This window comes from Pituophis catenifer, unplaced genomic scaffold (genome assembly GCF_029215685.1).
Source record: "Pituophis catenifer annectens isolate HBS135680 unplaced genomic scaffold, rPitCat1.0.hap2 SCAF_2, whole genome shotgun sequence".
In the NCBI taxonomy this organism is placed as follows: domain Eukaryota; kingdom Metazoa; phylum Chordata; class Lepidosauria; order Squamata; family Colubridae; genus Pituophis; species Pituophis catenifer.
Genome location: NW_027256882.1, coordinates 109,091,738 through 109,163,826, shown reverse-complemented (window position 1 = coordinate 109,163,826; position 72,089 = coordinate 109,091,738).

Sequence of the window (72,089 nt, the reverse complement as noted above, 5' to 3'; positions counted from 1 at the left end):
TCATTCTGAAGGAGACAAGAGTAGAGCAATCTAGAGAAGAGGTCCTAATACTAGACCTGTTCACCTGAGTCTATGCTGTGCAAAGCCTTTGTAGTAACTCTAAAGCAGCTGAAGACAACAAGTAGGATTTACTACAAGTAGGATGAGGACCCAGATTGTTGGGAGCAATATGCTGACTCTGTAAACCACTTAGAGAGCGTTATAAAAGCACTGTGAAGCGGTATATAAGTCTAAGTGCTATTGCTATTATCCGCATAACACTCAACAAAGATTTATTTGGATGAGCTGTCATTTCCATATAACTTAGATTTTAAAAGCTATATCCAAGAAATTGCAAAAATATTTCTCTGCTGCTTCACTTTCAAGGTAGAATCCTGCAGATTTCTTCTGTTATATTCTATAGAAAATTGTGTCTTTTTCATACAACTAAGCCTTCCTGATTGATTTTCTGGTTTTAAGTAGCAGCTGATGCATGACAGGATCGTGAAAAGAGAGAAAAAAAGTGTCTCTTAGTTCTTCCCCTCGATTTTTTGTTTCTAATGGAAGTCACACACATCTTCAAGATTATTTTTATTCTTAGTGCGCTCGTATCTTTTCTCCAATCAACACTCTTTTAATGTTTTATTCTTGATAGAAAAATAGATAAAGTATCAAGCGGGAGAAACTCCAGCCTTAGAACTTGCATTGAATAATAATGCCACAGGATAAACCCCAAACATGTTGTGTGTGGTTTTGTCTTTAATCATGCCAGTACATTATTTCTGTTATCATTTTTTGTCTGTCATTTTTGGAAGATCTTATATCTACTTCTTGCACATTCCAGCCAAGTCTTTGCCTTACAGTTCAGTTGTTGCTGAAAGAAGGGCATTTAAAAAACATGCTTCATTTATATGTGCTCTACCAGATTAATGATCAATCCAACTACAGTAGTAATCAGAGCTTCACAGTCTCCATTTAAACTAGCGAAAAGTAGGAATAAAAGCAGCTCTAATGTATCCGAGAGCATATCTGCACCAGGTGCTTCTAAATTTGATAATGAAATAAAAGAAATAAAAGAAAAATCTGTCTTCTTTGGCACCAGTTTGCAAGATATTCAGTACAATGGCAGGCTATCATTGACTTCTTGAGCTGCTGTGCTAAATCCTACTGGTTCACTGGTTTATTCTTTTAAAAAAAAGGAACAAAAAAGCCTCATGGAAAAGTAAGGAGATTAAAAAGGTAAAGGTTCCCCTCACACATATGTGCTAATCGTTCCCGACTCTAGGGGATGGTGCTAATCTCTGTTTCAAAGCTGAAGAGCCAGCACTATCCAAAGATGTCTCCGTAGTCATGTGGCCGGCATGACTAAACGCCAAAGGCACATGGAACGCTGTTATCTTCCCACCAAAGGTGGTCCCAATTTTTCTACTTGCATTTTTTACGTGCTTTCGAACTGCTAGGTTGGCAGAAGCTGGGACAAGTAATGGGAGCTCACCATTATGCGGCATTAGGGATTGAACTGCTGAACTGCCGACCCTTTGATCGACAAGCTCAGCGTCTTAGCCACTGATCCACCGCATCTTTTTTGTAAGGAGATTAGAGAAAGAATAATATTATTTAAAATTCTGCTGAATTTTAATGGGAACTTTCTGTATCTGAAGTAGTTAGTATAACATTAAGCCAGGACTAGCCTAGAACCACGCAAAAGGCAGAGGACAAACCAGGTAGCACCTCTTGAGTATGCATCAACCAAAATGCACCACTTTCCCCACAGCAGATAAACATGGACAGAGGTTATAAATGGTGGACTCTAGGTGAACAGAGAGTGATGATGCTGGTCCTTCCCTCCTGAAATTGTTGGTGGCTCAACGGGGCAAACTAGGATGGCAGATAATTATTGTTTGTTTGTTTGTTTGCTTGTTTGCTTTATAAAGAACTCATGGCAGAGAACCTGCCTAATATTCCTCTTCTTTCTATTTCCCCCAAACCAACAATCCTGTAAAGTGGGTAAGATGTGCCCTGAGAATCAATTCATTCTTGTTCAGTCTTTTTTTCATTCACTTTGGGTCACTATTCTATATGCTCTTTTTGTCTGGTTCTTGCTGTTCCAATCCACTTTGAGGAAAAAATGTTTTTGATATTTACTAGTGATTTGGTAAAAAAATCATCATCGGAAGCATCTAGTGTCTGAAATGCAAAATTACCAAAAATCTTATGAGAAAGGAAAGCATCACATTGTTACCTGTCCTGATCTGTGTTTATGCATCCTAGTGACAAATTACAATTAGTGCCAGGCAAAGAAATAATCCTGCAATTTTTTTTCTCCCAATTGTCATTTAATTCCTAAAGTACTTTTCATTGAAGGAAAAGAGGAATTCAAATAGATTTTATGGGTCAATTAACAGCCATGGTGGCACAGTGGTTAGAGTGTAGTACTGCAGGCTACTTCTGCTGACTGCCAGCTGCCTGCAATTTGGCAATTCAAATCTCACCAGGCTCAAGATTGACTCAGCCTTCCATCCTTCCAAAGTGGGTAAAATGAGGACCCAAATTGTTGGGGGTAATATGCTGACTCTGTAAACTGCTTAGAGAGGGCTGTAAAACACTGTGAAGCGGTATATAAGTCTAAGTGCTATTACTATCTTCTTGACTTCTTTAGTTAAAATAACTTAGCAGCAATGCATGTCTATGAATATTTTGTCTTTCACCATGCCGTAATCCCTCTGCAGCATGCAATTTCCATGGATCATCATAATTAAGTAAATCTTAAGGGAAGGGATATGATGGGAAGGGAAAAAGCATTTGGCTTTTTCTGCAACAATTTTGCAATAAACCCATCTCTGCCATTTAAACCCATCTCTACCTAAAAAATGAAGCCATATTCAAATTTGCTTTGATTTGGCTTCTTGAAAGGAAATGTTAAATTGTTACTTGCAGAGCTGTCCATACATTATTTTAATCATGGGTAAAATTGGAGACCATAAAATCTGTGCATTTTGCCCCATCACCTCCACTAAGAGCTACATCAACTAGCAGTAAAAGTAAAAAGATAAGAGTGTGAAGACTATTTTTAGACAAGTGCCGCAAGCTTGTGCAGTCTGTGTATTAATAGTAAAAAAGATGCACTGTTGACTGGTTCACTAAGCCCTATTTTTATGGATGAAACAGAAGCCTGTGAAAGTTCACAGTTCGGCTTGAGAAAAGTAAGAGTTCAAATAGCAGATGTTTCCTTGGATTACCTATTTTTTTTTATAGAAGGCATGGACAAGTATTCTCACCTTTTTATTGGGCACTATTTATAACTCTTCTATGACTCCTACATTTTCACCCAATTATTCATATGACACTAACAACCAATCTGCTGCTCCATCTTGAGTTCTATCACCTACCATGAAAAAGACCTGTCATTTCTGTAACTGAGATTCTTCAAGTGGTCATCTGTGAAACCACCCATATCAGTTCAGTCCATGTAGAGAGAGTTGTTTTCAAGATCTTAACAATCTTCTGTCAGGATTCTCTGCATCTGAAATTGTTTCAACACAGCAAAGGAATGTTAGAGGTTGCACTTATTTGTCTGCAAATGTTGTGTGTAACTGATGCTTAGCCGAATCACAACAATATCTTATCTTTATAGGAATAGGATAGGGCAGGGCAGGGCAGGGCAGGGCAGGGCAGGGCAGGGCAGAACAGAATAGAATAGAATAGATCTGGAAGGGACTTTGGAGGTCTTCTAGTCCAACCCCCTGCTCAAGCAGGAGAGCCTATACCATTTCTGACAGTGGCTGTCCAGTCTCTTCTTGAACACTTCCAGTGATGAAGAAAAATTCTGATTCTTAGCAAATGCAGCAATTCTATACAAATAAAGGGCCAGTGTTCTCTAGATATCAAAAGCATGAAATTACTAATCTAGCGGAATCAAAGAGCTGCGAAAAAGGTGAGTAGAGCAATTATTTTACCTTAGTAGAAAACTGAGATCCTGCTGATTAAATAGAGAATGGATGACTCCACCTTTAGTGGGGACAGGAATATGACTAAATGAATCAAATGTTTACGTTAAATTACCTTAGGGTATTAATATGAAAAGCAACCTAACGGATGCAGCTAGAGCAAAATACTATTGTATAATTCTATGCTCTCAAATATCCCACAAAAATAAACATATGACACCAGTCTAGCATCTTAATCTGAAGAGAGATTAAGATTAATTTGAACATATCAAGGTTAAGACATTTTGTAAATTCAAAGAAGCAGATCAAAGTCTTCAAATGAGCATTATCTTTTGCCTTTCCAGGTTTCATAAACTAAATTCATAAATGAAACGGTGAGATTTCATAATCAGATTAAATTTAAGAGGCTTCAGGGATTCAGTTTGACATTAAGCCTTGTTCAACCTGGTGCTATCTAGGTGTTGGGGGATCACAACACCCATTAATCAACTAAGTGTAGCTTAAGCACTTAATGATAGAAGCAAAGAACCTGATGTGTTTCCATGTGTCAAAGTATGGCTCCAGTGAAGAGAGCCATCCCCTTTTTTGTCAATAAGAAATATTTCAAACATACCCAGAAGAGAAATATAACTCTCTTCTTTGTGCTTCTTTCCAATCTGTTCAGGTACAGGAAGCCTGCAGCAATTTTAGAAGTAAAATAAGTTGATTCCCAAACAAGTGAACTGCAAATTTTGAATATCCTTGAATAACCAGCACTATTTAAAGTTTTATGTGAATGTAACAAAATCTGTGATTAATTTCTTACCCACAAGAAAAACAGATTATTCATAAAAATATAGTCAACTCTAAACTTGTATGACAATTTTCAATATACTTTCCAATATATCTTTTATCCTCGTATTAACTTCCAGAATATTCAGATTAAAGGATGGAGATAGAAATAATATGAGACAATCATATTTGCCTGTCGCAGGTTGTGTTGGAACAGGTACTGAAGAATAACACAGAGTCAGCACTTTTCTGCAACAAAAGAAGTGGTGACAAAAACTACAGACACAGGAACAAAGGAGCTTCCAAAACAGATTTTAGCACAAAACAGCTAAACTACATTACATTGATCTCTTGGATCAAGCAGGGCCAAAGCCCTTCTGGGACACTACATCTGTTAATCAGGTCACCAATTCAATTTATCACCCACCAGCTGTGTTATGAATAGCAACTGTTCATCAGCTTCACTGCCACAGCTAGTTTTTCTTATTTCATTTCCCTCTGCTTTTAAGTCTTTCTGACCCATCAGGGAATCTATGTTTGTAACAGATTATAACAAGTTAATTGACCAGGATCATTTATATCATAATAAATGTGTTAGGCTAGAATGTGCCACTTGACATTTTATTATTAGAAATAACATATCTTTTCTTGCTGAGTTTATAAGCAATGGGAAGATTGAATAAAAGCTTCTGAGAGAAAAAGAAACAAAGCTATGCTTAAAGAGGTGCATTAAAACTGTTTTTTTTAATCTTCCAATTAATATTTCTATCCTCCTCTACTTGAAGAACCACATGTCTCTCTAGAGATGAGGCAAAATAAAAAGTCATCACATATTTGGCTAATGGAAGACCTAAACCTAGAACCTAGAACATTTAAACATTTGCATATTAATGGCAGAAATGTTTTAAAAAAATCTCTTTTAGGCTTCTGTGTACTGTATAAAACGCAATACAGAACACTACAAAAAGACTTTCTCCAATATTTCATAATAAGCCAGCTTGGTGACTTTGAGCCAGATACAACCACCACACAGGAGAAAAGAGAAGGAGAAAGGTATGTTTGGATATGGTCACTGCCTTGAATTTTTTGAAAAATAAGAAAAGCAGAAAACTTCAGCAAGCAAAGTAAAATTGTAGAGAGTAAAGAGGATGGCCTTAAGGAAGAGAAAGGAGAACTATTACCAAACAGATTAAAATTAAAATATAGTTTATATTTGGGACATATAGAAAATGTACATAAATGCTCCAACAGTCACCTCCCTAAATCACATTGTTATGAAGAGGGGGAGGGCAATTAAACTTGCAAGATCATGTTACTATAGCCAATCTAAATAAAAGTAGACTTTGTCTTCTATGACTGTTACTTCTTGGTCTAGTCTGTCTTGTAGGGCTGACAGTCCCTGAGGCTCTGAGCCCAGATTGGATGGGAGTTCTCTAATGCAACATCCCCCAACCTTTTGGGCAGCAGGGTCCGGTTCCGTGGAGAGAGGTTTTTCCGCAGACCAGAGGGGACGTGGTTTTGCATGCTGCCTGCATCCTACAGATGGGGCTTTGCTTGTTTGTGTGGCCCAGTTTCTGGCATGCCATGGCCTGGTACCAATCCATGGACTGGAGGGGGGGGCGGTCCATGGGCTAATCTGGGGCCCAGTGATTGTTGGACTTGCAGATTGTTCCTCATTCAATACAGAATGGATATCTGTTCTGTTTTCACAGTGAGAATGTGATTTCCAAATTAATCATTTCAGGCTTTAGCAGCAGGCTAGCTACAAAATGGAAGTTCCATTCTGAGGACATGCCCTTAGCAAGTAGATATAACTGGTAAAGGGGGATATGAGGATGAGCCCTCTATAAGGCATGAGCCATAGGAAGTTTCGGCTAATATGAATTAGATGAATAAAACAGATTGCAGGCATGAGCAAGAAAGCTGTGGCATGCTGCTTAATCTTCTATATATATATAAAAAGGATGTATGTATGTATGTATGTATGTATGTATGTATGTATGTATGTGTATTTGTTCCAGCATAACTCTGGAATGCCTGGGCCGTTAAGGAGAGTGAGTGTGGGGTCCTAGAGCAGCAATTGTTTGTGATGTCAGTTCCTTTGCAGCTTCCTCTGGAAAGCCAGCTGTGAAATTTGCCCTCCAGTGGACCAATGGGGAAGTGCCTGATGGATTTGGGGCAAAGTGCCAGGATTGTAGGCAGGGCAGGAAAGAGGAGCACATGGGAGGGGGAAGGGAGAGGGCAGGGATGATGGGCATGGGAACAGGAGGAAGAAAGGTTCCTCCCAATGGCTCCCTGTCAGACAAACGCTTCAACATCTATAAATACCCGGGCTATCAGCTAGTCTTGTATAAATAAACCAGGACCTTCTCTTCCAATAAGAGAATTATCATAAGTCCAGACCAGCTTCTTTCACTCATTATACTGGAAAGAAGAGCCAAGCCAGAATAATAAAACAATGAGAAATTAAACAAGTACTGCATCTAGGATCCATTGATATTTATCAATAGTATTGGAATTCAACTCTTGTGAGGTTATTCCAATTCTTTTTTAAAAATGGTAATGGTTAAGAGCACTCTTTAGACTTCCAGAATTCTGGAGGTACAAAATAATGTAGCCAGGTGCTATTTAGAGGACTTTCGTCTCATAAGGCAGGGGTCCCCAACCCCCAGGATGCACAGGATGCAGGCAGCATGCAAAACCACACTCCTCCAATCCATAGAAAAAATTCTTTCCACGGAACTGGTCCCTGGTCCCAAAAGGTTGAGAGCTACTGTTATAAAGGGTGGGCTTGTCAGGCCTGTGGGTGTCTGTCTTTTAAGAAACATAGAGAACTGACCTCAGAAAAAGATGTAGTGGTCCATTGAGTATGTGCCCTTTGAGCTTTTTATTTTATTTATTTTTTTGTTGGATGGACATGTGTTCATTCCAGGATGTTTAAACTTAGTTACTGATGATCGCCTCATTGCCTTCTTTGGAAGTTGTTTCCAAGCCAACTTTTTCCCCCTTTATTTTTCTCTGTGTCTGTCAAGTAAAGAGTACATCTGACATATTTATTGCTGCAGATTGGTCAGAGGAACACCTGAACTCTAAAATAATTTTTGGCTGCTTTCCGGGGGGGAGGGGACCTTACTAGACAATGATGGTGGTTTTGTCCTTTTGTCGTTCCAAAACCACCTCCTGTTTTGTTTTTTGGGGGAGTGGTTGGATTCCATCCATCCACTTACTCTCAACTATCCTGCAATCCCTCCCTCCCTCTCTTTCCTTCCCCTCCCCTCTCTCTCTCTGCATTTGCCAGTACTCTAAGGTATCTCAAAAGAAAAATAAAACAAAGAGTAAGGCAGAGAGCAGATGTTGCTCCTTCTCCTCCTTGATCCTGTAATCCATCCACATTTGCTTGTCTAAATAAGGACAGATGCTGTTGGAGCATCAAAGGTAAACTTGTGGATGATTGCTTGAAAACTCTTAGTGCTTCTGCCTTATATGATTACATATTGAAATAATCTTATGTGCAAGAGATTTTACATTCCATTCATTTATTGCTATCCTAGAGCAATGAGACTAGATTCTAGTTCATACATGGGCAAATCGATTCAGAAAAAAATAGAGAGGCAGTCCAAAAATAAAGCCAATGTGAATGTTTAACAAATGTACCAAATAAGCATTCTAATGCAGAAGGAAATATTTATCAACATGCATTATATTGTAGTAGTAGTTGTTCTACATAATCAGTTTACCTGCAGCCTTTTTATGATGCTTTGGCAAGAACTAAAATTCTGTCTACAAGGGTTTGCTTTGTTTCAAAGAAGGTTTGAGTAAGGCACCTTTTCACATTTGCTTCACAGACACAACGGATAATGCATTTCTTAGAGCAAAACAAAATAACCACTTTGTTTTGTCTCTCCTGAAACACTTGTAATGGTGCTATAGAAAGTTAAAAGGGGGTTGTGTAGTGATTACAAAGCATCTTGCTGAAGTAAACTGTGTTGCCTTTTCACAACAAAAAGGCAAATTGCATCATCTGTTCATAACTGCCGAACAAATCCAAGTGACCTTGCACCAGCCTGTTGAATGCTACTATATCTGATTGTCATATGTTGTACACTTCAAGAGTGACTACTGTAGTTTATTTTGTTTCCTGCATTGAGCATTCACAACAAAATAGTATCTGTTTTCCTTTTGTTTTTCTCTCAATCTTAGAGACTGCTGCAGAAATCTGGGCATTGTTCCTAACTATTTTCTCTATAGCTTCAAGGTATTGGTAGAAAATGAAGGGCATTACATACCTATTTCAAATCAGGATAAGTGCATATTGATCTGAAATCCAATTTGTAATTGCTCTGTGGGCCACAGACGACTTAAAATTCTGATCCAACTCACCTCTGAACTAGATAGTTAAGAACTTTTTTTGGAGACAAAGAATAAAATACCTCAAAAAAACCAAAATACCTCAGATAAATGGAAGGTTGCTTTCTCATTGCTATTATTGAAGTCTATGTTCCATCCCATAAAAAGATGCTAAGAAGAGCAGCAATTACAGTAACAGTAAATAATCTTTAGCAGTGACAATGGGACAGGGATAAATCCTTATATCTGAGGGTAGCAGAGCAAGCCACAATATGTACATCTTTCTGCAAACTAAAGATAGACAGACTTTGGCTTTTAAAAATTCATGGTATTTTTAAATACATTTTACCAAAATGACAATTTTTTGGGAAAAATAATTTAACCACCCTTTTTTAGCTAGAGGGCACAGCTCATCTTACATGCTTTTTAACAGTTGCAATCACTGTTCATATAGGGTAGTGCCTGGATTAAGAACAATTGACTTAAGGACAACTCTAAGATACAAGCGGGCCGCCTATTACTAATATTGGCAGACTCTGTTCTCCTTTCTTGAGCTGACAAACTGCTGAAGCTGCAGGGTCTTTTCAGGAACCACTGAAACTGTGCATTTTTAATATACAGCCTGTTTTCAGAGTTCCTAAAAGCATTGTGCAGCTTCATGGTTTGTCAGCTTGAGGAAGGCCAACACCAAAAATGGAAGTCCACCATTTTTAATAATAGGCTTGAAAGTACAAATTCCAAATTACATACCTATCTGAGTTAAAGACAGAATTAGGAATGTTCTTAATCCAGGTTTCCTCCTCTGCTAATGCTCCTGTGCCTGTACTATCTAATAAAACAAAACGGGCTTCCAAAAAAGCTGTCACTAAAGTAATGAAAAAAGTTACAGGATCCAATCTGGGTCAAAAATTTAGTCTTCTGAGCTTTCGGACTTGTGCTAGAGCCCATCCTTAGGGAACTTCTCTCTACTGGAAAGAGGTTTCCCGAGGATGGGCTCCATAAGGAGTCTAAAAGTTTGGAACACTAAACCTCTGGTCCTGGTTTATGACCCAGATTGGATCCTGCAACATTATCCTGGGATGATGCCTTCATTCGTAATAAAAAAAATACTTTAACAGAATTAGAAAGCATCTTTTTTCCCAAGGAGCCAGGAGCTAAGGGCAAAAAGAGGGCAAATAGTGAAATTACAGCAACAGTAATTGGCCTGTGCCATTGGTCTTTGGTTTATCTTAACAAGATGTTTGTGCTACATTGCTTATCATTATTATAAAAGCTGGGATGGAGGAGAATTGTTTTCCTTTATTCAGTGGCCAAGATAATTTAAGCTAACCTTTGCCGGTCTAGTACCCTTTTGAACTATGAATGCATGTCAACATAACTATGACATGCAACTGAAGCACTGTCCTTTTTAAAGTGTGCCATATATGCAAGGCAGGAAAAAAAAGGAACAAGGCTTCATTCACAAAGTCACAATTGCCATCTTGATATTTTTTAAACCTCCTTGTAGATGTCCCTGATTGAACAGCCTGCTTTAAACATTACTATCTTCTCAGAAGGACACTCTTATAGAGATAAATGGATCTATTTGTGGTTCAGATCAGATTTATATTATTCGCAGATGAGAAAAGTCCACATATTCTATATTTTTGAGGTTAAAAAAAAACATTCTTGCACTATATATTTGTATGCTGTGTTGCATAATGTATTTTCTCTCTCACCACTTATTCCGCTACATGTTTTCTTTCACAGCATGCCTTCAGCAGACAAGCCAAAACAGCAAAGGTTAAAACAGAAACATATAATGTCATCTGTCTTCTAAACAAAAATCTCTGGCTGAATTCTTTTGGCTGGATTCAACCACTTTGTGGCATGTGTATTTGCCTTGTTGGGCTGTAGTGTGGCCATTATTAAATCACAATAGCAAGATAATGAACAGGAAAAGTTTTTGTTTCTGCAAAAAAGGAAAACATTTATCAAAGCAATATAACAAAATCACTTTATTCTTTTATCTGCAGGAAACCACAAGTACTACTTATTTTACCTGATGAGCTTTAGGTAATTGTTCTTTCATTTCTCCTTTTCAGCAACTGCAGTTATTATAATGTTTCTCTGAGATTTTAGAGGGCTTTTTCCCTAGTTATTTTTCCTTTCCTTTCTTAAATGTTAGGGAAAGAATTGTGAGTACAGAATATTTATGAATATATCTTTGTTACTCAGAATGGGGGAAATGGATAAGAGCAAACAAAAATTCCCTCTAAAATACATCCCAAAATGATTTTCCCCATCGTCCATTTTGTTCCACAAAAAATGTTTTGTAAAGATTTGGAAGCAAAAATAAACCCCACAACAAATATTCACAAATATTTTTACAAGGATTTTCACACCTCAATTCTATGTGTTCTCATCACACAACTCATAGCTAGAAAAACCCGTGAGAAAGAAATTCACATTTTAACTAATAGGTACTTACTGGATCTATATGGCAACTAGGAGAGTTTTATGTTAGCCATCTATTTTTTAAAGAATATTGTCACATCAATTTGGACTCAACCAAAAAATGGATATTATTTAGCAAAACATTTGCACACTTGCAAATCTCCCAGAGGGGAGGGGAGAAGTGTATTAAGAAAAAAATATATGCATGTGTATACATAGTAGTGGGGGAAGTGTAGCGATTAGTAGAAATGGTAACCAAACTATCCCTAGGTGATTTATAATTGACAAGTCATGTCAAGCAGAACAAAACTGAAACCTTTTATCCAGCCATACTGGGATTAAATTCCTTTGCATGCAAGGGACTTTATTTCTGGATTCTGGATTGACATACATAAAACTGTGCTTTAAAGATTGGTTCCTTGATCAATAGCAATCTGCATGAGCCGTGATGGCGCAGTGGTTGGAGTGCAGTACTGCAAGCTACTTCTGCTGACTGCTGGCTGACTGCAATTTGGCAATTCAAATCTTACCAGGCTCAAGGTTGACCCATCCTTCCATCCTTCCGAGGTGGGTAAAATGAGGAACCAGATTGTTGGGGACAATAGGCTGACTCTATAAACCACTTACAGAGAGCTGTAAAGCACTGTAAACAGGTATATACAGTAAGTCTAAGTGGTATTGCTTCCAAAGCAGTGAGTAACACAGCAGAATGATGGTTTGTACAAGTGTTCTGAAGTTAAGGTGGGAACTGGGTTACATTAAGTGAGTAAACTTAGATATTTGCTTACTAATTGTGTCCAGTATCCAGGCTGTATAATGATTTATTAATTTAATTAGAGAAAGCATTTTTTTACTGTGTTTAGTGTCAATAAGTTATAAATTTATAATAAATCACAGGATGGCTACAAAATGTACTAAAGCCTTTTTTTTTGTAAGCTTTGGGGGTTTGTATTCAAGTCATGCCAGATAAATATTTAGGTTTATGCACAGTGCATCAGCATTTTAAAAAGCAGATTTCACAGATGGGATAATCTGAAAAAGACCAGAAAAAAATGTGACTATTATGATCATTTTATGCAGATTCTGTTTTCTCTATGACTTATCTACTTGCATTTGAGACACCGTATTTATGTGCTTGGAAGTATTCAACTTGATATTTTAGGATTTTCTGTCACTTGGTTGATTACAAGCACTTTTAAGTGTACTTTCACAGAAAATTAAACTGCAGCATATTAACTCCCCAAAGACCACCGCATAAAATATACATGGAGGCTTTCAGGAAAGGTTTTCAATGCAAAGGCTGATTTGACCTGAAAGGTAGTTGTCAAGAATGGCCCAATGAAATTATCATGGAATAGTATTCCATCTATTTAGTTCAACTGATCAGAATTTTCACTGACAAAAATCCTGTTTTTCAGAAGAAAACTCATGTGCTGAATGCAATGGATCCCAAATGTCTGAACTAATATAAAGTGTTATTTGATAAGTTTGGGAAAAAAAGAAAAGAAAGCATGCTAGAGTTGTTAATATAACTACAATTATTCAACAATCTGGCATTTTTTCAAATTCTTTTATATCTGTTTTTCAATATTTAATTTTAGTCTCAGATTCAGACCTCAACATTGTATTCTCAGCTATTTAGCAAAAATGAATCTTACCAGGAGCACCATTCCTCTGTTGTGCCAGACTACAAGAAATTTATTTAAAATCATACACATTGACAATTCTTAAATTGCAAAAAATAAAAATGCTTTGCAGAAAAGCATGAAACATTTAAACAATAAAATGAAGTTAAAGGAGTGCTAACGTCACAGTAATCGTTAAAGATTACTGGCAAGATAGTGAGTGAAATGCTGAATTGATATATTCACTTAAGCATTCCACTTTACATTACAAAAATAACAAGGAGAAAGCTTTCTACACATTTTAGAGGAAATTACATATTTTCCTGCTTTTCATGTAGATAGTTTTCTTAATTTCATGTTCATTAATTTTTAGACTAATGATAGTTCTTTCAATTCTCTTGGCCTTGATATTTTCAGAAAAGGTTGCAGTCATTATTTCTTTCTCCCAGAAATTAATTTTTGAGTCAAGATAATGGGAGTGGCTACTACAGCATTGTCAAGTATCTGAAAGGGCACTACTATGACAGCTGTTCTCAGATCAATAATAAATTGAATAGCCTTTTTCAAAACAATTAACAGCTGCCTTTCACTCCTCAAGTTTTCTCATTTCAAGGGGGAAAAAAAATCACAAGTAGGCTACAAACATAATTTTTGAGAGTAACAGAATCTAGCAAGTCAGATGTCCCAGGAAGCACTTAAAGTTACCAAATTTCAGGGGGTGCCAAAATTGAAAAGACTTTCAAAAAACACAATTTAAAAAAACCTGAAAAGCAGTAATCGTGTACTCCATGAGCAAGCATGTCTATGTGATGGGTTAAAAATAACTTTGCAGTGTAAATGGGATGAAAATGTCTAATGAATGAAAGAAAAAATATCCAGGGCTGAATATCCTAAGAGTGAAGTACAGAAACATGTAGAAAAGGAAAGGAAAAAGGAAAGAAGGAAAGGAAAGGAAAGGAAAGGAAAGGAAAGGAAAGGAAAGGAAAGGAAAGGAAAGGAAAGGAAAGGAAAGGAAAGGAAAGGAAAGGAAAGGAAAGGAAAGGTCCTTTTGAAATTCTTAACAAAAGCCAAACTATAGGGGACATCAGAATGTGACTTTGCCAAAATGTCTACAACCAGCCTGCCAGAAAGTCAGGGGCGAGCCATGTTTCTAGTACATTTAGTTCACTCTGGAATCAATGCATGCTTCTGCCCCTGTTGTTTCCTTATCCTGTATCCATTGTTTGCCGTCGGCCAAACAATGTCAACTGGCGGCCCCCAGGGGGAGAGCCTTCTCTGTGGGGGCACCTACTATCTGGAACAAGCTCCCCCCGGAGATACGGAGGATCCCGGATCTGCATACCTTCCGTCGCACGCTCAAGACGTTCTTATTTCATCAAGCTGGCCTGACCTAAGTTTTTTCCCCTTTTTAAATGGAAATTTTAAATTTGGTTTTAAATTATTGGGGTTTTAAATTTTCAGCCAAATTATTTAATTTGTTTTACTTTATTTTAAATTTTGTATTTTTTTTTTAATTTTTATTAATTTAAGAAACCACATAATACATTTATAAATGCAAGTAAAACAATTTACAACAAACATCATCTTTATAACATCTACCTATAATATCTGAATTGTTACAATATCAATATCCTATATTCTTCAATATACAATATTTCTCTCACCTTATATAATGATATTATTTTATTGATATCTCGTGTCTCTTTCTTAAATTTCATTTGATTTAAAACTTTATTTTACTCTATTGATATCTTTTCTTTTATTCAATTTTTCTTTCTTTCTTCTTCTCTTCTTTTTTCACTTCCCTCTAACCATTTATACCATTTTTGCCAGACCAGATAATATTCAGATTCTTCTTTTCCTTGGATCTCCTTGGTAAGTTTATCCATCTCAGCGCATTCCATAATTTTGGATATTAATTTCTCTTGAGTCGGGACCTCTTCTTGTTTCCAATTTTGTGCGTATATAATTCTTGCTGCAGTCAAAATGTGTGTTATTAAATATATTATTTCTTTTTCATATTTGCTTGTAGGTATTCCTAATAAATAAGTTTCTGGCTTTAATGGCACCTTTTGAGTTATTATTTGTTCCAGTTGCATTTTTATATTGTTCCAGAATTTTTTAGCTTTGGGACATGACCACCATATATGATAATATGTCCCTTTATGCGCTTTACATTTCCAACAGAGTGGAGATGTGCCAGGAAACATTTTAGAAATTCGCGCCGGTGGTAGATGCCACCTATAGAACAATTTATAAGCATTTTCTTTGTATGGTAATGTTAATTTATTAATATTTTTCCACAAATTTTCCCACTTATTTAATTCTATTGCATACCCAAAATTCGTCGCCCATGTGATCATATTCTCTTTAACTACTTCCTCTGCTAGTTTATATTCCAATAGAAAATTATAAATTTTGGTTATTAATTTCTCATTGGGGCCTAATAAAATTTTATCCAACTGATTTGGTTCCATTTGAATTCCAGTTTTTTCCATATCAGATTTATATCTGGATTTTAATTGCAAATATGACCACCACTCTATTTCCACATTTTGCATTCTCAATTCTTCTCTTGTTTTTAGTTTTCCTTCTGCATTTAAGATGTCCTTATATGTTTTTAATTTATTTGTATCTATTGTATTTGGATAAATATGTGCTTCCATTATGGAATTCCACTTAGGAATCCTATCATAGTGATATTTTCTGATTTCATTCCATATTTTAAGCAAATTATCTCTTACAATATGTTTGCGAAATTGTTCTTGTTTTGTAATTTTCTCTCCCCAAAGATATGCATGCCAACCTCTTGTTAAGTCAAAACCTTCCAATATTAATGTTCTTATGTTTTTGAGTTCGATCCAATCTTTTATCCATATTAACGCTGAGGCTTTGTAATAACTCTGCCAATCAGGGAGTCCCATTCCCCCTCTCTCTCTTTTGTCTTGTAGATGTTTTAATTTGATTCTTGCTTTTTTTCCCTGCCAAATAAATTTTAATATCATTCTGTCTAAATCTTTAAAATATGTTCTTCCTGGGTTTACTGGTATTACCCTAAATAAGTATAACACTCTTGGCAGAATATTCATTTTAATGGTAGCAATTTTGCCTAAAAGAGACAATTGGAGTTTTGCCCATTTTTCCAAATCCTTTTCTATTTGTTTAGCCAATTTAATATAATTGTCTTCCTTCAAAGTTGATATTTTGTTTGTAATCCATATTCCTAAGTATTTAACTTTCTTTGCTATTTGTATCCCTAATATATTTTCCAATTCTTCTTTTTGATACTTGTTAAGATTCTTTGTTATAATTTTAGTTTTTTGTTTATTAATTTTCAATCCCGCTACTTCTCCATATTGTTGTACTTTTATCATTAATTTTGGTCCAGATTGTATGGGTTTATCTAAAATGAATACTATATCATCTGCAAAGGCTTGCAGTTTATATTCTTGATTTTTTATTTTTAGTCCAGTTATTTCTGTATCTTTCCTGATTTCTTCTAGTAATATTTCCAATGTTAATATAAACAATATAGGAGATAATGGGCATCCTTGTCTCACTCCTTTCTTTATATCAAATTGTTCAGTTGTATCTCCATTAATTTGTATTTTTGCTGTTTGGGTGTTGTATATCTTTTTAATCATTTTTATAAATCTTTCTCCAAATTTCATTTTTTCTAATTGTGCTAATAGAAATGTCCAGTTGAGATTATCAAACGCTTTTTGCACATCTAGGAAAATTAGAGCTAACTGGTTTTCCGATCTTTGCTCATAGAATTCCAGAGTGTCAATAATTGTTCTTGTATTGTTATGAATTTGTCTTCCAGGAATAAAACCATTTTGATCAGGATGTATATAGTATTTGACTAGGTTTTTCAATCTCTGTGTTATAATTGATGTGAATAGTTTATAATCTACATTGAGAAGAGAAATTGGTCTATAATTTTTAATTTCCGTGGGATCCGAATCTTATTTTGGTATTAATGTGATTATTGTTTCATTCCATGACTTCGGAATTTCAGCTTCCATTAATGCATCATTGAAAACTTGTATTAATATATCATCTAATGGTTGTTGGAATGTCTTATAAAACTCTGCCGGTATACCGTCTGTTCCCGGTGTCTTGTTATTTTTTTGTTTCTTTCTCGCTTCTATTAATTCTAACATTGAGATTGGTCTGTTCAATAATTCTATATGTTCTTCTTCTAATTCTTGAATCTTTATTTTATTTAAATATTCTATGATATTTTCTTCTCTAATCTCTTCCTTTGCGTATAAGTTTTTGAAAAATTCCTTTGCAATTCGTTTTTTGTCTTCAATATTCTGGTATAAACAACCATCTACATCTTTTAACTGTATTATAATATTCCTCTGTTTTTCTATTTTCAATTTATATGCTAGCCACCGTCCAGTTTTGTTTGCATGTTCAAATTGGTTTTGTTTAGCGATTTTTATTTTTCTTGCTATTTCTGTTGTTGTGATCAAATTTAATTTATGCCTTGTTAAATTTATTTTCTCCTTAATTTCTTGATTATATGGCTGTTTCTGTAGATCTAATTCATATTGATGTAATATTGTCTGTAAATTTTGTTTTATTTGTTGTTTGTTTTTATTTTTTTGTGCAGTATAGGCAATTGTTAAGCCTCTGATATATGCCTTGGTTGTGTCCCATAGATTTTGTAGACTGGTGTGCTCTTTCACATTAATTTGTAGAAATATTTTCAATTCTTTTTGGATCATATCCACATATTGTTTGTCATTTATAGTATCTCTATCCATCATCCACCTTTTATGCTTTTGGTGTCCCTTCCATGTTATTTCAATGGGGCTATGATCAGCCCATGTGTTTGTTGTAATTTCTATTTGTTTAATGTCTGCTATAAGCTCTGCTGTCATCCAAGGCATGTCAATTCTGGACCACGATTGATGTGGATTTGAATAGAATGTGTATTGTTGTTTATCATAATTGAGTTCCCTCCAAGCATCTTGTAATTGAAATTCTTCTACTATATCATAAAATGTTTCTGGAAGTGTTTTTTTCCTGGATTTATTATGTTTACAACTCCTATAGTCCTTCTCTATGTTTACAATTGCATTAAAATCTCCAATTATGCATATGTTTTGGTATTCCAATTCCTTAATTTTGTTGTGCATCTTTTTAAAATAATCAATTTGGGTTCCATTTGGTGCATAAAGTGATACTAGTAATATCTTCTTCTTTTCTGTTTCAATTTCAACCATCAGCATCCTACCCTCCTCATCTGCAAATAATTGCTTTGATTGTATATGATTCCGGATGTACATTGCTATACCTCTCTTTTTTTGTTCTGTTAGTGCCGTATAAAGTTTTCCTAATCTTTTGTTCTCTAATAAACTGCGTTGTTGTTTTTTAATATGAACTTCTTGTAATGTTATAATATCTATCTTCAATTTTTGTAAATTTTTAAAAGTACGTGATCTCTTTGATGGAATGTTTAGTCCATTTATGTTAATCGATATCAATTTTAAATCTTTCTCCATTTCAAATTTCTATTTTCTTGATGTTCTTATTTTCCTAGTGTCTTTTTTTTCCTGTAATTTGTATTTTATCCCTTGCTCCTTCTCTTTCCATTCTTTCTTTCTCCCCTCTTTTTCTTTCTTCTTGCTGTATTTTTCTCGATTTGTTCTCCTGATTTGCAATTTCTTGCTGTGGTTCAGATTCTTGTTCTTCCTCAGGAAAAAAGTTGCTATCAAAAAATTGCTGTGCTTTCTCTAGTGTATCAAGTTTATATTTTTTATCTTGCCATGAAACAAGCAGTCCCTCTGGCGTTAACCACCGGAACATTATTTTATGTTTGTGTAATTCTGTTGTCAGAAAGTTATAATTTTTCCTTGTTTCTCTTATTCTTCTTGGTATTTGTTTTAATGTAATTATTTCTTTTCCCTTATATATAATTGGTTTTTCTCTCATTTTTTTGTATATTTCCTCTTTCACCAACTTCCTTACAAATCTAATATGAACCTCTTTTGGTAACCTGTTTCTTCGGGCGTAATTTGTGAATACTCTATAAATTTCATCAATTTCCTTATTAATTTCTTCTTTATTCTTTAACGTTGCTTCAGCCAGAATTCCCACCATTACATCTTTTGTATTTATATGTTTTATTCTATGGCTGTTCACCGCCCTGAGTCCTTCGGGAGTAGGGCGGTATACAAATTGAAATAATAAAATAAAATAAATAAATAATCAGTTTCTTGATGATTTCTCCACTGTCATCTGCATGGTTCCCTAGGCATTGAAGTCTGTTCCTCCTATTGGTGCTGCTGGATACTGCCCCCTGTCAGGGCAATACTGAGCTGAACACAAATCAAACTGACGTCAGCCATTTCTGTCATATACATATATGTATATGTATATGTATATGTATATGTATATGTATATGTATATGTATATGTATATATATATATATATATATATATATATATATATATATATATATATCAATTTTCTTACTTCTTAAGAAAAAAAAACACACACACACACACACACACACATATATATATATATACATATATATATATATATATATATATATATATATATATATATATATATATATATATATATATATATATATATATTTGTTTTCTCAGGTTTTCGCGGGTGTTTGTATGTAGGTCTTTGGTTATTCGGTTCTTCTCCCACGTAAAATTGGAAGTGTCTTGGCGACGTTTCGACGAAGTCTCATTCGTCATCTTCAGGCTGGTGTTCTCGGCTTCATGCTTCCAGGAGCAATGTGAGATCTCAGCTGTCTCTTCCTTTTAACTTAACTTCTTTAAAAGGAAGAGACAGCTGAGATCTCACATTGCTCCTGGAAGCACGAAACCGAGAACACCAGCCTGAAGATGACGAATGAGACTTCGTTGAAACGTCGCCAAGACACTTCCAATTTTACGTGGGAGAAGACCCGAATAACCAAAGACCTACATATATATATATATATATATATATATATATATATATATATATATATATATATAACAAAGTCCTTGACAGAATTCTTGAATTCTTATTTCAATCTTCTTCGAAATAAATCTTAGAACTTGGTGAGGCTTCTTCCAGGGATTAAGCAATTCCAGTCCAACTCCTAGTAGAAGCCTAACAGCTGTGCAAAAGAAAGACAAGACATGTTCTTTTTCATCCTTGAGGACAGGATTCAGAATAATGCCTTTAAATTATAGCAAGGCAGATATCATTCACGTTACAAAGAACTTAATAGTAGGAGCGGTTTGTCAGTAAAGTTAATTATCCAGAGATGAGGTAGTCTCCCCTCCATTCAATGTGTTCAAGCAGAGGCTGGACAGCTGCCTATTTCTGGTGATTTAATTTGGGTTCTTCCACTGAGGTAAAGTTGGATTTGATGACATCAATGGCTCCCATCCAACTCTATGAGACTATTATTTCTACCTATTGGCATAAAAGTAAGAGTACCTGTGCACATGTAACTAGACTAGACATTAGTAACTGGAATCTTTCCCACAAAACAAAGCTGATATTAGATGGTACTGATAGAGCTTCCACATATACTGTATACACACAACACACCCACCCATTGGGAAGGATTAACACTAGATGGATTTCATGCCTACAACAGATAATCCTACTGTGGCTGCTAGGACCAAACTTTGCTAGGAATGAACTACTCAAATTTATTTCCAGTATAAGTCCTGGCAAAACCATTTTTTCATCATTATTGAGAAGGAAATTCTGAACCTCCTGAGAAATCCAGAACAATCTCATAGATGGTCTTTGTATGCCTGCCACCTTACCTTCCTTCATTTTCCAGGATATTTTATCATGGAACAGATAATGCTGAAAAGTCCAACTGGGGCAATTTTTGAGGCAATCTATATCCTGCTTGACTTCCTTCCACTACATGGATATTAATAAACCTGGATGCAAATGGCTAATGTGTGGGGAGGTAATTAGCATTTTCTGCTTTTCACTTAATTTCCCTGGAGTCCTTCTGTCAATCTTTAAAATCATGAAATACAATGCTTTAAATCTTAAACGTAATAGAATGAATTAAGGCCTGCTCTGAAGTGTGAGCTTTACATCTGTACAAATAAACACACTGAAACGCCTGGAAGGTGTTAAATGAATGGACTCTGTTTTTAAGAGAAGAGAGGTTTAAGCAGCAACACAGTAGTAATCTTCAAATACTTGAACTCTTGTCCTAGCATGTGGATTTATTTTCCATAGCTCCCAAAGATAGGACAAGAACCAATAGGTGGAATCTTTATAGCAGAAGTTCCAAACTCAGTTCAATAAAGAATTTCTTAGCCATGAAATTTATTAAGCAGTGTTATAGCCTGCCTCTTGAAGTCATGTGGGCTCCATCACTGGAGTTAGAACGTAGAACATTTAACAATAATTTGAAATGGACCTCAGGGGTCTTCTAGTCCAACCCCCTGCTCAAGCAGGAGACCCTATATCATTCCAGACAAATGGTTGTCCAGCCTCTTTTTGAAAGCATCCAGTGATGGAGCAGCCACAACTTCTGAAAGCAAGCCATTCTATTGATTGCTCTCACCATTAGGAAATTTCTCCTTGTTCCAGGTTGTTTCTCTCCTTAGTTAGTTTCTATCTTGCCTTTTGGTCCTTTGGAAAATAGTTTGACCCCTTCATCTTTGTAAGAGCCCCTCAGATGTTGAAACACTACTATCATATCTCCCTTAGTCCTTCTTTTCATTAGGCTAGACATACCCAATTCCTGTAACTGTTCTTAGGTTTTAGCCTCCAGCCTCTTAATCATTCTTGTTGCTCTTCACTGCACTTTTTTCCAGCGTCTCAACATTTTTGAGAATTTTTTGTATTATGGTGACCAGAACTGGATGCAATATTCTTAGTGTGGTCTTACTAAGTTCTCAAGCAAAGCTTGGACACCCTCTAGGCAGAAATCTTGGTGGTTGGACCTGAAAAACACTAAGGCACCTGTTATGATTCTGTATTAAAAGTGTATTGGTGGCTTTCATCAATTCAACCACCGTAGTTCAGTCAACAATGTTCCTTTTTCCATAGGAGTCTTCTGACTCTCCAGGGCAGCTTTTCTCAGATACAGAGTGTTGTATTAGAAATAGAAATTCAGCAGGTCAATTTCAACTGATAAGATCTTTGATTTTTGGAGGCAACTCTTTATTTTTGATTGTAGTATAGCCTCTTAAGAGCACTTTAATCCACCAAAGAATTGTGAACCAATACTGAAAGCAAAACAGTATTCATTACATCAAACCTGAATTAATTTTTGAGATTGGGACAATACCAAATACTATTAAACTCCATTCTTTTCCTTGCAGCCTTCCCTGTTGCATTAAAGCCAATACAATATATTTTCTTCTGATTAAAGTTACTGAAGTCACTTTCTCAGCAGCAAAGGAAAAGTTCACATATCTTCTCTTTGTGTATTTTCACTGATGCTTGATAACAAGGGCTTTACCCTTTCCATTGTGCAAAACATTTCTTAAATGTGTTGTTGTTTAGAAAGTACCTCCAACTGCTGATAAACATTTCAAGGAGACATACAGTTGGTCATCTATGTTCAAGGAGACTTTTAAAATGAATCTGGTATTTTTCTTCCAATATTTCATAATACTAATGGTTAGCTGTCTTCTCATTAGCTTAAGTGTCTGCTTTGGGAGGAGGAGGTATAATTTGTTTGATGACACATGCATATTTATATGGCAGATTATATTGAATCTTTCACAAGGGGATGTCACGAAATATGTCAGTTAGTTTGAGGGAAGGAATAACCTTGCTCCCATTTGTCAATCTCTTAAATGTCTCCTATGTTCTTTTAAAGGGATTACATTTGCCTTTGACAATGGGGTTGAAAGCTATTTGAGAATATCTACAATCAAGATGATGTTATCTGTTTGGCAATAGATTTTTTATAGTACGTCATTAGCAAATTCATTTGGAAAACAAGATGAGCCTTTATGCTGATATGATATTCATTGTTTATGGCCGATACCAGAACTCAGTGAACCTTGCTGGATCTCCAAAATACCAAACAGAGGTTACACTTAAATCCTACATCAGTCAAGCCACTTTATGTACCTAATGAAGTGAATTGCAGCTCATAAAAGTTTATGCCATTTAATAACACTCATCAGTCAGATATTCTTCCTGGCATTTTGGTACTAGAGGTATTCTTTTTACTACGCTTGGAGAAGAGACAATACTAATACTTCACAAGCCTGTAGGCTAAACTGGGAAGATAAAAATAAAATTGGGAAAAGACAAAGGCAAATTATTTCCAAATATTCTGCATGAACGTATCTAGGTTCTGAACTCACTTATAGCTAGGTGCTGAACTCAATTTTTGAGTCATTTATTTCAACTGAAGTCCTTGCCGTATAACAAAGTAGGAGCATAGCCTCCTTCATTTTCATTCTCACAATTATTTACAATGATACTGCTATACAAACAGACTTTACACATTCTTCAGGTGTTTTCTTAATCTCTAAACTGGCTGCAATGTTGTCCTTCAGCAACTAAAATTCAAGTGGTTTCTGTGCATCAGGATAATATTTATCTCTCTGGTTCCACGAGCAGTATTTGAACTTTAGCTTACTTTCTAGCTGCTTCCTCACCAGTTATGGAAATAAGGCAACCCTGAAAATTGAGCCTCAGGGAGAGATTTTTAAGAAAATAGGTAAGAAATACCACATTTGAGGGCAAAACTAAGTCCTTAGTTTTGGTTGGATCATACATGATACTAGCATTTACAGGAGAAGTAGGAAGCTTTCTAGAGGCTGGATGTGATATTAGAATGAAAAAAAAAATTGTACATCACAAACATACTTATTCAGAGCTTATTTCCACCAAAACCAATGGGACCAATTTATAAATAGTATACATTTGCTTGCACTTTAGTTTTGGAAACCATGCAATAGGAGTTTCATAATGTTGTTATTAACTTCTAGTAAGTGACCCTCTCCACTAAAACCAGTGATGCAGATCATTAAAAAAGCACTGAGTTTACTCAAAGTCAGCTAGAATAACCGTTCATTATTGATTCATAAATGGGTTTTCAAAGTGCAATATAGCAAATAACTGCAATAAAAGTAGGTAAAACAGGTCACGTAGAATGTTTTTGTAAATGCTTATGGAAAGTTAACAGAACAATGATTTCACGGTCTGCTCTCTCTCAAATGAGTGTAGGATTACAGCCTAAATGCTGATTATCCAAAAAGAGAAGTTTGCTTAAAATACATCATTGTCTTGAGTCAGCCCACAATAGCATCTAGACTTCTTTATTAATAGAAGAAAAGTTGATAACTGTTTTTGCCAATACGCTTATTTCTAAAAACTTTCCACTTGTGCAGCTTAAAATGCTTTATGGCTCATTCCCTCCCATTTCTCCATCTGCATCTTCCGTCTCTTTTGGCAGAATATGCTACCAAATCCAGTGTTTCAATATTGTGGCTCCATGCCAGGAGAGAATTACACTAAAGTTAAAACATCTTTCCTGAACACTGACACAGTCTAAATTAAATATTTGATTTTCTCTTTACTTAGCATAACAAGTCCATTATATAATGAGCATATGTACAACACTTGCTTGCAGTTGCTAGCACAAAGTTAAATATATTTTGCCTTACTGTGGATCTTATAGGAATGTAACTAGCACTGTTATAAAAACAGAGTCTAAATGAGGGGGGGTGTCTTGTGATCAGCTTGCATTTGTCAATTAACATCTGGAAGATAGGCTGCTCTGACAAACCAATTCTTCCTATTTAGTTCTGTAAATTATGCAAAAACAACCTTTTTGCTCTAACCCCCAATCAGATCATTATATCCATCTTTTGTCATAGCAAGGGCCCAATGCTTGGTAGACATTTAAGCCTTATTAGCATCTAACTTTCTTTTGCTGATGCCTAAACAGAGCAACTCTGCAGTGGAGGGGCAGAGAGGTTGCAGGGCTATAAAACTTGCCCAACAAAAGCAATCCCCCTGTGAGACAAATTCTGGAAACTATCTCACTCCTTGGACACACCATGGCAGATGGAGGAGGGGCAGCTGGTGCTGTAATTAATAGAGACAATTTAATTAAACATGATGCTTTGATGTTTGGGGCTTGGCACCTTTTTTTTTATATCTTCCTGCTTTGGTATATGTCCTATAGATTCAAAATTAACCAGTAACACAAGACATTCAGAAAAAAGTGGGATATTTTTACCAATGTTATTCAAGTTATTGTTGGTATGGAAAATGGCAGAAGAAAAAAAAAGAGATGGGCGATGAATCAAGAAACATTGAAAGAGAAAGAATATGCACAAATGATTGAAAATATTGAAAATATTTTTTAAGATAAATACAAAGGAAGAAACATTGCTCCAAAATTTGTGGGATACCACAAAAGCGTACCTACGAGGACTCACAATAGTATACATGGCAAAAAGAAATAGGGGGGAAAAAACAAAAACAAGATAATTTGCAGGAAGAACTTAAAAGATTAGAATTAGACCTACAGAAGGAGCCCCAAAATAACAGAATTAAAGAAAAAAGCAATTTAATAAGACATAAGTTAAATTTGGCTACGCAAGATGAAATGGCACAAAAAATTAAAATGGCAAAGCAAAATTTCTTTGAGTGTGCAAATAAACCGGGCCAATGGTTAGCATACAAATTAAAAAAAGAAAAAGAGAAAAGAATAATACATCAGCTACAGGATGAAGAGGGAGTGATACATCATAGAAGAGAAGAAGAAAAAATATAATACAAAAGTTCTTTCAAAATTTATATTCCCAAGAAACCATACCGGAAGATGACAGTAAACAATATTTAGATAGGATAAACCTAACCAAATTAGAGGAGATAAAAATAAAGATACTAAATGGAACAATTACTATGATGGAATTAATGGAGGCGAGAAAGAAGCAAAAAAATAATAAAACACCAGGCCCAGATGGACTTCCAGTGGAGCTATACAAGACTACACAGGAACTGTTAGATGAAATATTGTTGGAAATATTCAATGAAGCACTCATGGAAGCTAAAATACCCAACTCCTGGAGAGAAGCTCTTCATCCCAAAAGAAGATTCAGATCAACAACAAATTAAAAATTACAGACCTATCTCACTACTGAATGCAGATTATAAAATATTCACATCTATAATTTCAGAAAGATTCAAAAAAGTGTTAAATGAGTACATTCACCCACATCAAAATGGATTTTTACCAAAAAGGCAAATAAAAAATAATATGAGAACTATAATAAACACATTAGAATATTATGAAGCCCATCTGGATAAACAAGCCGCATTAATCTTTTTGGACACCCAAAAAGCCTTAAATTTATCATTTTAAAATTGGAAAATATGAAATTTGAAGAGAAATTTGTAAGGATGGTGGAAAAAATATATTCAATACAAACAGCAAAAATAATAATAAATGAAGACACCACTGAAAAATTTAATATTACAAAGGGAGTGAGACAAGGGTGCCTGTTATCACCTTTATTATTTATTCTAACGTTAGAGGTACTGCTAATAAAAATTAGAGGTGAATAAGAAATAAAAGGCCTGAAAATAAAAAAAAGAAGAGTATAAAGTCCAAGCGTTTGTGGACGATTTAGTATTTATTTTAGAGCAACCATTACAGACAGGACCCAAACTAGTCCAACAAATAGAAGAATATGATAGAGTAGGAGGACTTAAAATCAATAAATCCAAAATAAAGGCAATAATGAAGAACCTCCCTAAAAAACAGGAAAGTGAACTGGAAGAAAGAATGGGCATTCAAACAACGAAAAAAGTAAAATATTTAGGAATTTGGCTATCAGCTAAATGTTTGTCGAACAAAGAGGATAATTACAACAAACTAATATTACAGATAAAAAAGGATTTGGAAACCTGGAAAAAATTACAAGTCTCTCATAGGAAGGATAGTCTCGATCAAAATGAACATTTTACCACGAATATTGTTCCTCTTCCAAGTAGTACCAATAAAATTAGGGAATAATTTCTTCAATGACTTAAACAAACTGATAGCGAAATACATTTGGCAAGGGAAAAAAACCTAGGATTAAAATAAAACTGTTGCAGGACAGCAGAGAAAGAGGAGGCTTCAGACTCCCAGACTGGGAGACATACTACCAGGCAACAACATTCCCCTGGATTAAAGATTGGATTGAATTAAAAAATAAAAGGACTTTGACATTAGAAGGGCATGACTTACAGATAGAATGGCATGCCTTCTTATGGGATGGAAAAAACAGACTCCATAGCTACTTCCAGAGACATCTAATTAGAGATGCACTGCTACAAGTATGGCAAAGAATAAAAAACAACCATTACAATAAAAATCTAGACTGGCTATCAATGATGGAGGCATTAATCTACCCGAATGTACTAGATATCAATAAAATAAAAAGATATAAAGATCTACTAAACGGCCAGGGGGAACTGAAAACAAGACAAGAACTAAAAGAACAAGGCATAGACATCAATTGGTGGCCATACACGCAGATACAATCTAGATACAGGAAGGATTTAGAACAATATGGTTTTCAAAAAGAATCACAAGAATTAGATAAGATTTTACAAGGCACAGAGGACAAACTGATTAAGAACATTTATAATTATCTACTGAGATATAAAATGGAGGAGGAGGTAGTCAAAGAAACTATGATAATCTGGACCAAAATTTTTGGTTATAATATTGAATTGGAGAAATGGGAGAAATTATGGAATAAAAACTATAATTGATGATGTCTGTAGCCTACAAGGAAAACATGTATAAAGTGTTTTATAGGTGGCATCTTCCACCAGCGAGACTGGCCAAAATGTTCCCCAATACCCTATCAACATGTTGGAAATGTAAACAAAATCAGGGAACATATTACCACGCATGGTGGACGTGCCCCAAAGTAAAACAATATTGGAATAGAATAAAAATATATTTAGAAGAGATAACCAAACAGCAAATAGAGATGAAACCAGAACTATTTTTGTTAGGAATTCTTCCAGTAAATTATGACAAAAAAATATAATACTTAATTATACATATCACAACAGCAACGAGAATAATATATGCACAAAATTGGAAAAATAAGAATATATCAACAGAAGAAAACTGGATAAGAAAAGTTTTAGAGTATGCAGAGATGGATAAACTCACAAAAGAAATACAAGATAAGGAGGAAACAGAATACTACATGGTATGGGATAAATGGTATGAATGGTTAGAGGACAGGTATAAAGGGCAAGGAAAGATTAAATGAGGAAGATACAGGAATTTGAACGTAGTTTGTTTTTTAAAAAACTGTTCAATAAAAATTATTATATATAAAAAAAGGAAAATGGTTCAGAACCATTTTAACTCTCAGAGGTCTAGAAAGTAGTAACAGCATTGGTTGTAAATCAATCCCCCAGAAAGGGAAAAAAATTGAAATAATGTATTTAATTTTATTTTAAAATCAAATCAAACATGTTCAGCATAACACCACCATCCAGAGTGAAACCCTAATTATGAGAGCAATACATCTGCTTATTACAAGGACTGAACATTTGGAAGTAATTGCTTATTTCCTTTTATATCAGCTGAAATATTTAAGTCACAAAGATTTAACAGCAATAATAGTAAGAGTAGCTTAGTGATAGGGCCCAGAGTTAGATAACCTAACTGCCTAGCATTTTTATAAATTACAGGTTGTCATTGAATTAATGATAAAATATGAGATTGAAAAGTTATTATTGATTATACCATTATTTGTGAACATTAACAAAGGAGAAAAGTCCCAAGCTGACCAAAATAATGTATCTTGTAAGCTCAGATAACTTTGGCACCCCAGGCTAATCTTTTCTGCTTGTTGTTCAGTCTTCAACAAATCTGCAAGCATGCATTTATGCTTTCCAAGGTTTTTATGCATTCTTGTGCTGAAGTCATGCCACCCACCTACCTACCAACTTGTTGACTTCACCTTCTTTATTCTATTTGTGCAGCAACAAAACCTCAATGGTTTCTAGAGAAACTGAGAAATTCTAGTTTCCATTAGTCATAGCTACATGGCCAAGGATCAGGGATTGACAGGTACTGGAACTCAACACTTTATGAAGAACATTAATCCCCCATGTGTCTAAGCAAACCTCACCTTTTACATTTATATGTGACAGTTAAACTCTTTTCTCTGAACTTTTCTTGCCTGTACCACAAGAAAGGAGGGATTGTCAGTGACAGAACTGAGGGAAAACGGGTTAGAAGCCCTGATTATTTCCTCATGAATCAATTGAAATTCAAGGGCAAAAGGAGAGCTTCGGTGTTGCAGATTAGTTCCCAGCAGCTTGTTAGCATTATTTATTCCAAAAGCAGAATAAAAATAGAATTAGTCATATTTTTTTCTTTAATCTCCATAAAAATATACAATGGAGTGAGTTTCTTTGTACAGGTAATTGTGGTTCCCTGATTAGGGTTAAAGCCTCTTATGTTTTAATACAATAAATACCCTTCATTTGCAAATAAGTAATGATATTTTCAAGCGATCCATTTCTCTCTCCTACCTACACTAAATGAATCTATTAGGATTTTGTATTTAAAGTAATCAACTTTAACGGAATGGATTTTTCTGCCTTCTAACTGTAATTTCATAAGGCTGTTATCAGATTTAAACAGTTTTAAATGAAATGGCTGTATAGTGACCTTGGAAATCATTTATTTACTCAGTAGATACATTTTACTGCTAACATACTGAAAATAGATTCACTCTGGCTTAACAGAACCAGGAAATTAGGTCAATTTCTTATTAGCTCCAGTTCCCGAGAGGCCAGTAATACCATTTATTGTGCGTAAATCTTTCCCTTTAATTCTAGTCATTTGTAAAAGAAAATGTAACCAGCTACATATTCCAGTGATTACTAAATAGATAATATGTCTTAAAAGATATTGATATAGCTATTTCACCAATTACACTTTGCATATTACAGCTAGCTAAAGGTGAAGTACACCAAAATGTGTTTTCATCATTTTTTGTCCTGTCTTTGTTTGGCCAAAGAATCAAATGCTCAATTTTTGCCAATGTAGTTATTCAGAATTAAATGTTCTTAAGAGCTACAGGGCTTAATTTTAGAGAACGGGGGAACAACGGTAGTTATACTTAACCCTAGAAAAACCAAGTGGTTGTGAAAATGTGACTTTTCCCACTGAGATTGGAGCCAGGATATTCACTGAATATTATGAAGGTCTATGAGACAGTTTATTAGGAGTTTGTTGCAATTTATTATTGTTATTTTATCTATGTATTGTTATTTCATGTTTTTGTTATTGAAAGCCATCTATTATCACTAGACTGAGATGGATAGACAAATTCTCAAAATAAATACAGGGGATCTTATGCAAGTGTACCCACAAATATTTTTTTTTATTATACATACTTATATACTGTTTCATCAGAATGACTCTATGTGGTTTATAGAATCATACAGACTATATGAAATTCATTATAATAAATTTTAACTGTAGGACTGTAGTTGAGCTACAGCCAAATCATCCAATTTGTCCTTGCTATGTTTCTGGGCTCCTCTTGAAGATCTGGACATCAAAAACTATTTTAAACAACACATATAAATCACCTAAGAATGAGATGAGAATGTGTGGTGTGATTAGGACAAAGTGACATGGATTATTTGAGCCAAAATTTCAATCCTCCATGAAAACAGAGTTCCGATCCCACAAAAACTTCTACACATTTTCTACTAAGGATTCACTGAGACTTTCCAATTCTGCATGACAAAGTCTGAGATGAGGCTGGAACACTTCTATATTATCCATTTAATCAAAATATTTAAAAAGCCAGTTTAAAGGCATCGAACTTCCCAAGTCAATTGCATATGTAAATAACCCTAAAATGTTGAAGTAAAATATTAAAATATATATTCATCAAATTCAATCTATCTTAATGCAATTAATCTCAGTTCCAGATGGCAGGCAGGGAAAGAAACATGATCTTATTATTAAATTTAAGTTGATTGAGGAAAAACAATATAAATTGTTATATATAAACAATATAACAATATAAAAATACTTCAGATAAATAAACTCACTTTAAAAGGAGAGATTACTATTGGATAATTAACCCCCTCGATCTCGAAGACATATTTTCTTTCCTTCAACACAAACATGTAACAATGAGGCACAAGACACCACAATTTCAAATCTCAGGCTGGATCCCATCTGGAAACCATTGTTATCTTATACAGTACTTTAAATGTACTCCAGCTAATGGCTTAACACTCATACATCTCCTTCATTCAGTGGTAGATTTGATGATGCCTTTGTGTGTACCTCATTCATTTTTTAAAAAATAACAACTTTTTGCAGAGGTATGTAGAGAGTTAGTTTGACCTACTTCATTGCCTTTTCTTACTGATAACAAACATTTGCAGATAAGTAGCCTGATACAATTTATAAAATTATTAAATTTCAGGTGCTAGTTTATAGAGTCTGCTAAGAGTTTATTGTGAATTTGCATATTATTTGTATTTAAGTGATAACTGGCCTAGTGCTATTTCTTTGGAAAAGGGAGGGGTAAAAATCTTATTGTCTTCAGAGTGTACGTGCAATACCACGATCTCTTTGTTTCCTAGTGATATGAGCTTAGGGAAGTCTGTTGGACTTTCTTGTTCATGCTTCTGATTAAAAACAAAACTTGGGACCACTCTATCATCTAAAGCCTTAATGTCACAGGGTAGCAATATTGTTTTGATGCATTGTAGAATGAACTGAGCCTTTCGCATACAACAAGAGTTGTTTAAAAAACTGGAAATGTACTTGTGAGAAATAATGATCTGTTCCTCTGTATGGCGACAGAAAAGTCAAACAAGCACCACCATAACACAGAGTTTTTTCCTTTTCAGTGCAGTGGTTAACAGTTCAATTTGTGATACTAGGGTCTCAGATTTTTAATTACCCAGAAAGGATGACATAATTTGAATTGGAAACAGGATGGATTGTCGTGGTTATCATACCTTACAGGACAGCTATATAGCTTGAGACATAGAACCTCCTAGGACCGTAATTATCAAAAGAGAAAATAATTATTCACATGAACTCTTATTACTTTTAACAGCAATAAAAATGAGATCAAAGTTTGCCTTTATCCAGTCTTTACCTATTATTTATTTATTTTGTTTGTCAAACATGTACAAGATAGCAGGTATAGGTATAAACATAAACATAAACAAAGGAAGTAAGTACAGATAAATTGGGACAGTAGGACAGAGATCGTAGGTATGCTGCTGTGCTTATGCACTCCCCCTTTATGGTCCTCTTAGGAATGGGGTGAGGTCCACGATAGATAGTTTGAGGTTGAAGCTGTGAGAGTTTGAGGATGTAACAATGGAGTTGGGTCGAGCATTCCAGGCGTTGACCACTCTGTTGCTGAAGTCGTATTTTCTGCAATCAAGTTTGGAGCGGTTTACCTTGAGTTTGTATTGATTGTTTGCTTGTGTATTATTGTGGTTGAAGCTGAAGAAGTCATTGACAGGTAAGACATTGTAGCAGACAATTTTGTGTACTATGCTTAGATCGAACCGCAGGTGGCACAGTTCTAGATTGTCCAGAAGTTCAAGTCTGGTGACGTAAGGGATTCTATTGTGAGTAGAGGAGTGGAGTACTCTTCTCATGAAATACCTCTGGACCCACTCAATAGTGTTAATGTCCGATATACAGTGTGGATTCCAGGCGGATGAGCTATATTCAAGAATTGGATATATTCAAGAATATATTTGAAGAAGTGGCTCTAGCATCCCAGTTAGACAGCAAATAAGATACATGATAAAATGTTGTCCCTGTGCTACAGCATCACCACATACAAGCTGAACAATCCTCATGTTTAGAATTATCAGCTGTCCGGCAGAAGGAGGACAATTCTTCCCTTTTATCTTCATGTTCTTCATCCAGCAGGCATAGCCTTAAAATCAAATATTGTCTGACTTTTGAAATATCTAACAAGCCTTCTCTTTCTGAGCAGTAGTGCCGCAATTCCATAATAAGTGCTAACTGCAGGTTAACAAGCTCTGCTCTGTGACCTTGATTAGTTAATTACTAACTTCATTTCCCTGCTGCTTGAAATTGACAAGACCTTAATCAGTTACATGTGGAAGGCTTTTTGTTTTTGTTTTTGTTTCTGCCAACTGCTCTAGCTCATTCCTGCAATTGAAAAACCAGTCTTCTGATGATGGAACAAGTAATTTCATATACATATAAGCCTAGCCACTTTTTTTTGTTTTTTTTTGGCAGTTCTTCACTGTAATTTTTTTGTCACGGATGCCAAGAAAGTTAAACAGTTGGTAGTTCTCCTCCCACCACCACCTCCATTTGTCCTCCTTTCCAGTTCTCTGTGTCCTCCTTTGCTTATTCAGATGTCTGGTAACCCTTCTCATGTTCAGGGTAGTGAGGGCTGCAAACGAGAGCCAGAAAAACAAGAAGAGCAGGACACTTTTATTTTATTTTTCTTACTTTTCTTATTCCTTCTCATTGGCAACATTGCACTAAATCCAAGGAGAGTACGAAATTCTCCTGGATGTCACAGGCATGGAGAACTCTGTCTACCTTGGACATGTTCCCAGGCTGCAATTTTTTCCCCATTTTTCAGGTGTGAAAATGTGAAAGTCTCTGCAGGGACTAGGAAGGGCATCTGACCAGATCTGCTCATCCTAGGATCAATTTCTCTGCAGTCATTGGAGAGGAGATTTGCAAAGATGCTCCTTGGGTCCCACAGGATTTCTGTGTACTTCAGAAATATGCACCATTCTTTATTACTGATCAATATATGAGTGGCAGCTTCTTTGCATAGTATTCAGATTTTACATGCCTGAAAAAACAGAGTGGAAAGTATTTTTGGTTCCAGTCCCCCAGCTATCTCCAATGTACTCTTCCTCCTCCTCCTCCTCCTCCTCCTCCTCCTCCTCCTCCAGCACTCTTTTAGACTTGACAGAAGACTTACCATGTCTTCCCCTTTTCTGATATGCAATCTGCGAATAGGATTAGTGACAAAATCCTACTGAAAATTAGTGCTATATTTGCTAGAGAATGCACTAGGAACTTCAACTCTGAGAATTCCCCAGTTTTCAAAGCTGGCTGGAGAATTCTGGGAGTTGAAGTCCACACATCTTAAAATTGCCAAAATTGAAAAACGTTGGACTAAGTAGTGCTAAGAGAGTCTTAACTGATGCCTTGCAGCTAAACATGTACTATGGTGTAGATGAGGATTACTCCATATTAAGTAGCGGTAAAAGTAGTGGAATCATATTTTTTTTATTTGGTTACTTGGAGTCCAATCAATAGGAATAGGATGTTCCTATTTCTGATTTATCATTCTCACACAGATAACATCTCCATCAACAAATGGATTAAAAGGATATATATCCTTTACTATCTAACTCTTTTTACTTTCCAATTGTCTAGTATCATAAAGATACTATGTTGAAGAATTATGTTTAATGGATGGAGATGAAATTAATTTAATTTGCACATTAAAACCAGCCAAATATGTATTTCTTGAACTAATCAATTGGCATGCAATTATTTTTCTCTTTTATCAAATTCTGAGCTGCATTTTTCTGATCAAATAACACATAGAAAAATTCATATTTGGAAAGTCTCATAGACCTATACACACATGTAACATACATATATAAAATGAATATTATGGAAATGCTTTCAAAAAAATTAACATCCGGAAACACTGAACATAAAACAGTCTAGAAATTTCCTTGAACCAAAGAAAGAAAGCAATATGTATCCAGACCTTACATTCAAGAATGCATATTAGGTTTCAAATTACCTAATTACCATTCTGAATCAATTTTACTGATCCTTTCTTTGAAGAATAGCTGAATTCCTATAATTGTAACTAATTAAAAGATGAAGCATGACTAACAAAACTTCCTGGAAAGTCAAAAAAACCAACTTTTCTCTTTATACGTATAACAACAAATAACTTTGTTATAGTAACTACAGACCACAAAGGAAAGAATGGCATGGGAATAGATTTCTTTAAAAAGCTTGAATTGCTCTTAAGGATAAGAGGAAGATATTTATGATATTTTCCCATGGCTAACCTGCAGTTGATTTACTTTTATGTTACTATCAGTATTGTGTAATATTGGCAGTGTAAGCAATTTTCATTGCTAGGTTACTTTTATGTGTATTGACTATTCAAAACCTTCCCCAGATAAGTTTCATGGGATACTGGATGCTATTTCAAAGAACACAGTCCAATATCTTGAATGAACTTCATCTTGGCCATACATAATGAACCGCTTTCCATTCTGACCTATAGAATCATAGTTCGTTCATTCACATTAATTACAACATATAGAATCCTTAAAAGAGTGGGAAACTCTTCCAGAGGCTGCATTTTCTATTCCTCCCCTCTGCTGCTGCCTGTCTCATAGTCACAATCATGCATTCTTCACCTTATTACATTCTGGTTATAAATATCCAGTCTATGGAAAGAATGCATTGTATAACTAAGTCTGGAATTTCAGATCTTATTACAATTTCAGCAAATTATATGAAATTGTGGAATAGTTCTTCAGAAGTAAAAGGATGGGAGAGGGTATGGGGACATAGTGACATAGTTTATGAAGGACTTGAACCAGATGCCTGACATATATTCCCAGCAATGAAGATGAAACTCAAGAGAGTGAGAACAAGGGGGCACAACATATGTAAATTGTTAGATACATCTTCTTCTCCTTTTTTTTTTTTTTGGTAGTGTTTGTCCCATTTCTTAGCTTGCTGGAAGATTAGGTTTCCATTTACCACATCAGTAGCAATCAGAAATACAAACAATGTCAGCAGCAAGCAGTTCAAATGTAAGATCAGGGACAGTGGTTAATTTAAAAAACAGTGCTGGCACAAGAGATTTTTCTTACTCAAACTTCTAGGATGACCGTGGCCATCACTGAAATTGCTTATTGCTAACGGGTCTGCACAATGTCATTAAGATGGAGAAAAGCTGAAAAAATTGCTGTCAAATTACATTCCTTGCAGGGACATACCAACTCCCCCGCCCCAACAAATCAGAAATGAAAATAGGATGGGTCAGACATTACAAAATGAGTAAAGGGCTCTGCTGTAGCCAATCTTCCTTTAAATGGAAATCAGTCATGCTCAGATTAAAAAGCTGATGTGATGAAAGAAGTCCTTTGCAGATGTGCAGAATCTGTGGAAAATCCAGCTCAAAGGAGGGAGGGAGGGAGGCAGAGGTGGTATTCAGCAGGTTCTGACCAGTTCTGGAGAACCGGTACTGGAAATTTTGAGTAGTTCAGAGAACCTGTAAATACCACCTCTGACTGGCTCTGCCCCCATCTATTCTCTGCCTCTCAAGCCCCAGCTAATCAGGAAGAAATGGGGATTTTGCAATAACTTTCCCCTGGAGTGGGGAGGGAATGGAGATTTTACAGTATCCTTCCCCTGCCACACCCACCAAGCCACACCCACCAAGCTATGCCACGCCCACCAAGCCATGCCCACAGAACCGGTATTAAAAAAAATTTAATCCCACCACTGGAGGGAGGGAAGGTCACAACCATGCAGTTAGCAGGTTGATGCAGAGGGTCTATTGGCTATAAATGTTATCATGCTTAGGGCATGCATGATAACACTGTCACAAGAGTTACCCAACCTCTTTCCACTCATCACCCCCACCACCACCAAATCTAACTTTCTTTGAAGTTTATTTATCTAATGATAAGGGGGCAATTTAGAAAAAAAATCTAATTCCAATTCTTAAATGGGTCAGAATAGAAAGCCTAATGTTATTCTTTCCTTTGCTCTGTTATGATGGCTGAACTGGAGAGACTAGGCCTTAACGCTTTTCCATGTAAAGAAGTTATGATTGGCAAGTGAATATGAGAGAGCCAATCTGGTCTAGTGGTTAAGGCACCAGACTAGAAACCAGGGAACTGTAAGTTTTAATTCTGCCTTAAGCATAAAAGCACAATCACTCTTTCAGCCTGTGACATTAGGCTTTGGTGATAAGCCAGACCAGGGGTATCAAACTCGATTTCATGGAGGGTTGTGTTTGACCTTGGGGGCTGGGGTGGGCATGGCCAGCTTAACATCACTCATGTCAGGGGCGCCTGTGGCGGCCCAAGCACTCTGCCAGCGAAAATGGGATTCTGATCTCTATTTTCAGCTGCAATGGCCTCCTGCAACCCTCTGCTAGTGAAAATGGAGCTCAGGAGGGCTGTGCACAGCCTTTTTGAGCTCTGTTTTAGGCTGCAACAGCCTCCTGCAGCCCTCTGCCAGTGAAAACAGAGTTCAGGAGGGCCACATGCAGCCCTCCCAAGCTCCATTTTCGCTGGCAGAGGTGTCGCAGGCCAGTCCTTCTTTGTTTCCAGGGCGGCCCTGCGGGTCAGATCCGGCCTGCGGGCCTTGAGTTTGACACCCGTGAGCCAGACAGTCAATTCCTGTTGCAGCCAATGGATCTCTACTCAGTTGAACCGGGGGGGGGGGGGGAAGGAGAGACCCTGCACTTGTGAGAAAATGTTAGGAAGAAAAAGAAATTGGCAGGTGAATAAGGAAGATGACCTTGGATGCCATAAGACATTTCATGATAGGAAATTTATGGGCTTACAAGGTTACACTTGGTGGTAGAAATAATTGATGTCAGCACTAAGCCATAACATAACATACAGTAACTGGATTTATACGCTAATTTAGGATGACCAGTTTTCTGTATTTTTTTTTTCCTTTCCATCTAGAGCTTGTCTGGATTTTGTAGTTCCAATCTGGTAATTTTATACTAATTCAAAATGAAGCAAATCACATTATGGCTAATTGGGATCTTTGGAACCAATGATACTGAATCAACTTCTTTGGCATTTAGGAATATCTCTTAATGCCCAAAGAACAAAGTATTTTTTCTATATTGTTCATGTAGTTGGAGAGACATGAAGTGTGCTGTCAACTATACTGTTATTAATAGAATTCCACAGGCACAAACTTTTTTCATCTAACTGATGATGAGAGGCAGCAAGTAAAGGACTCAGTCTTAGTTTGCTCTTCTCTGTTTTGCTTTCCTCTGATTAAAATACTATTCATTCATTCATTCATTCATTCATTCATTCATTCATTCATTCAATTTCTATAGTTTCCCATTTAATTAATAATTCTGGGCAGCTTGCAATTCATAAATATTCTTAGGCTTTTTCTTCAACCCACATACTACAAGAAAAATGGAATGTTTATTTCCCCCACCATGAGAGCAAAATGCTCAGAGATTTAGGCTTTTTAGCAGAGTAACATTTTAATAGACTTATTTAAAAACAAACTTTACTTGAGAGTTAATTTAAAATTTTCCTAAGTATACAAGGCAAACGTGGTAGTTTTAAAGAATTCAGTTTATCAATAGTAGGTAATAAATTAGATTAAGCAAGATGAATTGACCCTGAGTGGCAACAGGGAGAAGAATCTATCGTGAGCCAATAGTACAGTTTTATTTATGTTCAACATCTCAAAGATGGTGTAACTAGCATGCTGACCATGAAGGGAGGGATAAATAATTAGGTCATTGAGTTGGGTTTATCAGAACATTCTAACCATGCTGTAATTTATACAGTGTCTGCCTCGATTTTGTTTTTTGAAATGTAGTGAGCCAAATGTATTTAAGTTGTAGTTGTGCTTTTGCTCAAGGATGCTCAGCAATGCTTTGTTGGGACTTCAGTATACACCATAGTTGTTTGCATGCCTAATAGATTTGTGCTGAATCTTCAAAGGGTTTTCATTGTTTTTGATGAGCCAACACTCCCATTTCAAAGATAGCAGTTTGGACAAGAAAACATTATATTCCTGTTCGGGTCAACTACCTTGACATGGATTTTATTTATGATTTTGTTGTACATTGGCCTGAGAATTATTAGATATAGATTGATTTATACCCCTTAAAATGGATGAAGCTTGTCCCCAACTCTAAATGTGCCTGTGAAACACTTATATATTTGCATATATATGCAAATATGGTATACAAGTGTTTCATGTGCATATTTAGTGCTGGGAAGAAGTTCCAAGATTAGCTTGAGTTGGAGTTGGCAGCTTTAGTTTGATAAGGAAGGGCAAAGGATATGTGTTTGCATCTCTATTTTCTTTGTCCAATTACCTTTTTTTTTTTTTTTTTTTGTCTTTCTTTCAAAGGAATAGGCAATTTCAGTAAAGTTGTGGCTCATGGTAAAAACCACTTTTAAAAAATCCAATTTTAAAAAAGCATTTCTCATTAAAGGAATTTCCTCATTATCCTTTTCCAAACGCATATGCTGAAAATACTAATTCTAGACTTTAATCCAGTTAAATTGGAATAATCAAAACCTTCAAAGGCATAGTATAAACAACAGCAATTGACTGGTAATGATGAAAGAAAAGTTATACAAAACCTGGATTTCATCTCTTATATAATGTTGTTTCTTTGGTTTACCCAGTTAGCAGGTTTCTGGCTTTTTTAATGAGTGTTGCTGATGTATTGGATTAGTTGACATTGATTCTGTATAGACTGATATTTACATTTCCCTGGAGAAAAACATTCTGTGGAAACATATTAGATCAAATGTGAACTATGAAATTACTCCTCAGCCATCAGTTTGAAATCTCTCTCTTTCTTTTTTTCTCCCTCTCTTCCTTTGCTGTTCCTTCCTTCCTTCCTTCTTTCCTTAATCTATGTCAACACTTAACTATGGTTCTATATACTAATAGCCTCTTCTTCTTTTTCTTCGTTTTTGCAGACATGAAATACAATAGCGCAGTAAATCTTAATAGAAAGGGGAAAAAAAGAAACTCTAACCCTTCAGGCCCTTTATTCGTTCTTGTTAATGGAAAAGCCGAAATGATTGCTCAGAGGACTAATGTTCTTTAATCTTGTGTCTGTGTATGTATAGCTTGAAGATAACATGGCTATGCTGAACAGACAGCTTCTTTTTATATATATAAAGTATCTTCTCAATGTTTTTTATTTTGGGATTTCAACAGAGGATCAAAGAAAGATTCAAACAATGCTGAATAGCGAATACACATACATTCACACATAAACATACATAATTGAAGAACTCACCATTTGAATCAAGAAAGCATCTTTAAAATATGTGCATAAGTAGTAGGGGGTTCTGATTAAAGTGCTTAGGTTATTCCTTCATAATGTTCTTCATAAAGCTCATTTTAAAATTACTGGTAAACATTACCAGTGAGGTCAGGTAGAGTGGACACTCCACAAATCCAGTCAATTAAGCAGTGATTGCAGGATCCAGGAACTGGGCTTAACTTGATCATGGCTCCTGCTCTCTAGAATGATAACTTCCACCCACGACAGATCTGTACTGCTTACACCTATTGATTTTTCACAAACTGTTAGGAAAAAAAGGTTTTCTCCCAAATATTGGGATAGGATGGTTGATCAGGCCCCTTTGAGAGTTTTTGTGGTTTACATATTTTTCAGTGTTCTATTCTTATGAGTCAGCCTTCAGGCTATCTTCTTTTCTTTGATACATGTTAATGTTAATTTTAATCGTTGTGGACTTAGGCAGCCTTGAAATTGGGAAATAATTAAATTATTTATGAAGGTCTTTGATTTTCAGACATTTATAAGCTTTTTAGCAGAATCTAGCTTCAGCTTTTCAGTTTAATTTAAAGATCAGTTTAATTTAAAACTTATTTGTTGCTTAGGTAAGATAAGGTTCATAAATCCCTGAATAGTATAGCTGTTGCATTTGACATTGATCAGTGGTTCCACTGACCTAGATCAGTGTGGCAGGACTGGCTGTGTGCTCCTTTTGGCATTGCAGTTCTCTTTGAAGAGTCAACAATTGCAGTGAGGGTGCTAGATGGATTGTGTAGGGTTAAGCATTAACTAGGATTGATGGCGTCACTGTCTGTCGTCTGTTTTTATTTGTTATTATTTTCTTTTAGGGTTTTTTTTCCAGGGGGACCTGGGTTTATTGACAACTTTAAAAACCCATCAGCTGGGGAAACATTTTTTTTTAAAGGGTTCAGTGAAATGATCCTGGCAAGGCATATTACTTGAGAAATTCAGGATGGCGAAAGCTAATTATCTTAAGCTAGAGCCTTACATTTTGGACCTCTTTACACTCTATCAAAGATACAAAAATAAAACCCAGCAAATACCTTTAACATTTGCTAAACTGTGAGGCTGTTCTAACCATAAAGTTTTGACTGTTGTCAACTCAGCTCAGAGCTAATTTGCTCTTCTCCATCCCTGTTTTGGCCACAGATAAGTAACTGTATTTCAGCTTGTGCTTATGATGGATGCTTCAAATTACACCACAGCATGTGTTGGCAGAAGAGCAGGCAGCCATCTGTAAGCAGCAGCTTTAAACTACTCTATGTTGTCACTTTCATTTGTGAGGACAGAGCCAAGGGGGAGCCTTTGTTTCCAGTACTAACTGAAATCAAGCCACTGAATCCAGATTTCTAGTTAATAAGAATATCCTGATTTGACTCTGCGACTAATTCAGTAATGAGCTTTTTCACATTTAGCCGTGTGTGATAATTTCTCTTTCTCCCTCACCGAGCTCTAAAATTAGGTAAAATTGAAGAAAAGATGCAGGAGAAAAAGCTTTCCCTAACCAAATGTGAAGACTATTACAAAATGGAACATAGATTGTTCTTGGTCAGTATGTGGAATTTTAAATAAGACTACTACCATTAACTACTACTGCTACTACTACTACTACTACTACTATACCAAGTTTCCTCCTCCTCCTCCTCCTCTTCCTCTTATGTATCATTAACTGCTCATGGTTCTTTCCATTATGTGATGGTAAAAACTGAGAAGGCCAATATTGAGGATGTGTTATATTTATGTTCTTCGCTTAATTAGGACCTTCATTCTTTGGCATTCTCTGATTTCCAAAGGATGAGAAATCATTTCTATTTTACTGTGTATTAGGATTTCTCGGATTTTTTTATTTTTTTTTGTCCAGGATTAGAGATAAGTCTCTTTCCCTTCCCCCTCAATCTTGTAGTCAACCTTGATCTGGAAAAAGATTTAGATCTGTAAGCGTGTGATTATGTGTGTGTTTCCTTGGCCTGAATAACCCTGCCCATGTGAATGCTGTAGTTTATAGTGGGTCCCATTTCACTAATGACATGGTTTTATTATTATATTTTAAATTTGCCTAGTAACTTGAGTTTTCTGGTTGGACTCCAAAGATAACTGCAAGAATTTAAAAAAAAAAAAAAGCAATTACAGGGTAAACAATGAGCAATATTAATATCAGAGGAAGAAAGCAGTCTGTGTACAGTCTGGCGTATATCAGTCACAATCCCTTTCTAATGAAAATAGTAATCGAAGTAATTATAACAATGCATCAGAGAATAACCTTATCTTGAGCAGGTTGTTATACATAAAGACTAAATTAGTTTTGTTTGATGAACATGGACCACCTTCCAAACAAATAAGTAGGATTAGGGCAGAAAATAGATCTGGCATGAATGAAGCTGAATTCCAATGTGAAATTAAATCCACAAATATAATCACATATTTCTCTTTTTTCTATCTTCTGCCACATTATATTACCATTTGGCAACAACTTTGGGGCAAGTTTTGCAACTGCATTCAATGGGGGAGGTGGAATATGAGGCCTTGGAATTGCAAATTCTAGAACTTGATCCTTAGGGTTAGGCAGAGGGAGCATCACATAATGTAACAAGTGGTTTGCCCAGAACTGAAAATATGAGCGTGCGCACCTTCCGTGCATGTGCAAGGCATCAAACACATGGCGATTATATAGGACGGGATAGCGCCTTGGCGGGTGGGCGGGTCCAGCTACTGGTGGGAACTACTGGTTCGCCCGAACTGGCAGCAACCCACCTCTGGGGTTAGGGTTAGGTACCCGGATATATAAAGCATCAGACTCTAACTTAGCTTCAGTTTAATGAGTTATCTGAATTAAAAAGGAAAGCATTCTCAGAGTGCTCACAGAAGATTCAACCTTACAACCAACTGGTAGGCTTAGCATGTCTATTGATCAGTACAAAGTATCCACCAATGTATCCACCAAAGTAAAGCCACGGGGTTTTTTTTTATTATTCATTTGTTTGCTGTTCGTTCGATTTCTATGACCACCCACCTCAGTCAATGACTAAGAGGCTTACAGGTCAGAAAATATATTACAATTACTTTTTTAAAAAAATATGTTAAAGCAATAAAATGTTCCAGAAATTCTCATGCTATTATTCATGCCCGCATTAGGAGTCCTATGAGTTTTTATACATTTGTTTTATTTTATTTCCATAGCTGCCCACTTTAGCAGCTGGGCAGCTCACAATCCAGAAACATATATTACAATTAAAAACCTAAAAATATTTTAAAACAATAAAAACCATTAAAACACTAAAGAACATTAAAACGTCTAATCTGAGTTTATACGAAGCAAGACATCTGGCCTATTAATATAGCAGGAGGTGGGGCCCTTGGTGCATGTAGCGACCCAGGCTCGGGAACAGAGTCAGCTCTTTAAAGCTTTACAGAAGACTAACTGGGTTGAGGCCATTCTAATCTCTGAAGGGAGGATGTTGCACGGAGCAGGGGCTGCTACAGAAAAAGCTTGTCATCTAGTCCCTGTCAGCTGGCACATTTTGGCTGATGGATCTGCAGCATGCCCATCCTATTTGATCTAATTGGATGGATAGAAACTCTTGGAAAAAGTGATCCCTGAGATACCCCAGTCCCAAGCTATGGGTTGGGTTAATTTGATCCAAAGTAACTTTCTTTTTCCACTGTTATGCTGGATGATGAAATGTTTTCTAGTGGGATATCAATTCACATCTATTTTACACAAGCATTGCTCAGTCCTGTCAAAATAAATGATATAATCTTCTGACTTTTTAAAGTTATCCTATTTTCATTACCAAAAAGAAACGGTTGCTGCCACTGCAGTGAAGAAAATGGCACAGCTGGTCATATGTTTATTTTCATACTATAGTCATGTTGAAAACTCATTGTGTCATGTTCAGCTGGCTCTGTTTGGCATCCAATTACATCACTTGAAGTAAACTGGATTGTGTGGGTGGAGGGTGGGGGAGTTTTGTATAATTTCCCACATGTGCGCAAATCTTTCTAAATCTTTCTGAGGGCTTTTTACTGGATGTACAAAGATCATTTATTAAGCATCTGAGTAAATATCAAATAAAGTATAATTCTACATTCAAATACAAATAAGACAACATGAAGAAATATATTAGCTTAAGAGCAACAAAACAAATTAAAGGAGCCACAAAGAAAACCCAGGAGTTAATCTATAATATAGATTAATCTATAATATAGTGGGAAGGGTTTTTTTTAAATGATTTGTTTGTAACAAAACAGAAAACTAATTTAGTAATCCAGTTCTGTGATGGATCTATACATAATAAGATTATTTACAAGTAAGCTACACAACATACATTATTTATCTCAAACTCCTCATTGTCTTACATAGAGCCTCATTTTATTACACCTTTGTGAATTGTGCTCTTCTTTCCACTTTGGCCATTTAAGAGATAGAGCCATTTTCAATGTTTCTCCAGAGTGGTAATATAACTATGGCTTCATATTTTATCCTGTCATCCTAAAGCCACAAATGTAATTAATATTTATGGCATTCATGCAGAGCCTAATGTGTCAAATTTTCAGACATCTAAAACATTTTTATAGCAAAGCTAATACAAAACCTAGTATTATTTAAATATATATATCCACCATTCAGTTTGCATCTTAGTAAGGATGTTTTTTTTTTTAAATCTGCTGCTTGCTTTATAATTATAGATAAATCTGGAGGTTTTTTAAACAAATTCATTCATGGATTTAAACAATTACATTTAAATTACATAGAATGTTTGTGTTTAAATCTAAAACAGGTAATGAGTCAGTATATGTATTCTTGTAAGACAAAGTTTTGTATATACTGTAACTAGCAAATATATAGTCAATAAACTAACTGAAATTAATTAGCATTTAACAGACAGTATGTTTGTAAAGCCATTAGGTTTCTTCTATTAGAAGGTGTAGAAGTGTGGATTTCCCCCCAATAATCAAATTAGCTCATAGCATCTCAAACTGCCTTTGATTCGTGTTAATAATCTTGAGAAATAGATTGCTCATAAAACTACTACTTTGGTGAAAAATCACTGCTTGCAAGGTTTTCCTCATTTTGCTCTAAATTTGGAAAGAAAATCCCAGTTGCATTTCATGTTTGCAATCTGGCATCTTATATTTTCTCTTTAGAGAGTCAGTTTGATATAATGGTTAAGGCATTAGGCTAGAAAGCAGGAAACTGTTATTCTAGGCCTGTCTTAGACACAGAGGGTAACCTTCAACCAATCCCTCTCCCTCAATCCTAGAGTTGGACAAGTGCAAACTATTTCCAAAATCTTGCCAAGAAAACTTTGAGAACTTCTCCAGGAAGTCACCAGGGGTCAACAGGACCTCCAAATGCTTTTTATAGCTGTTGTATAGCATGTATAGACATGGTAGACATGAAAAAAAAGATAGGCATGACAAAGATATGATAGCAGTCTTCCAATATTTGAGGGTCTGTCACAGAGAAGAGGTGGTTGATCTCTTCTCCAAAGCACTGAAGGCAGGACAAGAAGTAATGGATGAAAGATTAGCAAAGAGTGATCTAATCTAGAACTAAGGACAAATTTCCTGACGAAGAGAATAGTTTTCGGAGTATAAGACACACCTTTTTCCCCCCTAAAAGAGGCTGAAAATTTGGGTGCGTCTTATACTCTGAATGTAGCTTTTTCAAAACTTTTTTTCAGCCCTTTTTTTCAGGTGCTAACAAGGCGCTAGCAAGTGAAGCGATCTCCGACTCTCCGCTGTGCTTTAACAAGGTGCTAGCAAGTGAAGTGATCTTCCTGAGCTTTGCCTGCTTTTCTCATTGCTGCTTCCTCTCAGCTGTGCCTTAGAAGCTGTTTTTTATCCCCAAGCAGGGGATAAAAAAACCAGCAAATTATTGTGCTGAAGCTGACCAGACTAAGGACGCTAGCCAGATGAATACCTGGTAAACAGATTTTTTTTTCTTATTTTCCTCCCCATTCTTCATTTTGTATCTTTACAGCTGTTCCAACAGCATCTGACCAGCTGTGATTCTGAAACCTTCCATATCTCTCATTAATTCAAGACCAGCTTTCACTTAATTGATACTTTTGTTATTCCATGATTCCCCTCTACTGTGATTACAGAGTACCTGCATGGAGTAGCTATTAGTGTCAAAGTCAAAGCCATGATTGATTCAAGCAATCAGTAAAGAAAACATAGTCACTTGATTTAAGGCAATCCAAGAATATTTGTGGTTTCGCCAAACACTGAATGTTCTGATAGCTACATGAAGCATTAGAATCCCTTCTTTAGGTCATTATTTCTTTAGATTCTAGTGCCTATCATGATGGAAACTCACCAAAAGACTTTGCTTGCTTTAAACTTAAAATCCCTTTTTTCTCAGAAATGTAATTAGCTACAGTGAGAGCAAAGGAGACAGACATCTCTGGAGGTTGAATGCAACCCCTACTTCAAAACTGGAGTCATAATTACCTCCATGAATAAGAGAAGAACAAGAGAAAATGAAGAGGACAGAAAAGAGAAATGGTAGGAAAACAAGAAAGACTGGGGGTAGAAATAGGCATCCACTCATAGAATAGACATTAAAATAGCAAATACTTGTCAGTGAAAGCAAGACTAAAGTGATGCACTTTAGATTTTAAAAAAAAAAATTGTAAAAACCCTATGTATGTTGGTGAATTCTGGATTGCTGATAGCTATTAGGAAGGAAATATTTTATTTATTCTTTTATTGCATTTAAAATAATGGCAAAAGAGAAATGGGGAAAAAAGTTAGAAGGTGCTTTTAAAAGAAAGCACTGGAGACAAAAACATATGAAGAATGGTTGCAGGATTTGGGTTTGGCTAGTCTAGAGAAAAGAAGGACTGGGGGGATATAATAACAGTATTCCAGTATTTGAGAGGTTGCTACAAAAAGGAGGGGGTCAACTTATTTACCAAAGCACCTGTAGGCAGGACAAGAAACAAAGGATGGAAACTAATCAAGGAGAGAAGCTGAAACCTGGAATTAAGGAGAAATTTCCTAACAGTGAGAACAATTAACCAGTGGAACAGCTTGCCTTCAGATATCGTGGGTGCTTCATCACTGGAAGATTTTAAGAAGAGACTAGACAGTCACTTGTCTGAAATGGTATCCTGCTTGAGCAAAGGGGTTGAACTAGAAGACCTTGAAGTCCTTTCCAGCTCTATTCTGAGTGATTGATTGAAAACAGTTTAATATATCATGTCAACGATAAATTGTTATAATTCCATATATAGTTGTCTAACACAATTATTATTCAAGTACATATATAACTCTGATACATGTATATAACTATAATATAAATGGAATCTCCATGCTCTTATTTTGGCCAAAAGATTGATACTGAAGCTTTAGAAAGATAAATGTATGGCCCCTTTCACCCAGTGGATTGAAGTCTTGATTACACTTGTCATCTATGAGCAGATTGCGTATAGATATAGATTTTGAATGGACAATTATGAATGAAATAAGGATTTTAGTTATACAAAATACAATAGGTTAAACAACATGATTTGGAAGTGGAGATGGCAATGAAAACATCAGTCTAGTTAGAAGCTGGTACAAAAAGAAATCTTATTTTGTTGAAAATGGATTGAAAAGAAATGCCAATTTCAAAATGCCTAAATTAGTTAGATAAAGTTATTTTAGAAGACTATTAAGCAATAGATCAAGAATGTAGAACTCTGCCAAGCTTCCAGAAATTATTTTAGAGAAAGTTCAAGATACTGTCTTGCAAATTGAAAGACACTTATCTACCCCAAATTTCACTGGGTCTTTTCCAAAGCTCATTTTAATGTCCTTCCCTTGGTAATAAATTTAACAATTTACCAGCCATGCAGAGACTTTGACCTTGCAAATCAAGGGAATTTGAACTGACAGAATACATGATTTTACATGTTATATATATTTATTTATTTATTTATTTATTTATTTATTTATTTATTTATTTATTTATTTATTTATTTATTACATGTATTTATATGCCGCCCTTTTCCCGAAGGACTCAGGGCAGCGAACACAAGTTAAGAAACATGTACAATAAAATTCCATTTTAAACCAAATAACTAATTAATAATAAATAATAAAACCCGGAATCAGAGTCAGCCTATTTGCTTGAACAGCCAAGTCTTCAGTTCCCGACAGAAGGAGTGGAGATCAGGAGCCGTCCGGAGCTCAGTAGGTAACTCATTCCAGAGGGTGGGAGCACCCACAGAGAATGCCCTACCCCTTGGGCACCGCTAGACGACATTGGCTCGCCGTCAGAACCCTGAGGAGAGCGGCCCTATGTGAGCGAACAGGACGGTGAGAGGCAGGCAGGAGAAGGTCCTGCAAATATCCCGGACCTAAGTCATGTAGGGTCTTATAGGTGAGAACCAGCACCTTGAAGCGGACCCGGAGAACTACTGGTAACCAGTGCAGCTCACGCAGGAGGTGTGTTATATGGGAGTAACGAGGGGCTCCCGTTATTGATTCTCAGTTAAATTTATTATAGTACCTATTAACAAAAATGCCTGTCCACCAAGATTAATTTTACTGTTATTAACTTCTGGCTAAGAAAAACATGAAGGTGACATATGCAATCACCAAATATTGCTTTTCAACTTCACAGATTTCTTTGCTGTAACATTACAGTGGAATTAGGGTCAGATACCATTTAGTACATCTGAAATGTCTCCTCTACACCTTCTCTAAGGCAGAGCTGGGAGAGATGACTAAAAACTGCATAAATAGCCACTAATTATCCAACAATGTGCTTGTAAAAAAAATGTGCTTAACCAGGGCAGAAAATGTTGTCTCCCCTTTAAAAATAAGAACACTTCAGAAAGTAGCACTTTTCTGTTCACTTTTGAGGTTTGGCACAACAACAAAGAATACCTATGAATTTGCCCTTTTGGAGTAAGTGGTCTCTGAACTGTGGTTGGTGGGGGTTTTTTAGGCAAAGAATACGTATGAATTTGCCCTTTTGGAGTAAGCGATCTCTGAACAGTGGTTGGTGGGGTTTTTTTAGGCATGGGATTCAGCTGGTTCAGACCAGTTCGGGCGACCCGGTTGTGACCTGCGGATGTGGGTGGCCCGCCCACTCACCCCAGCGCTATGCTGTCCTATTTAGCTGCATTAAGCCGCACAATGTGTGCAAGCAAAATGCATGCACAGAAGACCACGCTCACACTCACATTTTCAGTGCTGGGGAAAGCTGGTTGTTAATTCATGTGCCACCCACCTCTGAACTAGGATACCCTTTCTTGAAAGGGCCACTTATCCCTGGCTTCACTGCCAGCTTCCAACAAAGAGAAATCTAGCAGGAGGTCACAAATGACAATCATGTGATCATTGCATGCTTGACTGCATGGGATTCATCTAACAATGGCAACTAGGAATGCTAGAATTGCCATCTAGAGCATGATAGCAATAGCACTTAGACTTATATACAGCTTCACAGTGCTTTACAGCCCTCTCTAAGTGGTTTACAGAGTCAGCCTATTGCCAACAATCTGGTTCCCCATTTTAACCACCTCGGAAGGATGGAAGGCTGAGTTAACCTTGAGCCTGGTGAGATTTGAACTGCCAAATTGCAGACAGCTGGCAGGCAGCAGAAATAGCCTGCAGTACTGCACTCTAACCACTGTGTCACCGCAGCTCTGAAGCCAGTTACCATCAGTAAGCAAGCACTACCTGCACAGCAAAAGGGATCAAAGGGATATTTATTTAAAGGAGTAGATAGAACACAAAAGGAAAGGAATTGCTCCCATATGAGCTATCTCTTTTATCTAAAATCTGTTTCTGGATTCTCGGTTCCCAAACTCCAGCATGGAAAAATACAAAGCGCTAATCTTTAGTAAGTGAATTTAAACCTGCAAATAAGCTACAGATTTCAGAAAGGTTGAAGCTGGCAAAAACTCACATGAGCTGGCAGGAAAAATATATACCTATAGTTTTATCTATAAAATGTTATTTGGGGATAGAATATGAATGAAATTTGCAATGATGGTAGCCTATATAGTAGAGAGTTTTCAACAGATAGAAGCTTTTGTGAAAATTAGGAGACATTTGTCAGGAACGATGAGGCTTCTTTCAGAATATAGTGGGGCTGATATTCTCAATGGTTGTGGCAGATATCTTAGCTAACCTGCTCCTACTGCAAGATGGTTATATGAAAATGTCACGTAGTATCCTTGCCTGTTTGTCTAAATATCAGAAAGTCAAGAATAAAAACCAGTAATCATTGCAAAAATTTAATTAGCTAATGCAACTCAAGGGATATAATTATATTAGACTTAGAATAACTTTATTGTCACTTTGAATGTTCACTGATCGGCATACATTAAAATGAAATTTTGTTGCATACAGCTCTCAAAGGCTGCCACCCCACCCAATATACACTACATAAACATGACTAAATAAATAAATACAAAATTATGCATATACCCACATATATTATATGACACAGAGAAACAACACAATCTAGTTCGCATGTGTACATGTACATGGCGATAAAAATGAATCTTGTGAGTTTACCAGATGGATGGCATAGGGAACAAAGCTGTTACAGAATCTGGTAATCCTGCTAGAAATACTTCAAAACCTCCTCCCAGAGGGAGCAGCAGGAAACAGACTGTAAAGTGGGTTTGTGGAGCCTCTAACAATGCTTTGAGCTCCAAGTACATAGCACTTATAAGCGAGCTTCCTATAATCTTCTCAGCTGTCCTTACCACTTTCTGTATGGACTTTCTATCTGAGGCACTGCTGCCACCAAACCACACAGTGATGCAGTTTGTTAAACACTCTCAATCGTGCCTCTGTAAAACTGGCCAGGACAGAAGGAGAAAGACGTGTTCTTCTCATCCAAAGCAGGAAATGCAGACACTTGTTTGCATGTTTCACTAAGGATGATGTATGGAGAGATCAATTCAGATTTTTAGTTATCTGCACTCCCAGAGACTTAATACTGTTGACCACTTCTACAGCTACATCTTCAATACTGAGTGAAGTATGACTATGCCATCTCTTTCTAAAAACTACAATGATCTCTTTTGTTTTATTAACATTTAGAACCAGATTACTTTTATTGTAGCAGTCCACCAGAGCCTTCACCTCTTCCCTATAAGTATTTTCATTGTCAGCCCAGATAAGCCCACCACTGCCATGTCACCAGCATACTTCACAATATGATTTGTAGCAGATTTGGCACAGCTGTCATGGGTCATCAATGGGAACAGTAGTGGACTCAAGACACTGTCAAGGAGATGGAGTTGGAAACTTTCCTTCCAAATCACACAAACTGGGGCTTTCTAGGAGCCTAGGGAGGGCAAAAATGGCCTTCTCCACCCCCCAGAGGCCCTCCGAAGGCAGGAAACGACCCATTTCCTGACTTCTGGTGGAACAGGAAGGCCCATTTTTCACCCTCCCCATGCTCCAGAGGCTTTCTAGGAGCCTGGAGAGGGCAAAAACGGCCTTCCTCACACACACACCCTGAGGCCCTCTGGAGGCAGGAAACAGCCCATTTCCTGACTTCCGGTGGGTTTGGAAGGCCCGAAAATCAGATAGCCAGGGTGCACTTGCACGCTAGGGCTGAGCTAACTCATATGCCCACAGATATGGGTCCGCGTGCCACAGATGGCACGTATGTCATAGGTTTGCCATCATGGATCTATAGAGTGATTCTTCCAATAGGCAAATTATAATGAGTCAAATGTAGGAGGAAGGCATGAAACCATATAGTCCTTTACCAATCTCTCAAAACACTTCATCATAATGGAAATGAGTGCAACTGGATGGTAATCATTAAGGCATGTGATTATAGTTTTTTGGGCACTGGTACAAAGATTGCAATCTTAAAACATGATGGAACCATGGCCTGATGCAATGAGAGATTGAAGATGTCTGTGAAAACAGTGGCCAGGTGGTCAACACACTCCTTAAGTATTCACCCAGGGATACCATCAGGACCCCCAGTCAATTTCCGAGTATTGACTTTCTGCAGGACCTTCCTGCCCTGGATGAAACCCAGACAGAGCAAATAGTAGTCAAATACTATGGATTGTCAATTCACAAGATCTTGTTACCAGACAAGATGTTAAGAATTGATTGACTAATGTGTTTCAGTCACTGGAATCTAATATTTCTCTTCCCATTTTGTAGAGAGCAATATAAACTCCAACTTCTTCTTCTTCTTCTTCTTCTTCTTCTTCTTCTTCTTCTTCTTCTTCTTCTTCTTCTTCTTCTTCTTCTTCTTCTTTTTCTTCTTCTTCTTCTTCTCCTCCTCCTCCTCCTCCTCCTCCTCCTCCTCCTCCTCCTCCTCCACCACCACCACCACCACCACCTTTCACAGTCTTTCTCTTATTACTTACTGGTAGTTTCCAGATACATTATCATGTTAACAGCTCTCCTCTGAACACAGTCTAATAGCTTCCATGTCCTCCTTAAAATGCAGTGCCAACAACTGACATTGTACTCAAGCACTGTCTAATCAGAGTGGGGGTGAAATCCAGCAGGTTCTGACAGGTTCTGGAGAACTGGTAGCGGAAATTTTGAGCAGTTCAGAGAACCAGTAGCGGAAATTTTGAGTAGTTTGGCAAACCAGCAAATATCACTTCTGGCTGGCCCCAGAGTGGGGTGGGAATGGAGATTTTGCAATATCCTTCCCCTGCCACACCCACCAAGCCACGCCCACCAAGCCACATCACACCCACCAAGCCACACCCACAGAACTGGTAGCAAAAAAAATTGGATTTCACCACTGAATCAGAGCATAGTACAAGATATTAATTACCTCTCATGATGTGATCCTTTTGTTAACACCACCCAAAAAAAAATTTTTTTTTTTTTTTTATTTTGATTTATATGCCACCCTTCTCTGGAGACTCAGGGCGGTTTACAATATGCTAAGCAAAATTGTATCAATGACCTCTGTACTTCATGGAACATGCAGTAAGGTTTACTACTAAGTAGTTGTATAGTAGGAATGGAATATAAATTTTTGCAGTAGAAAAATACAGAGAATTATGAATGCAACATAACCCTAATGCACTTTGAACTGATGAGGTTGCCCATTATTTATATTTCATTACAAATTTATTCTAAAAATGATTAAATGTGAAATACAGGATCCCGATAAATGCTTTTTAAATACTGTTAATGATATATTCATGTATGTTTTTTTTTTCAGATGTTAAAATATAAGAATGTTCATTTATATTTCTGCAAAGGCATTCTATAAACTTATCTGAAATTATTGCAAAGGTTATGTTTATATGAGGAAAAAATACTCCGAATGAATATCAATGTCAACTGCAAATGCCAATTGTTGCCGATATCTACTTTAATTAAAGAAGAAATGGATTGTTATAGTTTTGGCTGAATCTCTTTGTATCAAATCAATATCTATGATCCTCTGCTGATTTATTGCTGAGGGATAACCAAGAAATGAGAAAGAGTTCCATAGAACAAGCCAAAGATTCATCCTGGCCTTTACAGCTACTATTATCTGTCACTGGTTGACGGTAATCTCTTGTCTAGAATAAAATTCCCATATCAAATCCACAACATTATCCTGCAAGTTTGATTTGTATATACCAATAACATGTGTCACTAATTCTACCTTTCCCTACATTTTCCATTTGTTTTTAATTTTTCAAAGAGATTTGCTTACTGTCATCTACAAACATTGAGTTCTTACACTTTACATGTTTTTGAAATTAACTGTACCTTTGATCTGGGCCATTCATTCATTCAATTTCTATGGCTTATCTGAGTCTATAACTCTGGGTGGCTTACAATTCAAAAAACATTTTAAAACAACAAAACCGATAAAAACACTAAAAATATCCAAATTAAATATGCATAGGTGCAAGATACTTAGCCAGTTAGCAATATAGGTAGGAAAAAGGGCCCTTGACATGTTCAATACCCCATTTTTAAAATTCCAATCATCCATTCATTGAATGAATCCCTTTTTGCCTGTATTTTAGTAGTTGGAATTGAAAGAAGTGTAGCACATTTGCAGAATCTTTATTGAAGCCTCACAGCTGTACACAGCACATCTATAAAACAAGTTTTCTTCCTTTCCCCATGGCAAGTTTTCTGTTCCACTCAGATTTCCTTTGGAGGGATTGGGAATAGCTGCCTTCTACCCTGAAAACCAGCATGGCTCCATTTGTCAGCCAGTGTCACGAAACTGCCTAGATATGTAGAGGAGATGAGCCATTATTTTGCTAGGAGAATCTTCCTTTCAAACAGATTGGGATTTTGAAAGCCCCTTCCAACTCAAAGTAATTACAACATCTTCAGGCAGTCCATCATTGGGAAGTACTGTTTGACTAATCTCATGCTGAATCAAGTGCAATAAGAAGAAATGAAAAAGCAATTCTTCTTTTACAAAATGAAACACCCAAGCTGTCTGTAAACCAATTCCATATTCTGATGACAGCCAGGCAGAGCAAATCTCCTGTTTATTTCAATCAATCAGAATAGAGCTGGAAGGGACCTTAGAGGTCTTCTAGTCCAATCCCCTGTTCAAGCAGGAAACCCTATACCATTTCAGACAATTGATTGTTCAGTCTCTTCTTAAAAACTCCAGTGATGAAGCACTTACAACTTCTGATGGCCAGCAGTTCCACTGGTTAATTGTCACCACTGTTAGGAAATTTTTCCTTAGTTCTAGGTTGCTTCTCTCCTTGATTAGTTTCCATCCATTGCTTCTTGTTCTGCCTTCAGGTGCTTTTGAGAAAAGCTTGACTCCCTCTTCTTTGTGGCAACCTCTTAGATATTGGAACACTGCTATCATGTCACCCCCTAGTCCTTCTTTTCAATAAATTAGCCGTACCCAATTCCAACAACCATTCTTCATATGTTTTAGCCTCCAGTCCCCTAACCATCTTTGTTGCTCTTCTCTGCACTCTTTCTAGAGTCTCAACATATTTTTTTACATTTTTGCAAACAAAATTGGATGCAGTACTCCAAGTGCGGTTTAACACGGAATTATAAAGTGATATTAACACTTCACGTGATCTTGATTCTATCCCTCTGTTAATGCAGCTTGGGACTGCATTGGCTTTTTTGGCTGCTGCTGCACACTGCTAGCTCATATTTAAGTGATTGTTCACTAGGACTCCAAGGTCCCTCTCACAGTTACTGTCTTTGAACCAGGTTTCACCTAATTTGTACTTGTACCTTTGGTTTTTCCTGCCTAAGTGTAAAACATTGCTTTTTTCCTGATTAAATTTCATTGTTCAAGTCTGTCAAGATCTTTTTGGATCCTGAGCTTGTCTTCTGGGATGTTGGCTATTCCTACCATTTTAGTGTCATCTGCAAATTTGATGAGTTCTCTTCTAGTCCCTCATCTAAGTCATTTATAAAGATATTGAAGAGTTCTGGAACCTTGTGGTGCCCCATTGCTTACTTCCCTCTATTTAGATGTAGTGCCATTAAGGACAACTCTGAGTATGGTTTATCAGCCAGTTACAAATCCATCTGGTGGTGATGCTGTCTTTCCCACATTTTTCTAGCTTACCAAGAAGAAGGAGGTTGTGGTCTACTTTGTCAAATGCCTTGCTGAAATTTAAATATACAGCACTTCACTGGTCTACTAATTTAGTCACTTTGTCAAAGAATGAAATAAGATTGGTTTGGCAATGTCCCTTCCAACTATTCTATTCTATTCTATTCTATTCTATTCTATTCTATTCTATTCTATTCTATTCTATTCTATTCTATTCTATTCTATTCTATTCTCCTTAGTTTATAAATGTCTTGTGTGCCAGTGTAGTCAGTTGGTTGTTTGGTTGGTTGGTTGGTTGTTAACCTGCCCTGCACATGAATTTGTTGAGGCCTGGTAGTCTACCAAAGGAGCAATTAACAAACATAGTGACCTAGATCCAGCATATGAATATATAAGAAACCAGACCATTCGAACAACCAATCAACAAAAGAACCAATCAGCTGCTCAGAATTTAAGTAGAACTCCAAATGAACAACAACCAAATGGCCAACTGACCGTACTGGGACATTTATAAAGTAACGAGAATAAGATAAGACAATTCAGCTGATGATGTTACCTAGTCTGAATGTAACGAAATGTAAGGTCCCAAAATACACTTGAGTCACCAGAATGCCAAAGAGAGAGACTCAAGACGAGGCTTGCAAATAAAATAGATTTTATTTATGGCCAAAAACAAAATACTGGGTGGAACTATATCCAGAACATACAGATACAATGCATGCGAGGAGATAGCCACACCTTGGGGAAGGTATGGCGTCCTTTTATACCCTCAGAGACGTCAGCTTAGTACCCAACTCTGGCCTCCCAATCCAGGCCCGTGCATTCCTTGTTGCCCTGCAAGGGGGAATAGAAACTTCCCAATTAGTCATCTTGAGCATTTCTTTGTTTACTCAATTGGCCACTTAGGCCCCCTGGCCCTGGAAAGTAGGAGTCTATCCAGATCAACATAAATTAAGACTGAGATAGTACCATGTTCTTAGATGGCACAAGAAAGAAACAGGGAGAAGATTAATATGGGTTCAGGTCAAATGGCAGGGACATATGTTTGACAAATACCAGATACATTACAGAATATGTTTGTTACAGGAGATACAAATATAAAGGCATAATATATGTGATACAAATACAAAGGCATATGTGTATTATAAGAACCTAATGGTTACAGAATCTAGTATACCAGTATATCATATCCTAGCATTATTTATTATATCCTTATTGTTGTTTCCCTTCAGAAACATTCAGGAACTAAATTGAAACACGCTTGGAGAGCAAACCACTGCCAATATCTAAATTTATTCCATAGGGTAAGAGAATGTTTGAAAAAGAAATTAAAATTTTTTGGGGGGTACATTGTTAGTCCAGATAAACTTTTCCTTCAAATGTTCACGAATGCTTCAGATCCAAAGCCAAAATACCCGGCTTCAGAGTGTTCATATGCATGCTGACTCTGTTGGCACCATCTTAAAGAAAGTTTACCTATTCTTGTGCTCATAGCATAGCTATGTTTGAGCTAATAAGACACCATGGATACTGTAATTGGTTGCATTGAAAGCCTTTGAGAAATTAAGGAGCACAGCAAAGGATGTATAACTTCCATCCTGGCCCTGCCAAAAACCATAACATGCACAACCGGTGCTTTCTCTGTACTGCATCATGACTTGAAATCTAACTGAGATGGATCCAGATAATTAGCTACCACCAATATCCTCTGCAAAATAAAATTATATCAAAACAAACCAAAAAATCAATTGTTGTCATAGCCCAGCGGTGTCAAAGTCACGGCATCACGTTGTCATCACATGATGTATCACAACTTTTTTCCCCTTTGCTAAATCGGGGATGGGCGTGGCCAGTGCGTGACACATCTGGCCCACGGGCTGCAAGTTTGACACCGCTGTCATAGCCTATTCCAAAAGCCACTTCCTCTTTGAAATTCTGGGAATATTTTTTTCTAGTTTGTTATTTGCAAATGTTTCATATTTCTTCCCATAGCCCTTCACATATCCTACTTCATAAGCTAAACACACTAGATCTGTTCCTTGTATTGAATTTATATTCTGATTGAGTGTCCTTCAGAAGATGTTTTCCTGATGTATCTGTTTTCTTTTCTTTTCTTTTAAATTTAATCCATATATTTGACATCAATAATTCATGACCTGGGTACAGTATAAAGGTCCTGTCCATTTAGATGGCACTTCTCCATTTTTTGCTTCCTGTTTGGTAGTCTATTTGGTTCCAGTGATGTTGATCTGGTGATATCAAGGTGTAGGACCTGTGATCATATTCTTTGAAAAGAGGGTCATCAAATGTTTCTTTGAGAAAAAAAAACCCACCAGAATTTACAATAATATAACTTGGGACAAAAAAAAATTTTTGACGCTGCATCGATTTCTATAAGATTTAACATGCTTTATCCCCTTAGCAATTATCAGCTAGTCTGCAAATGTATTTCATTCTTCTAAATATACAAAGAAAATTATGGATATTTTTGTTTTTCTACACAATATTTTTCCAAACCTTTTGTATCTTGTCATTGAATCAATTTGGCTTTTTCTTGAATATCTTATACAAAACTGAGCTATTTGTAACACTACGATTATTATCCAAAATGTGTCGCTACTGTATATAAAGAATCTCTACTAATCAAAACACAACTGGTTTGATATAGTTAAAGCATCAGATTAGAAACCTGGAGACTATCAGTTCTAGTCTTGCCTTAGTCATGAAGCCAACTGGGTGACTTTGGGCCTGTCACTCATTCTCAGCCCTAGGAAGCAGGCAATGGCAAGGCACTTGTGAAAAACCTTGCCAAAAAAATTTCAGGGAATGTCTGGATCACCAAAAAAAAAAAAATCAATCGAGAAAAATAAATAAATATATTATATTAGAAACTCCCTTGACACCTACAGCTGTAACATGTGGCTAAAAAGATTAGATGTGAGACTGAATTTGTTTCCCTTTGTTTCCATTTTATATTTTAATCTGACCATTTGTTGTGGTGTAACAAAATAACTGAACAGCCACTGTTACTTCTTGTTGCTCTTACTGTCTGTCTGTTCAATCTGTTTGTTTAAATTACTTTACTTTGCTTTACTTTGTACTTCACTTATCTCGGACATATCTTTTTGGCATTATTACATCACCAATCAAATTATTTCCTTCAAGTTTACTCTGGAGCAGATAAGGCTTGAAGTGTGACTCTTCAGCTCCAGAATTTGTTCTACATGGTGGGCAATTGATTTGCATGTTACAATATTTGTACTGATTGCTTAACAGCCTCAGATCCTGAGCTAACCTTCCTGCCTGAACAGGGGATCCTTCTGAAAAGGAAGGATCACAAGAGGAGCTCCTAATCCAATTAAGTGTTAAGCTCTTGACAGCTGGCCCAAAAGCAAATTTCTCACAGAGGCTTCATTAACCAGATTTATTGACATGGAAAAAAAGGATTAGGTTGCAGAAATCTCAACAACAGGATTGCTTTACTTCAGAAGATATTTTATCTCTCTGCCTATTAGAGTGGGGAATTTCTCAGCCTCTTAACTGTGACCTCTGTGGGAACAGGCAAAGAGACAGTTCTTTTAACTGGTAAAAGAAGAATGCCCAGGTGTCCAAATGAGAATCTCTCCTAATCTCAAAACCTCCTATTACATTAAGCCTTGTTACAACAGGAAGGTCTCCTTTGGTTTGGATAAATTCATCTGTCATTGGCTATACTTCTGTCTCATCTCTTGGGTGGTTCCTTGGCTTGGGTTTTTTTTTCCTGAGTCTTATTTATTCCTCCCTTGCTTTTAAGAGCTGACTATTGTTTTTTTTTCCCTCAGAATCTACCTCATCTTCTCAGACTGTTACTTGCAGCCCAGTGCTAACTTCACTCTTATTTCTGATTTTATGATCTAGCCCAACAAACATAGAACCAGTAATGGTAGTCCAACATTCCAAGTGCTGGGGTCACCAAAAATAGCTGGTTTTCTGAGCTTTCTGAGTTCCCACAGCAGCACATTTTAAAGAGACAGTAATGCTGGTGATATACACTGCTCAAAAAAATAAAGGGAACACAAGCAGAAGACATCCGAGATCTGAATGAATGAAACAGCCTTATTAAATACTTTGTTCTTTACATATAGTAGTTTTATGTTCCCTTTAGTTGTTTGAGCAGTGTATAAACTACTGTATGTAAAGAATAAAGTATTTAATAAGGCTATTTCATTCATTCAGATCTCGGATGTCTTCTGCTTGTGTTCCCTTTATTTTTTTTGAGCAGTATAGTAAATATTAAGGGCTAAACAGAGACCTTGATGTCCTTGTCACCCAACTAAAACCAGTTTTGGTCTACTGGTTAAAACACCACTTTGAAGCCAGGAGACTGTCAGTTCTAGTACTGGTTTAGGCATGAAAGCCAGCTGGATGGCTTTGGGCCAATCACTCACTGTCTCGGCCCAACTCACTTTATGGGGTTGTTGGTTTTTTTTATTTATTTATATGCCGCCCTTCTCCAGAGACTCAGGGCGGCTTACAATGTGTTAAGCAATAGCCTTCATACTTTTGTATATTTATACAAAGTCAGCTTATTGCCCCCACAAACTGGGTCCTCATTTAACCTACCTTAGAAAGGATGGAAGGCTGAGACAGCCTTGAGCCTGGTGAGATTTGAACTTACAGTAATTGCAGACAGCTGGTGTTAATCACAATGCTTTTAGTCTGCTGACCTACCAGGCCCATATTGTGGGGGAAAATAGAATGGAGAAGGAGTATTTGGTATGTTCACCACCTCTGAGATGTTTATAAAATAATAAAGGTGTGATATAAGTAGATACTAAATAAAAAAATAAAAATAAAACAAAGTTCCTAATGGTCCCGAATGCTAAATTTTGCCCCACTAACTCTGATGGCATGAAATCACTGTCATACTTCCTGCAACTTTTTAACATTTTTTAAAATATGCAACCGTCCCATTGCAAAGACACTTTCCGTCTCTCTTCTTCAGCTAAGAAAAAAAAATAGTCTGGCTCTAATAAAAGTGCACCTAGAGGAAATATTTATGTGTGGGCACAGCATCTGGTAAACATTCTGGCTGTATTCAGTACAAGCATATAACTCATCACTAATTTAAATGTTTAATCTGCCATCTGCAGATGGCACTGGGTTTCTTGAATCCTTGCATAAGATTTTGAGTGGACGTCTGCAGTCCAAATTCTGCCAAACATTTCATTCAAACATCCCCATTGTCTGAGTAGCATTTTGAGGATGTTTTCTTATTGGACCAACTGCCTCTAGACCTGACATATGCTTTCTGTTTGTTTTAATTAAACCATGCTTTGTTTTGGAATGTTTGCCCTCCTTTTCATTATTGAAAAGAAAATAGTTAAGCAAAGAAATCTAGTGATTAATTCACTGGGTATTCATCTGTCACAATCCAGCTGATATCCATTGGGCAGTAAGTCCTCAGTCCTTTCAGAGGGCTGTTCTAAATTAGTCACTCCCTAGGCAACAGAAAGCATGATGGGGAGAGAAAAGTGTCATCTGGACTATATTTCTGCATTACTGCTACATGTTTAATGAGAATAGAATAGAATTCTTTATTGGCCAAGTGTGATTGGACACACAAGGAATTTGTCCTGGTACATAACGCTCTCGGTGTACATAAAAGAAAAGATACATTCTTCAAGAATCATGAGGTACAACACTTAATGATAGTCATAGAGAAACAGTCAATATAAATCTTAAGGACACCAGCAACAAGGTTACAGTCATACAGTCATAAGTGGGAGGAGATGGGTGATAGGAACGATGAGAAGATTAATAGTAACTAGTTTGACAGTGTTGAGGGAATTATTTGTTTAGCAGAGTGATGGCGTTCGGGAAAAAAACTGTTCTTGTATCTAGTTGTCTTGGTGTGCAGTGCTCTATAGCGTCATTTTGAGGGTAGGAGAACCCAGCAAAGAAAAATAGTTGGCAACCTTATTGATACCCTTCTGAATTATTTTGCTAGTGGTGCCCCTATATTTTAGGTATAGTTCTTCCACTTTCTATCACTGTTGTTGTAATGGCCATTTAAGAGATTTCAAGAGACTGCAATTGCTTCTGAAGTCTCTGGAGCCGATTTGAGTAGATATAGAGGGCTGCCTGGGAAGAGGGGGGGAAATCCTTATTTTTATATTCATGAGGAGCCTTTCCTGAATCCAGCATCATTATTTTCATCATCATCAAGCATATAAACATATCAGATAATATTTTCATTTAGTGCTCCATTCGCAGTTTGGAAAGGAAATCCACGCTAGATATTTCTTTGTCATTTCTCTTTTTCTCCAGCATAATTCTGTCATCATGTGGTATCCTCTTTCCTGCAAAGTAACTTTAGAAAAACCTAGCCAACTTTGTGTTAGTGATTGAAAAAGGAAAATTGTAAAAATGAATGCATGGATGATGAAAGCAGAAGCTATTTAAAACAAAGTAAAATCGTGATTCCCTCTACAGCTGCCTCAACCCTGTCCCCCAGCATTTCTGAAAAACCAATTTATGATATCATATCGACAGGATGTCACTTAGACTTTAAGTCAAGCATAGAGTCAATTGCTTCAAAACAGGATCTAGGCAGTGAGCTAGATCAGATGCTGAAAAGTCTTCTGCACATGGCCAGGAGCAATGTTGAATTTCTATCTTAATTATCTGTTGAAGAGAGAAACTCATCAGCATCACAGCTCTTCCTTCCTTGCATGATATAATGTGACCAATAGAATGTTCTCTGCCACACATTTGTTAAGAGGTGCATGTGCCTCTTACCCTTACTTTACAGCCTCTCTAACAGCTGAAGGATCACACCATTGAGCCAGATAGGTCCACTTTTAAACTGAATTGCAGACAATTTCTCATGTCTGTTACCAAGTGTTATATGAGCCCCAAGTGCATTTTTACAAAATGATGACCCTAGATACTGGGGGTTTATTTTGCTTTACAATGTTTTTTGTTATTGTTTAAACTGAAAGATCTCAAAGGTAGGCAGAACTGGGGAGCTAGGAGCTGCCAATGAAAACATCTGAGGGTATCTGGAAGACATCCAAAGATACTCCTTTGGTGACCTCGATCCAGCATATACTTTTTGTGTTGCTAATAAATAATCTTTTCCATGGATGGGAGGCTATTGAAGATGCATCAGAGGCATTCACAGTTGAACTCTCCTTCTACTGTTTCAGTGGTGGGTTGCCCCCGGTTCAGACCAGTTCGAAAGAACCAGTAGTAAAACCAGCGGGAGGCTCCGCCCACTGTCTCACATGTCGTCATAGGTGATCTGTGCATGCGCGATCCCATTGCGAACTGGTAGAAAAGGTAAAGTAGAATCCACCCCTGTACAATCCTTTCCAAAGATACAAGCACAGCTTTCTCCTTGAAGTTCTTCAGCCCTGAAGAAAATGCAAAAGGGCATTTTTCCTCCTGATTTATTGTACCTTCTGCTTGATAACACACACCTAAACATTATGGGCAAGAAGTCAATTTCAGACAAAAAAAAAATGTTTCTTCAAAATTCAGAACAGCACTACCATGAGTCCTTCAAAGGAATAAATATGACACATTGAAAGCTTCCTAAGAAACCAGTTATCCCTTTGCAATATTGATTGTATGTCTCTAGTAAATTTTTTTGGCTTTCTGATGTTCTTTGGTAGATTATTTCAAAGAGAATAAAATGCTCTAACAATCAGAAGGGGTGCATTTTCCTATATCAAAATGTGTTCCAAATAACCAGAAGTCTGGCCCTGACTTCTTGTTAAAAAAGAAGTCCTGGCCCTAGCATCTTGTTAAAAAGCTGGACTCAATCTATTCCCTATTTATTCCAAAACCCAACCCTCTTAACTCATAATTGTTGCTTTTCTGCTGGCGAAATGCGAATCCAGAATTATTAAAGGAGGCATAGTGTATGCAATCTTGACTAATGGAAAAGGGTGCCATCATTTATAAGTTTCTTTGTCGCAGCTGGGGAGCACCTGGTGTTCCAAAAAGTACAATTCATAAGCTAAGATTTTTATTGCATCAAACTTGGCATCCCTTTAGAGATCTTTAAAAGTAGACTTGCCATTCCTTAAAAAAATATTTTAAAAACATTTTGAAGGAAAATCAATCCATAACTCCAACTCCTTCCAATGTGTGACAAATTTAACATCTGATGATGTTTATTGAGATGTTCTTTTAACTTTCACTTACTCTCAGATTTTACATTTTTGTATTCCAGGTACAAAATTTTGTCTCTGACGTCTAATGTCTTGATGTTTAGCAGTTGAAAAGCAGTAATCCTGCATTATTATTCTTATGGTTGGTGATAGAGTCAGCCAGATGTTAGTGGATTTGGCATTTTATCCACCTATCCCAAGCACCTGCAATAGATAAATGTTGTTTGATTGTGTTAAAAGGTACCCATTGCAGAATGTAAGCTGTCCCAAGTAAAGCTACTTTTTGCAAATGACTGATGGTGATTTTGTCAGTGCCGATGGTATTCAATAGGTCATTATTGGCCATGTAATATACCATAGGCTGACCCTCAAGAACTCACATAGAATGATGTCAGAACTGTATATGTAAAATAAGCAGAATGTGCTCCATCCCAGTCCATAGCAATGAATGACCAAATACAGCAGAAGAATATAATAGTGAGGTAGATAGAACGAAAAAGGATAAAAATGGAGATGGAATGAGGGAAGGTACAGAGATATACCATTTTCAAAAGATACCATAGGAAGAAAGATAAAAAATCTTTATTAGAATAAGATCAGCCTTTTTCTGCTACTTCCATGGATATACGTAAGTAATAACTCCTTATAGATATATTAAAACTGAAATTTCACTGCTTTGCCCTTAAGGGATCATGTAAAGAATTAGCAACCTGTATCATTGGGGAACAATCTGAAATACCAAAATGCCAACAAAATATTTTCCTCATACTGAACAAGAAGAGTTCAGGGCATATTTTTTTAAAAAAGTAGTAAAAGTATATTTTAAACGTACAATACCATTTATGTTGCATGACTCTGTTATGAGAGAGCAGAAACATATCTACATACTAGGAATTTGTCTGCATTCATGACAGCTCCAGCATAATTAGCTAGGCCTTTCAAGGAGCCAACATATATCCTGGCCAACAACACAGTCAGAGTCCCTCATAATATTTGATGCAGCCATCCTTAAACATCAGCCAGATATTTCTGGAGAACTTTCACTCCGACTGTAATTTCTGGAAGTGGTAACTGTGAGATATCTTAAGACATCAGAGTAAAAGAAAGCTGTATCATACATTTGTTGCTGATTTGTTCTTTGGTAGAAACAAAGGCAGAAATCCTCCTCCACAAGATACATACTTAAGAAAACTCGTCTGGCAAAATCCAGGTAAGAACTGGCATAGTTTGGTAGCAAAAATATGTGGACTGTCATTTGGGAAAACCTCCCTGTTCAAATGGAGCTACAATGAATTAGGTGGCCTTGAATACACCAATTCAGCCTCTAATTTACAGAAGGTCTATAATAATAACTTGCAGAAATGCTGCACTAACATGTATGTAACACTCTGAACATTAGAAAATCCCATGTTTAGGTAAAAAATTAATATCTCAACCTGATCTGGACTGAGGTCTGCCTCCCTCTTTTCCTCCTTCTCCTGAAACAGATTAATATCATTTTTTCCCTATTTACTTCAGACTGGTTTTACTTTATATTTTACTTTATATATTTAATATATACAGGTAGTCGTTGATTTGTGAGCACAATTGGGGAGCAGAATTATCATTGCTAAACAAGGTGGTTGTTAAGAGAGTCACAGCCAATTTTATGACTTTTTTTTCCAATTGTTGTTAAGCAATAGATGATCATTGCAGTTGTTAAATGAGTCATGTGGTCATTAAGGGAATCTAACTCCCCCATTGATTCCTGCTCCAAAGCCAGTGGGAAAGTCACAAATCACATGATGTCAGATCATGTCCAATCATATTCAGGTATATTATGTTGTAAATCATGCAGGTTGCTAAATGCCTGGATTTTGTAGGAGATGACTAAGCTGAGCCTTCAGGAAGGGTCAAACGTGTCATCAGTCTTGAGTCCCTTGTGTCCACAAGAGATCTAAGTCCAGCCTATCTTTAATTCCATTGATTCTTATCTACCACTAATTTGCTTTGACCATTAGTAGTTCAGATTCTTAGGAGTGGGGCGGTGGCCTAGAGGTGGAGCTCTCGACCAGGAGACAATCAGGAGGCTGTGAGTTCGATCCTAGGCAGATATTTCTCTCTCTGGACACACTGAGAATATATCTGCTGAACAAAACTCTGCATTGGTGACAGGAAGGGCATTCGGCCATTAAAACACTCTGCTAGCTCCATTCAGTTGCCCAGACTCTACCCTATAAGGAATTATAGGGTCGTTAAAAGAAGAAATAAATTAGTAGTTCAGATTTTTGTAGAGAATTTCAGCTTGCAATAAACCCTTATATTCATTTGAACTGTCTGGACCTCCTGATTTCCCATGCTTGACAAATTTTGATCATATCACTATAGGGATGCTGTGACAGTTGTAAAAGTGAAGACCAGTCATAATCACTGTTTTCAGTGCCATTGTATCTTCCAACGGTCACTAAAGAAACTTTTGTAAATTGAAGATTAACTGTAACTAAATCAAAATTAGATAATCACAGAGTTGAGTTTTGTCAGAAATCTGCTTCCCAGGTTCTAGACCCTGCAACAGTCTAGAATCCAAAAAAAGCATGTGTGTTTGTGACAACTTTGTAATAACAAGTTTGAGTGCTTCTATGTAAGGCTAAGTTGTACAGACATATCAAGGCTGCTGCTGGTGCACTCTGCCATTATCTCTTTGTTATCAAGTCAGGAACATTGGTGGGATTAGGCTCCCAAGAGTCTAAGAGTCACCAAGAGCCTTGGTGGCGCAGCAGACTAAAGTGCTGTTAAGTAGCACCAGCTGCCTGCAATTACTGCAAGTTCAAATCTCACCACGCTCAAGGTTGACTCAGCCTTCCATCCTTTCGAGGTAGGTAAAATGAGGACCCAGATTGTGGGGGCAATAAGCTGACTTTGTATAAAAAAGAACACCGCTGGGGGGGGGGCAAAAGTCCTACTAAGCAGGTATATACAAAAGTATGAAGGCTATTGCTTAACGCATTGTAAGCCGCCCTGAGTCTCCGGAGAAGGGCGGCATATAAATCGAACCAATAAATAAATAAAATAAATAAATAAATGTTCTTAATTTGTATGGCACATCCGTAGTTTTGCCTAGTTGTGTTATTAATCTTTGCATTATTAGATTTGCCTCAGACATTATTTATCATCTATTGCATGTTAATGGGAAGAGAATGGCTTTGCTATAAACTATTAATCTATTAAACAATTAAATGCATTTCTGGACAGTTGAGTTAAATCTCATATATTAGATTTTTGAAACAGATAGATTTAGCATTAATGTTAAATGAGGCTCAATGGGCCAGCAACTTGTCAGGGGGAAACCTTCTCCCTCCTCTAGATCTTCCTCTGAGGGTCTTTTGTCTTCTCAAGCTCCATCAGGGGTAGGTTCTAAATTTTTTTACTACCGGTTCTGTGGGCATGGCTTATTTTGTGGGTGTAGCTTGGAGGTCATGTGACTAGGTGCGCATGGCTAGCTGGTCAGAGTCATTTCTGGAAGATCCTCGCACTTACGACCCGACTCATTTGTTTGCTTTTAACATTGATCAGCTGTAGGATGGCCCTTTGAAGCCCCGCGGCAAGAGTTTAAACAGTTTTTTTCCCTCTAGTCATCAGCTGGGACTCAGGAGGCAGCAATAGATTGGGGGTGGGACCAAATAAAAGATAAGAATAACGTGGGGGGGTGGGGGGTGGGGAGGGCGGGGGGGAGAACCGGTTCGGTGACATCATATCATCACCGCTACTGGCTTGGCCGAACCGGACCGAACCGGGAGGAACCCACCACTGAGCTCCATGTATTTATTATCCTTCGATGTTCAGAACTACACACACACACACACAAACACACACACACACACACACACACACATGTATGTATATATATTTAGCTGTCCATTTTGCCAATTTAGCAGTCCATTAAACAGTACACAGCAGCCCCCTTTTCTATTCTTCTTTTTAATACTGCATGCATTTTTTGCTCTAGGTTTTTTTTTTTTTTAGTCAGGGGGAGAGGTTGGCAATGCCTGGGGATTTCTGGAAATTTCTCCAAGATAATATAACCAAGATGATATAAGGTCTCCTGCTGGAGCAGGAGGTTGGACTAGATGACCTCTGAGGTCCCTTCCAGCCCTGGATTGCTGTGCTATTTCAAAGCATTCTCTGAAGCTACATCTAGTGCCAGGTTTGTGGTCCTTCATTCCTCTCCTTTTTCTTTTTCTCTCCCTCCCTCCCTCTATCTATCCATCCAGCCATCCATCCATATCTCATTCACTTTCCCTTCTCTCTTTCTCCCTTTCTCTTTCTTTCTTTCTTTCTTTCTTTCTTTCTTTCTTTCTTTCTTTCTTTCTTTCTTTCTTTCTTTCTTTCTTTTTCTTTCTTTCTCCCTTTCTCCTTTCTCCCTTCCTGTGAACCCCAGAAGGTCTTTGGTAGGAGGAAGAAAAACCAGACGTTTTGAAACTGAGAACATGCCCATTGATCATCTGGCATTCTTAGAGCTCCACTATTGATTAGCTTAGCCTGAGCAAGGATAGCTAGCAGCCACTTACAATAAGCTCTCAACTCAAGTTCAGTGCAGGTGGGGATCCCCAAATAGTGAGGATGAAGTGGGAATAAAAGGGTTTACCCTTCCTTCCTTCTTTCCCTCCCTCCCTCTTTCTTTCTTTCTCTCTCTCTCTCTCTCTCTCTCTCTCTCTCTCTCTCTCTCTCTCTCTCTTTCTTTCTTTCTTTCTTTCTCCTTTCGCTCTCTCTCTCTTCTTTCTTTCTTTTTTCCTTCTCTTTCTACTTTCTCCCTTTCTGACCTTCTGGAAGAACCCCAGAAGGTCTTTGGTAAGAGAAAGAAAAGCCAGATGTTTTGAAACTGAGAACAGGCCCATTGATCATCTGGCATTCTTAGAGTTCCACTTTTGATTAGCTAGCCTGAGCAAGGAAGCTAGCAGCACTTTCAATAAACTCTCAATTCAAGCTCAGTGCACTTGGGGATCCCCAAACAGTGAGGATTTCTTTCTTTTTCCCTTGAAGCCCACCCCCCCCCCCCCCCGGCAGCCCATTTTTGCTCCCAGGAGGCTACACAGAAGCTTGCTAGGCACCCCCCACCTCATTTTGGGCCTAGCAAGCCTTCCTGAAGCCTCCTGGGAGCCAAAACGGTGTGCATGGGGACTCCTGGAAGGGGCGGGGTGGGGTGGGCAGAGCCAGCCAGAGGTGGTATTTACCAGTTCTCCTAATCAAGCAAAATTTCTGCTACCAGTCTGCAAAAACCAGTTAGAACCGGCTGAATACCACTTCTGATACATACATACATACATACATACATACATACATACATACATACATACATAAAACATGGCTGCATATAGAGTCTTACCCCACAGCCTAGAATCATAAAAAATGGAAGGTCTCAGTCCACATAGAAAGAGAGTTTATAAATTATATAAGCCTGTCATCTCCTCATAGCCAAATTATTTATTGATTTAATTGCTATATCGTCATATTGCTAAATTATCTACAAATCTATTTCCTCCCACTAATCCACTAACTTTCAGATCCATTTTAGCTATCCTTTTGTTCAGATCTGGATTGGCTTGACTGGACAAGTTGCGTAAATTCAAGTTGGGCTTACCTCATCGTCTGCCGAGAAGGATGATTAAGATCTGGACTTGTTTTGGCCTTCCTGCATGCATTTTAAAAATGACGAACATCCCCGGGAGAGATTAAAAAACTTGAAAAAGGAACATATGGATGAAGGACAATTAACGACTTTAAAATGTATATACTTCTTCTAGGAGACCTTTGTTATTTGTAATCAAGAATATGCAACTGACCTTCAAAATTAATATATTGCTCTAGCTATATCATCTAGCATTGTTCTAGTAATTAGTCATGGTCACCAGAAGCACAAAAGCATCAGCAAATATTCAAAGAAGTAATTAGGACAAATGACAAGTAATTGGGATTGTCTCTGCTTTTGTCATGTCCTCTAACTAGAAATACTCGTGTTTTTCCTGCACTGATGGCACAGCTTGAATCATTTTAAAAAATATTTTTTTAAAAAAAAAATTAAGGAACTATTTATACAGTTCTAATTTTATATTTAAAAATTAATGCATTGTCCTTAAGCAAAAACACTCCTAGACTGATAGAATCATCAGTCTATTTATTTAAAAATGTAATTAGGGCACAGTGAATGTTCAAAAGACATTTAAAATTGAACAAATAGTGATTCCATTGAGTGTGAATGAAAGCACCCATTCAAATAAATAAGTTCTGAGATTCTGTGGATGTATTTTAAAATCATTCTGCATTTCAAGTCCAACTAGACTTAGCAAAGATTTCCATTCTATCCAACACAGAATAAACCTAAAAAGTGGGTGAGCACCTGATCAGAATAACAGAATAATAGACTTGGGAGGGATCTTGGAGGTCTTCTAGTCCAACCCTCTGCTCAGGCAGGAAACCCTATACCATTTCAGATAAATGGTTGTCCGACCTCTTCTTAAAAACTTCCAGTATTGGAGCACCCACAACTTCTGTAGGCAAGTTGTTCCACTGATTAATTCTTCTAACTGTCTGGAAATTTTTTCTTAGTTCTAGGTTGCTTCTCTTCTTGATTAGTTTCCATCCATTGCTTCTTTTTCTGCCTTCAGGTGCTTTGGAGAATAGGTTGACCCCCTCTTCTTTGTATGGCAGCCCCTTAGATATTGGAACACTGCTATCATGTCACCCCTAGTCCTTCTTTTTAATAAACTTGACGTACCCAATTCCAGCAACCGTTCTTTATATGTTTTAGCCTCCAGTCCCCTAACCATCTTTGTTGCTCTTCTCTGCACTCTTTCTAGAGTCTCAATTTATTTTTTACATTGTGGCAAACAAAATTGGATGCAGTATTCCAAGTGTGGTTTAACAAGGACGAACGGTAGCAACGATGGTGGGAGGCACCGCCCACCCACCTGGACGCTTCTGTACATGCACAGAAGTGTCGCGCACGCGCGCCCACAAGCAAACCAGTAGCAACGGGATTTGCAACCCACTACTGTCTTGATTCTATCCCTCTGTTAATGCAGCCTAGGACTGCATTGGCTTTTTTGGCAGCTGCAACACACTGCTAGCTCATGTTTAAGTGATTGTCTACTAGGACTCCAAGATCCCTCTCATAATTAGTTCTATTGAGCCAGGTACCACACCTATACTATACCTGTACATTTGGGTTTTCTTGCCTAAATCAATCTATCAGTATCAGCTATGTTGTAAACCCTACCCACTGCAATCTATTTTTAAGTTTTGTTTTGGTTTATGAAATTTATTTCTCCACCGAACCTGAAATGGCACATTTTGTTCTTACTATAAGCCTCAAATTGGCTAATCTCTTGTTAGCCAATTTTATTTTATTTTTTTGCCTCTTCTGTCCTTTCTTTCCTCTCCTGCTTGACTTTGAATTGTAGGTTTTGGGAGGAATTCTTAACGTGAGCTGCTCTGAAAAAGATAGATACACTGCAGATTTTAAACCACTAGCAACAGATATTCTTCTTGATGCTACTATGATTTGAGCTGCAGAATTTCTTCAAGATCTCTCATAGTGTTTCATTACTTGCTTCTTGAAGTTTCTGCTGCCAGAAGAGGCTGTGATAGTCTCCACCACTGCTCAATTTCTGGCCCACCTTCGATCACCGGGATCCTTGCCAAGAAAAGACAAAACATGCTTTACCCTGATCCAGTTCTGCCTCTTTTGAGGTTTTTAAGTAAAAGCATGCACTCCCTTGCTGATTCAAATTATTTATACTATAATCTTTCAAGAATATTGAATTATGTTTATTCATTGTAAAAGTAAGTATGCCTCAAATTGCTACAGCAGTTTCATAATCAGCAGCAGAAAAATTAGATGATTCCAGACCAAAACCCATCTCATCTTCTGTTACATAATAAAAGCAAGCTAAGTCTCGAAAAGTTATAAGGAATCCAGATGAGATGTCCCTCAAATAAGGCACTTTAAGATGCCCTTGGAATGCAACCAGTTCTTTTAAGAAGTAATTTTCACATGGTGTTTCGCCAAATTGTTGGCTGGGTGATATTTCAGTAAAAGAATCAGAGAAAATGTTTTTATGTTGTAGCCTTAATCCATAAGAACGTAAGCCATAACAGTAATTTACCCTATCAGTTGTGGATTGGGTAAGAAGGAGGAATCCAACACTCAGAAGAACCAAGTTTTATTGAGAAAC